This window comes from Gopherus flavomarginatus, chromosome 1, assembly GCF_025201925.1.
Source record: "Gopherus flavomarginatus isolate rGopFla2 chromosome 1, rGopFla2.mat.asm, whole genome shotgun sequence".
Classification (NCBI taxonomy): domain Eukaryota; kingdom Metazoa; phylum Chordata; order Testudines; family Testudinidae; genus Gopherus; species Gopherus flavomarginatus.
In genome coordinates this window covers 146,554,319-146,626,407 of record NC_066617.1, presented here as the reverse complement: position 1 = coordinate 146,626,407, position 72,089 = coordinate 146,554,319, and the positions used below count along the sequence as shown (strand labels likewise).

The following is a 72,089-nucleotide window of genomic DNA, read 5'->3' as shown; positions in this document are numbered from 1 at the left end:
AACTAAATTTTGTCACTCAGATGAACAGTTCTGATGCTAAATATGCACAAGTAGTAGGGCTTGTCAAAGCAGACTCGCCCTTTAAAGGAACTAACAATGTGTTACAAAGGATATATAGTGGAATTACTGACAATATATACACACATTTTGTTTCTTTCTGATAACAGAAGAGAACAATAACATGTTTCTCCAGTAGAATCAAATTGTTCAGAAAGAAACGCAAAAAAGGAGGAACTAAAATAGGTGAACAGCATCAACATCTGAAATAATCCAGCACATTTTGAAATCCAGCCACTGTATAGTCTTGTTGTCATTCCTTCTAATGATTTTCCACACTCTATAAACAATCTTTTTTTTTGTTTCTACTATATAGCTATATATTAAGTAAAGATATGGTTGTCTTGAACAAAAGTGTCTCTATCCAATATCTGCTGAGTGAAATTGCCAGGAGAAAGGGGGATTTGTTTACAGTTATCTAGCGATATAAATGAAATGTGATAAAACTGAGGAAAGGAGAAACTTTCAGGCTGCAGCTTAGAAAATATTTGATAAAAGTGAAATCTGAGAGAATCCGGAAATAGTTTCCTCCAGAGAAATGGAGAAAACTTCATCACCTGAGTAGCAGTATTTAGAGCTTGTCTAGATAAATTTCTAAGCTTGGATGCTCAAAATGAGTTAGGTACCTAAGTCCCTAGTTTAGGCACCTAAATCACAGTGTGAGGCTCCACGGAGATGCACAGCACCCCTGCCAAATCCTGTAATATGATGTGCTGAGTCAAGAGCCAACTCAGCACCCTGTCACTCTAATATCCACCAATATTAATTGACTGGGACCTAAGTGGAAGACACATAGTCAACAGTGTGTACATGAACTGAGCAGAGATACAGCTGAAGGGCTAATTGAAGGGCAGTCAACACCAGCAGGTGGGATTATATAAATTGACAGGAAGGAAGTGCTGGAGAGGAGGGAGCCTGAACGAATGCAGAGGTAGGCATGACTGGCCACTATTGCTTCCTTCCCCAGGGGCAAGTGGGGAAGCTGGCTATAGACTGTAAATATATGTACATGACACTAGAGTGAGTGGCCTGCTGATAAAATACGGTGATGGTGAAGAAGACCTGGAGTTGTTGTGGTGACTAACTGAGGCTGGAAAGGACAATCATGTGACCATCCAGGATAATGCCAAAACTCATTTGGTGCCTGTAGCGGGGTGAGGGCTGTGGCTAGAACAAGTAGCTCCCAGACTGATTGGGGAGGCAGGCTCAGCTGTGGCCACGCTCCAATCAGGGCCCAGCTGGCCCTTAGAAGAGAGCAGTTGGCCAGGACAGAGACACACTCTCTCTCTAGCCTTTGGAGAGTAAGGGACCAGGCTGCTCGGGGAGCTGAGAAAGGTATAGAGGGTGGAGCAGTGCTGGGGAAGGGCCAGGGAGCTGGGGAGCTCCAGTCTAGCAGAGGCTCAGGCTGCAGGCTAAAGTAAGGGCCCACTAAAGGGTACTAGGGCTGCAGGGGAGCAGTCCTGTTATAGGTAAAGGCTGCAGGTCCAAACCCAATCTCGCCTGTGTTGAGTGGCTTATACTGCAGTCTGCCCCAGTGAGCGTGGGCTAGATGGCTACTGGCAGTAGCCTACAACTGAGGCAAGGTGGGGATAGTGGGTGTGGGTTCTCTTGGGTGGGGAGACCCAGAGAAACTGTGGGGGTACTGCCTAGGGGAAGCACCCAGAGAAAGGGGCACCAGGGTCTGGGAGGGACACCGGGGCCAGAACAAGGCGAGACACCGGCTGACAGAGGGCGCCCTGGAGGCTGGAGAGCTAATTTCCCTGAGAGATCAACAAGAGGCACTGCTGGGTGAGTCTGTGCCCCATTACAGTACCTAAGTAATTTTTTGGTAAAACTTCCTTTGATGCTTATGATCCTGTTTCTGGGCCTATGCACTGCTGCTTCACTCTGAGCATCTGAAAGCCTATGTCCTGCCTAAGCCCAAGAATGATTCATAAGCCAAGATAAGATAGGTGTTCAACTTCCTAAGTCATATGTGGGGCCTGATCTGGTAGGTGAGCACTGGGATTGCATGCTAGATTGGTGTCAAGTATCAGAGGGGTAGCTGTGTTAGTGTGGATCTGTAAAAGCAGCAAAGAATCCTGTGGCGCCTTATAGACTAACAAACATGCATCTGACGAAGTGGGTATTCACCCACGAAAGCTCATGCTCCAAAACGTCTGTTAGTCTATAAGGTGCAACAGGATTCTTTGCTGCTTATGCTAGATTGGGTCTCTCTGTTGAGTTCATTCAAAATATGAAATTGCAGAACTACTATTGCTGAAACAAGTCTCTACACCAGATGACTGGGAGGTAGCTAATGTAATGCCAGTCTTTAAAAGGGGCTCCAGAGGGATCCTGGCAATTACAGGCTAGTGAGCCTAACTTCGGAACTATGCTATTTGGTAGAAACTATCAGACACATAGATAGACACAATTTGTTGGGGAAGAGTCAACACAGCTTTTGTAAAGGGAAGTTATGCCTTGACGATCTGTAAGAATTTTCTGAGGATGTCAAGAAGCATGCGGACAAGTTGATCCAGTGGACTTTCAGAATGCCTTTGACAAGATACCTCACAAGAATGTACATGGACTTCCAGAAAGCCTTTCATAAGGTCCCTCACCAAAGGATCTTATGCAAAGGAAGCAATCATGAGCTCAGAGGGAAGATCCTCTTATGGATCAGTAACTGGTTAAAAGATAGGAAGCAAAGGGTAGTAATAAATGGTCAGTTTCCCAAATGGAGAGAGGTAAATAGTGGGGTCCCCCAGGGAGCTGAAGAAGGACCACTTCTGTTCAACATATCATGAGTGATTTGGAAAACGTGGTCAACAGTGAGGTGGCAAAATTTGCAGACAAAACAAGATTACTCAAAAAAATTAAGTCCTAAGCAGACTGGAAAGAGTTATTAAGAGATTGCATAAAACTAGGTGATGGGACAACAAAATGGCAGATGAAATTCAGCATTGCTAAGTGCAAAATAATGAATATTGTAAAACATAATCCCAACTACACTTATATAATGAGTTTTAAATTAGCTATTACCATACAAGAAAGAGATCTGGGAATCATTGTGGATTGTTCTCTGAAAACTCCATCTTTATATGCAACAATGGTCAAAAAGACTAACGGAATGTTAGTAACTATTAGGAAAGGGATAGAAAATAAGACAGAAAATATCATGCTGCCTCTACATCAATCTATGGTCCTCCCACAGCTTGAATTCTGTGTCTCGTTCTGGTTTCTCCGTCTCAAAAAAGATGCAATGGAACTGGAAAAGATTTAGACAGGGGCTGGCAACCTCTAGCATGCGGCTCGCCAGGGTAAACACTCTAGCGGGCCGGGCCAGTTTGTTTACCTGCCGCATTGGCAGGTTCAGTTGATCGTGGCTCCCACTGGCTGCGGTTCACCTTCCCAGACCAATGGGGGTGGCGGGAAGCCGCAGCCAGCACATCCCTCACCTATGCCGCTTCCCGCCGCCCCCATTGGCCTGGGACGGTGAACCATGGCATGTGGGAGCTGCATTCGGCCGAACCTACCAACACGGCAGGTAAACCCTGTCTCTTTCCCTGCCCATCACATTTTAGCACCTGAAGAAACAAAGGAAACAGCCGCTGGACTCCAGGAGAGGGGTCCTGATCTGAAGAGTTTGGTCAGTAACATTGCTGGAAGCACATAATGAGACATTTTGCTTATATCTAATATAGATTGTTAAGTTAGGCACTAGTAAATGTTATATCTTTATTTTTCTTATAACTGTTTCTGACTAGTAGGCCTCATTACTTATGCTCACTTAAAATTGATCTTTTTTGTAGTTAATAAACTTATTTTACAATTTTATCTAATCCAGCATGTTTGAATTGAAGTGTCTGGATAACTATTTAAGATAATAAGATGTCATTTTATTCTCTTAAAGGAATAACAGTCTTTATTTTTTTTTACTCTCCAGGAGAGGGCTGGGCAGTACAGGACAAACATTTCTGGGGGGAACTTCCAGGCCTGGGCATGTGTTGGAGTCATCCTGCACTATAACCAAGACTGGTGAGAGCCAAGCTGTGGCTGGCTGCAGCACACAGAGTGACTTACATGCTAGAGATTTTTTTGTGAGCAGTCCAGGTTGGAGGCTACAATAGCAAGCCACTGTAAAGGGCATCACAGATTGCATGGCAGGGGTGACATAGCCACTCACTAGGCTGATCTGTACCCATGGTATGTCACAAAGGGCAAAAAATATGATCAAGGGTATGGAGCAGCTTCCATATGAGGAGAGACTAAAGATTAGTCTGTTCACTTTAGAAAAGAGACAACTATGGGGGGGGGATATGATCAAGGTCTATAATATCATGAATGGTGCAGAAAAAGTGAATAGAGAGTGTTATTAACCCTTCTCACAATACAAAAACCAGGGGTCAATTTATTAAATTAATAGGCAGTAAGTTTAATACAAACAAGAGGAAGTATTTTTTTCACACAATGCTCAATTAACCTGCAGAACTCATTGCCATGGGATATTAGGATGGCCCAAAGTATAACTGCATTCAGAAAAGAATTAGATACATTCATGGAGGATAGTAGTCCATCAGTGACTACTGACCAAGATGGTCAGGGATGTAATCACATGCTTGGAGTGACCTGAAACCTATGTTGGCCAGAAGCCATGAAGGAAAGACATGGGTAGATCTCTCCAACTGGCTTATTTTGTACACTCCCTGTGAAGTTCTGGTACAGGCTACTAAACATGGGAGACACTTCTTAAAATTCCTTCTTCCCCTTAGTGGAGGGGGACTTGAACTGGGTGTCTCATCCCACTTGAGTACCCTAGCCAAAGGGCTAAAAGATGTAAGGGAAATCATCCACTCACTTCCAGACTCCTTGCAAAAATAGCATAAGTGCCTAATACCAAAGAAGGTTTCCAGCTGAGAATTAGTAGCAGGGCTAGGCACCTCCCTGCAGCCTGGAGTTAGGTGCCTATCTCTGTGAGAAGGGCAGGGTTTGCACACACTTCTCCTCAATATTTTACATGAGCTAGATTTACATGAGCTAGATTAGGTGGTTCCCTGCCTAGGGTGCTGGCTTTTGTGAATTCCGTTCTAAGGTGCTTGTCTCTCCCTATCGTTTGAATAACAGCCTAGGCACCTATCTTAGATTTTGGTAATCGCAGCAGTATTCTAGGCACCTCAAAGTTAGGTAACACTGAACCATATCTTTGTCCTTTTGTATATCTCGGCCCTAGAGAATCTAATGTTCAGAAGCATCATGCCCTGTCTTCTAGTCACAAGATGTGACCTAACAGGTCTTTGTCTCTAGTTTCTCTGGTTCAATGATGTGCCTGAAGTTTCTAATTTCACTTTGGTATCTGTTACACATTTCAGAACTGGACTCCTAGATTTTGGGAGTTACCAGTAGTTATCAGCAGTAGTACTTTGACGCTGATAGTAGCTTACTTTTACAAGTTACTTTCTACGAGTCTTTCCAGTTACTGATTCTTGAGTTTTCATAACTGAACCCAGGGGGGAAGAAACAGGAAGTTCTGGGTTAGTGTCTAATGAAATATCCATTTGAATCCCCATTTTGAGAAGTCTGAAAAACAAAAACACGCACAAGAAAACAAAATACACTGAGTATATGTTATCTCATGTTGATAGAGCCAATGTTTGTTTTGGTGATGTTGCTGTACCTTAGTTTGACAGCTGCTTTCTCACAAATCCAGAAGTTCTTCACTGTGCAGTAATCATAGTTACTTATTTTCAATCCATATAGGTAACTACAATTATAGGATGGATACAAGTCAATCCTAGGAAATAAAGCATCATTTCATTATGTCTTGATATTGGCACTCTGTGCATGTATTCGGGACACTGTATTTGCCAGTTTCCCTGGGGTAAATAATATGCATGTGCCCTACATCTGGTTCGGATTACTTTCCTCTACATGACAGCTCATCTCTGCCAGCCAGTGCATTGTGAGATCAGTGTCAACACTCTATTGCTCTGTGCCCACTCCCTCCTCACCCACACAGGACAGGGATTAGCAGCCCTACAGAAGCTGCTATTGCCCCTGTGCTTCTAATCACAACACAGACAGCGCAGGAGAGTAAGTGGGCACCATCTGTCTCCTCTGCACAAGCACACAAGACAGGGCACAATTTGGTCCTAAATATTTTATAATTTACCAATCTGCTTTCTGTGTCAAAAGAGCTGAACCATCCTTCCAATACCAGTTGTTCCTTCCAGATGTATGTAAACCAACCCAGTAATATCATGTATTGTCTCTTGGAAGTTCCTGGTTTTGTGAGGAAATCACCACATTATTTCCAAAAAACACTCAAGTTTTTGGCTTTCATAATTGTATAGCTTAAAAAAATAACAAATGTGAATCAGTGACAGGAGAAATTCTGGCCAGTGGCATAGCAAAACCTTCCTTATTTGCGTTACAGGACTGTTCAAGCATCTCAGACTATTGAAATGTTGCAGGACAGATTTAAGAGTCACCTCTATAGCACCAGGGGCCAGATTTTCAAAGGTATTTAGGTGTCTAAAGATGCAGATAGGCACCTAGTGTGATTTTAAAAGTGTCTAGCTCCCATTCAAATCAATGGCAGGTGCCTAGGCACTTTTAAAATCCTGCTAGGTGTTTCTCTGCATCTTTAGGCATCTAAGTGAAAATTGACAGGCAGAGCTCTTTGCGTGCAGAGATGTACTATCCCATTAGGCCTTTACTCTGATTTCAAAATATGTTTTGACTGGATCACAGGATGAGATGTAACCATACACACTACTTACCACCATGGCTGTGTACTGAGCAATTCCTGAGATATGTCCCAAATGTTCCTGCTGTTTCCTTACCTCATATATAATTTTCATCCCAGCCATATTGTCTGGTCTTACCTTCTGTCTCCTAAGCGCCTGGCTTAGCCAGCCAGGACAGCACATTGTTGTGACTGATTTGGCAAGCTATATATAAAATGGGAGTAACATGATTCCATGATAATTTTGCTTCCCAAAAAATAATGACAATCAGGATAACCCAGTCAGATGTTTTCCTGAGCCAGGGAATTGCAGCTGAGGTCCAGGAGTGTCTAGCTGGGTCCAGGGCCATAGTGGTGCTATTGGTCTTCCAATACCTAAGCAGTGAGACAGAGACAGAAACTCTCTCTCCTCTTGTCTTTTCCTACTCTTTTCTCTTTCCCCCTTTGTGTTTGTCTGCCTTATTTTCTTTTAATCAAATGCAGGATCAGAATTTAGCAGAACTGAGGATCTGAGAGCTCCCACCTAAAATAGACTTTGCCCTTCTGACCCCCAGGTTCAGTAGATGTTATCTGAGAGACTTTTAAGGAAGAGTTCTCCAAGAGTTCTGACCGTGAGAGGATCACTGCATACTAAGTGGCTCTGGGAAGAAGGATAAAGGAGTTTGAGGCACAAATGGTGTTCTCGTCCATACTCCCTGTGAAAGGAAAAGGCCGGGGTAGTGACCATTGAATCATGGAAGTCAACTAATGGCTATGCAGATGGTCTTGGAGAGAAGGCTTTGGATTCTTCAACCATGGGATGGTGTTCCAAGAAAGAGGAGTCCTAGGCAGAGACGAGCTCCACCTAACAAAGAGAGGGAAGCATCTTTGCATGCAGGTTGGCTAACCTAGTGAGGAGGGGTTTAAACTAGGTTCACTGGGGAAAGGAGACCAAAGGCCAGAGGTAAGTAGGGAAGTGGGATACCGGGAGGAAGCGCAAGAGGGGAGGACTCCTGGTTTATACTGAGAAAGCAGGATGATCATCGAGTTATCTTAAGTTTCTATACACAAATGCAAGAAGCATGAGAAACAAGCAGGGAAAACTGCAAGTTCTGGCACAGTCGAGGAATTATGATGTGATTGGAATAATAGAGACTTGGTGGGATAACTCACATGACTGGAATACTGTAATGGATGGATATAAACTGTTCAGGAAGGACAGGCAGGGCAGAAAAGGTGGGGGAGTTGCATTGTATATAAGAGAGCAGTATGACTGCTCAGAGCTCCAATCTGAAACTGCAGAAAAACCTCACAGTCTCTGGATTAAGTTTAGAAGTGTGAGCAACAAGGGCGATGTCATGGTGGGAGAATAACATGAGGGGGAAAAGAGTCCAGGAGAGCTGGCTGTATTTTAAAGAATCCTTATTGAGGTTGCAGGAACAAACCATCTCAATGTGTAGAAAAAAATAGTAAATATGGCAGGTGACCAGCTTGGCTTAACACAAAAAAGAAGCTTACAGGAAGTGAAAGATTGGACAAATGACCAGGGAGGAGTATAAAATATTGCTCATGCATGCAGGAGTGAAATCAGAAAGGTGAAAGCTAGCAAGAGATGTTAAGAGGAACAAGAAGGGTTTCTTCAGGTATGTTCGCAACATGAAGAAATTCAATGAAAGTGTGGGTGCCGTACTGAATGAAGTAGGCAACCTAGAGACAGAAGATATGCAAAAAGCTAATGTATTCAATGCTTTTTTTGCCTGTCTTCATGAACTTGGTCAGCTCCCAGACTGCTGCACTGGGCAGCATAGTATGGGGAGGAGGTGACCAGCCCTCTGTGGACAAAGAAGTGGTTCAGGGGTATTTAGAAAAGCTGGACGAGCACAAATCCATGGGACTGGATGCGCTGCATCCGAGGTCGCTAAAGGAGTTGGCAGATGTGATTGCAGAGCCATTGGCCATTATCTTTGAAAACTTATGGCAATCAGGGGAGGTCTTGGATAACTGGGAAAAGGCTAATGTAGTGCCCATCTTTAAAAAATGGAAGAAAGAGAACCCGGGGAACTACAGACTGGTCACACTCACCTCAGTCCCTGGAAAAATCATGGAGCAGGGTCCTCAAGGAATTAATTCTGAAGCACTTAAAGGAGAGGAAAGTGATCAGGAACAGTCAGTATGGATTCACCAAGGGCAAGTCATGCCTGACAACCTAATTGCCTTCTATGATGAGATAACTGGCTCTGTGGATGAGAGGAAAGCAGTAGATGTGTTATTCCTTGATTTCAGCAAAGCTTTTGATACGGTCTCCCACAGTCTTCTTGCTGGCAAGTTAAAGAGGTATGGGCTGGATGAATGGACTATGAGGTGGATAGAAAACTGGCTAGATCATCAGGCTAAATGGGTAGTGATCAATGGCTTCATGTCTAGTTGGCAGCCGGTATCAAGTGGAGTGCCCCAAGGGTTGGTCTTGAGGCCGGTTTTGTTCAATATCTTCATTAATGATCTAGAAGATGGTGTGGACTGCACCCTCAGCAAGTTTGAAGATAACACTAAACTAGGAGGAGTGGTAGATACACTGGAGGGTAAAGAGAGGATACAGAGGGACCTAGATAAATTAGAGGATTGGACCAAAATAAATCTGATGTGGTTCAACAAGGACAAATGCAGATTCCTGCACTTGGGATGGAAGAATCCCATGCACTGCTGCAGACTAGGGACCGACTGGCTAGGCAGCAGTTCTGCAGAAAAGGACCCAGGGGTTATAGTGGATGACAAGCTGGACATGAGTCAACCGTGTGCCCTTGTTGCCAAGAAGGCTAATGGCATTTTGGGATGTATAAGTAGGGGCATTGCCAGCAGATCGAGGGACGTGATCATTCGCCTCAATTTGACATTGGTGAGGTCTCATCTGGAGTACCGTGTTCAGTTTTGTGCCCTGCACTACAAGAAAGGTGTGGAAAAATTGGAAAGAGTCCAGCAGAGGGCAAAAAAATTGATTAGGGGGCTGGAGCACATGGCTTATGAGGAAAGGCTGAGGGAACTGGGATTGTTTGATCTGCAGAAAAGAATGAGGGGTGATTTGGTAGCTGCTTTCAACTACCTGAAAGGGGGTTCCAAAGAGGATGGATCTAGACTGTTCTCAGTGATAGCAGATGACAGAACAAGGAGTAATGGTCTCAAGTTGCAGTGGGGTAGGTTTAGGTTGTATATTAGAAAAAAAATCACTAGGAGAGTGGTGAAGCACTGGAATGGGTTACCTAGGGAAGTGGTGGAATCTCCTTCCTTAGAGGTTTTTAAGGTCAGGCTTGACAAAGCCCTGACTGGGATGATTTAGTTGGGAATTTGTCCCGCTTTGAGCAGGGGGGTTGACTAGATGACCTCCTGAGGTCCCTTCCAACCCTGATATTCTATGATTCTATTATTTAAGTCCTTGTGCAAATAGAGACAGGAGGAATAATAAAGCTTTTGTCCTTGATAGTTGCGTACGCATTTAATACATGTAGAAAAAGCGTTTGCTATGTAATGTATAAATAAGGAAATTGAGACCTGACAACAAATTACAGTTAATGTGGAAGCAGAAGAAAACTAACAAAATGGGTAACTTACACTTTTTAACATCCCAAACCTAACCCAGTCCTCACACAGCATATGTCTAGCAATAGAAGATAAGGGGTCTGGTCCCCTGTTGTCCTTCACCTTGTTGTTATTTACACCAGCATAAAGTGGGTGTAACATCTACCAGATGAGAATGCTCGCATTTGATGGCCATTTTATTCCAGTGTAAATAAAGATGCAAATTTCAGGTCCATGGTCAATCCAGCTCTATGGAAGTATGAAAATACTTTCCTTGAATCCCTCAAGCAACTAGAAGAGCAGAACAAATGTTACCTACACAGCACTGATCCATCCTCTTCCTTAAAGGAGCCAGAAGGCATTGTAGTAGGAGGAGAGCCTGAAACATAAGCTCTTGTATCAGATGCCTGGTATGAGGCAGGACCTGCTCTCAGAATGAATGAATGCCTGGTGTGAAAAATAGAGGTAAAGATATGCCTTTTCACCTTTCACTGGAGCTGGAATTCTGCAAAATTGTAAGTCTCAATACTTACACATAACCAGCAGGGCTATCAGCCCTATGAAGAGCACCAAGCACACACTCAGCAAAGTCAGGGCAATTGGATGCCACACAGGGAATGGAGCAGGGAGCCCTGAAAGGATCCAATAATTGTTTAATGATGAAAATAAGTGAAGTGACATTCTGTTTTTAATTACTCTTTTAAAATATATTGTTTTTCTTCACTCACGTGTGTTTCTAACAACTGAATATTCTGAGATTCTTGGGTCAACCATAAAGCGAACAGAGGAGAAGGAAGAGATCTTGAGTAGATTTTTATGTGTTGAGGTATTTTTATGATGAACCCAGCTCTGTACTGTCTGAGAATAATATTAGTAGATAAACCTAATATTTGGGAACATTACTGATAGATCAGTGACCCTTATTAGGATATGTCAGGTTGTAAGGAGACTATAAACTTGGGGTGACTTTGAAATCATTCTTCTGAGCCCCAAGATGGTGTCAAGGTAAAATTTTCCATAGCCTTATATTTTCAAAAGTGATTTAGGCACTTAGAAAAATGTTAGAGTAATGAGTCCAACGGGAATTCACCCTTTCAGCAGGGGATACACATAACTCCCAGAGTCTGCAGCATTCGCAGATTCAGAAAGCAAATTTTGAGGTTTTGTTTAATTTTTTAAAATAAACAGCTACAGTATGTTGAATATTGTTAATAAATGTGGAACAGTTACATAATGGCACACAGATCTCCTGCCCCATCTCTCGGGATGATGGCAGCAACCACCAGTACATGGTGCAACATGAACAGATGGGTTTCAGAAGAGAACGAGTAAAGCAGGGGTAGGAAACCTATAGCACGAGTGCTGATTTTCAATGGCATTCACGCTGCCCGGGTCCTGGCCACAGGTCCGGGGGGCTCTGCATTTTAATTTAATTTTAAATGAAACTTCTTAAACATTTAAAAAACCTTATTTTCTTACATACAACAATAGTTTAGTTATATATTATAGACTTATACAAAGAGACCTTCTAAAAATGTTAAAATGTATTACTGGCACGTGAAACCTTAAATTAGAATGAATAAATGAAGACTTGATACACCACTTCTGAAAGGTTGCCGACCCCTGGAAGAGTTCACATAGGCAGCAGGGTCTATAATTAAGGCTCATCTCATCTTTGATACTAACTGCACCGGAGCTGCACAGTTCAGAGAGGAGGCTTTAAGAAAAACACAAAAACTCACAAAACTCACAATAAAATTACTGCAGACGACAAGGCTCCTGTGATTACATTTAGAAAATTTTGTTTACAAGCATATGGATTAGAAACTTCAGTGGAAACTTCAGTTTATGGAAGTTGATTGCATGTAACCAGGAAAGTTTATTTGTCAAGGCCTGCATTAACTTTTAAAATTATGTAGTTCTTCCTTCTATTACAATGTCCTGTGTAATCTCAACAAATGAATTTGATCAAAATAGTTAAATCCAGATCAGGGATGTCTCCTGGCTGCAAGAGATTGATCTGGGAACCCCACAAGTCATAGCAGAGGGAAACATCAGAATAAGGTTTAATATAAAAGCAGAGACACCCTTCCCCAGGTTATCACCCTCAATAACAGATTCAATAATAGACATTTTATTAGCCACTTCTTATATTTTTTACAAATAAAATACATTATAAAGACCCACTGAGAAATATATGTGCAAAATAGTTGCTCATTTCCTGAATTGGACTGGGGCTGTGAACTGTGTGCACAGTAATTATTCCCTGCCACAATGAAATAATCAGGATCATGAGTGGTGTTGATCAATTTTATTCATCTGTATGATGGTAGTGACTAGAGCAACCAGCCATTATTGGGGCCCTTTTGTTCTAGGCGCCGTACGAACACACAATTGGAGACAGTATCTACCTTGAAGCGCTTACAAATGAAATAGACAAGATAGACAAGTAGGATTGTGATCAATGTGATGACTGTAAACTTGCTTTTGCTACCATGATTTTTCTTTTTGGGAGGAGGGGATGTGGGGATTAGCAACATAAAAAAGACAAAAGAAGAGATGAGGATAAGGGAGACAGAGCAGGTGAGAACATGGAGAGAAAGAAGTGGAGTGAGGCTGAGATGCAATTCTGTGGGGGGGGCTGGGAGGGGTTGGAGCAAATAGCCAATCAGCAATGGGCACAAAGTCTAAGAAAAACTGTAGAAAATGATACCTATGTTGTTGCCTGGATGTCCACAGGCAGATACCGGAGTTCGGGATTGCAAATTTAAAGAGGTGTTCCTCCTCACCCTTCATATCCAATTTTTTGTCCTCCCTGGAGGACAGAAACTGCCTGGCTGCCCTCTTGGACCAGTATTGGGAAAGGAAGAACTGTTCACATTTCAGCATTTCATCTGAAACCACACAGGAAATTTGCACTACACTCCTAAAAAGGAACTTGCAGCCTCAGAATTAAAGTGACACTGTCAAGGTTGCAAACTTCCCATCTTCTCTTTCTATTTTTAATTCATGTAACGTTTTGAAAGGGCAGTGAAATGCCTCCTTAAAAGGAGGAATGACTTAAACATTTGTGAACACTTTTCACCTGGAGTCTTAAAGTGCTTTTGAAAGGAGGATATCTCTAGTCCTCTTTTATGGATGAGAAAGACCTGAAATGACTTGCCCAAGTCGCACAGTGAGTCAGTGTCAAAATCAGGAACAGGATTAAGGTTTCCTCCTCAAGAATTTCTGTTCTGTCCCCAACACCTGAAACCCCTCTTGTTTACAACTATCAAAGATCTTAACAGAATTCACAACTGTGGTAATAAAATGTTTGCGACTGCGGTGGTAGAATGGGTCACGCTGAAAATGACAACTCAGGACAGACTGAGAGAAATAGGGCAGACAATCCCCACGACTGGTAATTTATTCTATAATTAGCTGCACCAAGCCAGTAACAAAACAGCTTCTGGGATGCTGCACTGGTTACCAAGAAGCCAAATACAGTCCCCTTTAAGCATTCCAGCCCGTGACTCCCATCTAGACAGCCAAGTCTAATACAGTGAGAGGTTATTGAAAACCTGATTCACCTTAAGTTAGGTTAACCAGTCCCAAAGACCGGACACTGATCTCTAGGTCAATATGAATTTCAGATATTACCCAATAATCATGCAGATGCCAAGCCTTTAGTAACTAAAAGAGGAAAGGTTTAATAATAAAAAGGAAAAAGAAAGAAGAGAGTTGCTGTGGCTAAAAGATCAATATGCATACAGATATGTGTAAAATCCCTTGATCAGTTTCATAGCAGAGATAGTGAGGCTGCTGATTTGTAAAAGTCTTTCTGGAATTGATTTAAAAGGTTATAGTCCAATAGGCAATTCAGATGTAGAATTTATTCAAGTTCTTCCATGAGAATTCCAAGGAAATCCAGAGTAAATATGAAGACTTCAGTCTTGTGGTTTAATTCTTCCCTGACAAAGCTTAAGCAGACCTGATATGAAAAGGATCAGGCCCAAGGCTTTCTTTATAGTTGAAGCAAGCTGGGTGCTCACAGTTAATTCCACCATGTGGCCTTTGATGAAAACAAGCTGACATTTTGATCTCTATTCAATGGTTCTCTTCTCAAACAAGACAGGTAGCAATAGTCATTCAAACAATCAAGACAGCTCACAGGTGGTTCACTATGTGCAATTACAAGGTTTGAGGAGAGATTAGGACAATAATATTATTACACCACAAATCCCATCTAAATGATATCTTCTTTTGATCTAGGAGTCAATAAAATACAGTAAGGACTTGTTATAGGACAGAAACAGGATTTAGCATCTACTAATAATTAGATAACATTGTTAGGTTTCTAACAGAATGCAGGTTAACATAGACACATTTAGCACTTACTCTTTGATTCTCTAACAGTACAGGCAAACATGATAAAGGTTCTAGTCTACTTGATGACTGTCTACAAGGAATGGCTCTGTTTATCAATGCAATATCCTTTTGGTATGTTCATAAGGCTTGCTTTAGAGGTGACCCAGCTTACTGACAGCTTAACATTTGCTGGCCCAACATTACAATATATTTCCCCTACAATTTTCTATTAGGATTTTAAATTCTTTGGGGGCAGAGTCTAAGTGATTGTATAATAACTAGCACAATGCAGCCAAATCTGTGCTGAGACCTCTAGATACTACGCAAATAATAATGGTGACTTTTTTTCCCAAGTCTTTCCTTCTTCTGTGCCCACCTGTTACTGGCCACTCATGCATGGCCCATCCTATGAGATGAGAATTCAGACTGTCTTAGCTCTGTAGCATTTAGGTTATAGCTCATAACAGTTTTTGCTGTCTCCAGGAAAAGAGGGAGTTAACATTCCCTGTGAAAGTATGAGTGCAATCTCTCCTGAAACAAACTAACTCAAGCTGTCCTTTTTAGCTTTTTTAAAGGAATGAGGTTTCTCATCTAGAGAAAGTTATAAAACAGAAAATATAGGGACAGTAAGAGATATTATACATGGAGTTATCTAGATCCTTATAACACGCCCTTCATCATTCTTGCAAATGATTAACTCAATGTCTATTCAGTCTTGTTCATTTTCCTTTCATCTGCTTGTTGTGAACCTCTGTGCAAGTACAGCTTTGTTTATGTAAATGTTCAGGCAAAGCAAAGTTTGGACCCTCGGTTAAAATCTCTTTAGTGAAGAAACAAAATGTGTTTAGGGCTAGATGATGTAATTTAGTGAGAGGCCTGAGCTGGGATCAGTGGGATGGAGGTGACTATCCCAGGGGGAGCACTGCTCAGTCTGATTAAGAGAGGGGAGTTGAATCCAGACTCAAAGATCCTACACTGAACTTGCCCTTTTACCAGCTGACTCATGCATAATCATCTGGGAACTGTAAACTCAAGTGTCCCAATCAGGTACTGGTAAAAGAACACAAGGAAATAATTGGCGTTTCTTTCAGGCCAATAGCAACACTTTGAATTGAGCCTGGAAGCCCATTCAGTTTCTGAAACACAGAGGGATGTGCATGTTCCATTCCAGAAACAGTATTATGTGAGTGTGAAGCTAAACTCTTCTGCACCTGAAATTTCTGAGTGGCCTTCTGGAGTAGCCCCAAGCAGAGTTCATTGCAGAAATCCAATTATTATTCTCTTCTGCTGCACAATTGTAAATGTTATGGTCCCCCTAAAGCTATCTAGTACATTCAAAAAGTAAGCTACAGTATTCTGAGGACAGAAAGGACCACTGTGATCGTCTAGTCTGACCTCCTGTATAACAAAGGCTGTAGAAGTTCCCTGAAGTAATTCCACAACTGATTTGTAGTACTTGCACATAGTTCAACTAAAGCAGACCTTTTAGAAAAAACATCCAGTCTTGATTTTAAAAGTGCCAGTGATGGAGATTCCACCACAACATTTGATAAGTTGTTACAATGGCGAAGTACACTGCCTAATAAAAAATTTGTTATATTTCCAATCTGAATTTACCTAGCTTCAACTTCCAGCCAGTGGATCTTGTAATACCTATGTCTGCTAGGTTAAAGAGTCTATTATCAAACATTTGTTCCTCATATCGACACTTACAGACTAATCAAGGCATTCTTTAACTTTCTGTGTCTTAAACTAAATAGATTGTGCTCCTTGAGACTATCCGCTGATTATCTACTACAACCCCAAGTCTTTTTAGGAGTCACTGCTTCCCAGGACAGAATCCCCCATCCTGTGAGTATGGCCTTCAGTTTTTGTTCCTAGACATATAACTTTACATTTAGTGGTGTTAAAACACAGATTGTTATCTTGTGCCCAGTTTACCAAGCAATCCAGAGGTTTTCTGTACATTGTATTCAAAGTATCTTCAATATGTCCTACAATATTATTAGATGTACAATAGAACTACTCTGAAAAAGGAGTGTATCCCATATTCTACATCCCCATTCCCCCATGAAATGGCTAGTGAGCTGGAGGAGTTGATTTATAAGTAAGGCTCTGTGTTTTTCAGAGGTCACGGATGTCACAGATTTTTGTTTACTGGCCGTAACCTGTCCATGACTTTTACTAAAAATACCTGTGACAAAAACACAGCCTTACTTATAAGAAAATTATGTGATGCATGAAAACATCAGAGGAATTTGGTTAGGGTTGCTGGACAGTGCAACTGGTGTGCGGTAAAACTGTAGGAAAGAGAAATGTTAAGTTGGCGATCAGGAAATGTTTTGTTGAAGTAAGATCAATGAGAATGCAGAAGAGTCTCCTGAATGGAGGTGGCTAAAGCCTCAGCACCTGAGTTATGAAAACCTGCAGTAGAGAAACCTCTGGGAACAGAAGCATCATTTCAGTAAAACTCTAGAGGGAGCAAAATTTGATTAGCAGATAGAGCATTCTCCATCCCAAATAGCAAACAATTATTGCTTTCCTAATTATCACATTCAAAATCGGGGGGTGGGGGGGGTGGAGTACTGACAAACAGAGGGGTTGGGAAAACCCTGGTTGGGGGAAGGCAACTGTCAACCTTTCCCCATAGCAAATGATGCCCACTCTGAGATATGAGCAATAGGGAGCAATAATACACTGGGCTTCCAGGGGATGGACAAGTTGAAACCACAGAAGTCTTTCCATATTTAAATGTAATAGTTTCTATTTTTTCACATTTCAGAGCTGGATTAACAGATTTTGTAGATTCCGTGGGGGGTCATATGGCCTTCACTATGGGTATAGCATTTGCATATGACTTTTGTAAAGGCATCCTAAAATAATGAAAATGACAATGCTGATTATGACTCTAAACACCTCTAAACATAGGCAGAACCCAAAATTTCACAACTCAAAACAGAGCCCACAGAGCTTCTTCCCACTGCTAATAAATAAACATTTCATACTGGTAAACCATACTAAACTGATAAACTGCTACTGATTATCTGTGAGCCTAAGATGGATGGGTGCCTTCTCACAGATCCAGAAATTGTTCTGATTACAGCGCTGATCGGCATAAATATATGACTCCAACAGATATGCACAGGGATTCCTGGGACTGTAAACAGAGATTCTAGAAAACAAAGCACAGCTTTATTACACCATACCACATTTTTGTTACATGTATAATTATTATCACACAGGGTCATCTTCAAAAGAATTGTTAGAGTCACTCTACACTGGAGCTGGAGGTGTAATTTCCAGCTCATGTTGACAAACCTACACTAGCTCGGATTAAACTAGTGTCTAAAAGGTGGCAGGATGAGCTTTCACATGAGATTATATGTGCAGTGACAAGCCTGTCCTGCCATTTTTACAGCAATGGTTACTTTACTTCTCTCTCCCCTTTCTTTCCCCCTGCCCCCCCGCCCCGCATGCTAGCAGAATCAGCCCTGGCTCATGTAGGCATATCTGTAGTAGCTCATTCAGAGCTGGCACAGATATATCTACCCTAGCTGCAAATTACACCTCCAGCTCCAGGATAGCCCCAAGGCACATATTTCTCCAAAGCACTGAAGAGCTTGACACAGTACTGTGCACTGACTCCCCTACGATGATAGACCTGACTTTACCATGCTCACAGCCCCAGTGGCTGCCTAAGTGGTGAGAGAAACTGAGGATGTAATCTTAGATGGGTCACCCAGAGGGCACTGGAGAGCACTAATTCCTATGTTACTGGATCCAGCCTCCACAGTGTTCCTAGGCACAGCCTAAAAACAGTGAGAGACTCAGTCCATGGAATCACCCTCAGGTTGCTTGGATGGCAGCACACAGCACTTATCTGACAGGCACCAGGAATATCCTCCACAGCACTCCCCTCCCCACTGACTGGTGCCAGGGAAAATGAGAGACTGAGAGATATTTACAGCTTCTCAGTGAAGTGCCTATATCGCCCTCCACCCCCCATGGCTGCTTGGGAAGAGGAATGTAGGAGGGTTTGGCTGGATGGAAGGTTGGATTGGATTGAGGGCTCCTTGTCATTGGTGGGGGGACACTGTGGGAAGGGTTTGCAAAGTAGTGGATCTAACTCAATGTACTTTTCACTGGTGGTACCTGTCCATGTCTAAGAATCGACGGCCCAACGTCAGGTACTCATTGATGAAAATCTCGACCCAAGTTATTAAAACTTACCCCTTTTCTGATGTAGAAAGAGCTGTGGTGTCCTCCCAAAACCAGCCATCCCTTTCAGTTTTACTTTGTGATAATCCAATCCAGTAACGTTCTTTAATAAAATATCGACTGACATTTTCCTATGAGGAAATGAGGATAATTTAAAAAAAAACAAACAAGTTCATAAGTTTGTAGGTTCCATAACACTGCTGGAAGTCATTGAAAGAAAGTAAGCATTGTAGAATGGGATGTTGTTCCTCATTATGACAACTGAGCTATTGCCTTCTTTCTATGCTTGAAGGATCATTCAAGTGCTGTAGAAGAAACATAAGAGACACCATTTTGGAATATGATGAATTCTGACATATCTGAACACAAACATGGTGGTAAGCTGGAGAAAAGATTTATGCAACACTAAGTGACATAAATACATATAGTATCTTTTTTGTATTTTTGTAACCTCACAGATATTAGAGCTGGAAAAGTTCAGCTTTTCCAGCTTAGATTCCACCTTCTCCTACTGCCTCCCTAGGCTGATCAATGCCAGAAAGACTGATTTCATTGTGAATTTATAAAATTATTTAACATACATTTTTGGAGTCTTATCTAATATTTACATAAGATGTGACTTTTAGACAAGAGGTAGAAAAATATCACTAATCCATCTGCCTGGCAACTGGCCGCTCCTGCCAGTCTTATTAGCTCAGAGCTATAAAGGCTGGAAGAAAGCCAGAGAAAGGGAGGGAAGAGGAACAGAAGGAGGTGAGAGCCTCCTAATCTGTTTCTGGCTAGGCCTGTTGTAGGCAAAATAGCTGTGAAGCCTATATATAGTTGGAACCTGGTGGTGGGAAACGTTTTGAGAAAAACTTGCCTCAAGGGGAATTTTTGTCTCCTACAGTCTGGTGAGAGGGAAATCAGAGCAACTCCTCCTGGTGTTTTTTCAGAGAACCTATATCCAGCAGTGCATACTAAGGTCATGTGACACACAGGCTGTTTTTATTATCTTTCAGTACTTGAACCTTAACTCAAAGACAGAAGCCCTGATTTTCTCTCCTCTGCTGCTCCTGTATCTTTGCCCCTTTGTCTATATCTGTTGCCTCTATTCCTACAAAAAGACAGAATCAGATTTTAACAACCAAATGAGATTGCTGAGATCTCCCACCTAAAATAGATTTGCTTTTTCACCAACAAAGATATTGGAAGCTATTTGATATATTTCCCATTTATAAAATACTACCTCTAGGGAGGAGGATTAAAGGTGTTTGTTAAAATGAAACTTACTTGGTTTGTTTATGTGCATGTAGTGACAGATAAGGCAATACTCTTGAAAATCCTTTTTCAATAAAGTTTAGGGGTATTTGGAGTCCTTTGTACTAAAAACCCAAAGTATTATTGTAGAAGTCTATGTAATTTCTCTGGAAGGGACATGTAGCCAGTATAAAGCTTGGGAAGTTATAAGTTTTGTACAACTCTATTAAACAATGTTATAGACAAAAACGAATTTCTGGGAAAAAAAGAATTAAGTGGGACTCTCGAGGTGGAGGTGAACGCAAATTGACCCTCCTCTCTTTATGTAAAACCCAAGCCTTTTAAAGCTACACCCTAAGGAGAGAACCATTGTCTACTAATTACCTGATCCAAGAAATTTGAAGATCAAGGCCCTATAGGGATAAAGGAACGAAAAACATTTTCATGAGTTCACTTGCTCCAAGTTGAAGCTTTTACGAACAGAAAACCCCCTTGGTGTTGTCTGAAGAACAGCTCATCGAACTGAGCCCTTGTTGGAGTTGGGGGTGGTGCCCTTGCTGGTCCATAGTGTGGAAATGCAGGTCCAGTTGACCTGAACTTGACACATGTAATAAATGCAAGATGGGCATTTCTTGTTTGGGCAGATCAAATAAGTAAAACCAAGCTCCAAGCAACAAAAGCACAGATTACTGTTGCTGGGGTAGGGCGAAAAATAAAAATGACTCTGCAACCTCAATCCACTGCCTGGTATGAGGCATGACCTGCTAACAGAATCTGTCAAGAACAGGGCTGATTTTGCAGAAATACACATTCCTAAGAAGTGCTAAGCACAGAGTGCTCATACAAACACATCCCAATATCAAGGATGGTACATCAACACTCCCCAAGGTTAACAGGAATACACTGGGGAAATGGAAAGTCCCACCATTCACTGAGATGCGTCCATTGTCACGGGCATACATGTTTTAGTATCCTCGTAAAGTCTGTCAAGTGCTATTACTGTCCTTTGTCGACAATAAACTGGGCTGTGCGCCTTCGCACCTTAAAGGATCTTGTGGTCATTGGACCATTTGCTTGAGGTCTGCTGTGCTGTCTGTCTGCTCAGAGCTGGAGCAGCACTCAGAGAGAACACACACACAAACAGCCAAACAACTAACCACAGCTTTAAGTGTTGTCTTTGGTGTAAGAACTAAAGTGCAGTTGACAAGGGGTAAGCAACTGGTCCTTGGGACTTGGAGAGACAGCTTCATATTCCAGGGAAAGAAGGAAAGTAATTATAGCCAGAAAAAAAGGGGAATTTCTTCCCACAGTCTCTGACTGCCTGATGGTCTGTGAATATGTAAAGGATGTAAATTCTTCTCACCTTGACTCAGGGCGTGAAGAAAAAAAGACCTCCTTTCCCATGTGGGGCAGGGCACCAAGACCCCTCCTTCTCCCAGTAGGGAAGCTGAGGTTAGGCCACCAGAGTCCCTGGGTCTTGATCTCTGGGGAGGAGGAGGAGAAAGAGGAATTTGGCTATTGCAGAGGTTTGAAGAGTCTTCTTCGTCTGATCCCTCTGTTGGTAAGAGTAGAACATGGATGACAGCCACTTCATAGGGAGGCATCCCTTCCATATTTGGTCCAAAGAACTGCTGATTGCAATATTTTTAAGGGGTGTGTGTAACTTCAAACCATCATTGGGGCAGCCAACCCCTTGGTGGATAAAGGAAATACACACACGCTACCGAGAAACTAGGTCGCAGGTGGGAGTGAGAAAACCAGGTCTCACATTTACACCCAAAGCTTTTGATGTAATAAGAGAAAGAAGGGAAGAAAAATTATACAGAATGTTTGTCAAATGACTCTGTATGGTAACAAGGCGAAGAAGTGAGAAATGACACTGTATGGAACGTTAAAGGATGCATGCTGGCTTGCCAGCATGTTTATTATCTGAGGACTTGGAATGGGAAATTATTAAAGATCATGACGAAAACAACATCCAGGGAATTAATCTCTCCAGGAAATAAGTCCATGGGTTCGGCTAGCACTCTTGTGAAGGATACATGTCAGTATGGAAATTCCCTGCAATACCCTTGAAAAACCCCTTAGTGAATGAAGTGTAAGTGTATTAGAGTCCATTGTACTGAAAATGCAAAGTTCATGTATTAATGTGGGATTGTACATAACATCTCTAGGGGACAGACATGGCTAATGTAAACCTTGGGAAGTGTTGAGCTTCAAAGGACAATTTTCAATAATGTGCAAGACAAGAATGAACTTTTGGGACAAAAAGAGTTAAGTGGGAATATCTAGGTGGAAGTGAATGAAAATTTATCCCCCTCTGGTTATTCAAAAGCCCAGCCTTTTGAAGCTACACCCTCAGGTGAGAACCACTGTCTACTGATTATCTGCTCCCAAAAATCTGAAGATCAAGGCCCTATAGGAATAAAGGAAAGATGAACATTTTCATGAGTACACTTGTTCCAGGTTGAAGCTGTTACAAACAGAAAAAAAAAAAAACCCTTGGTGTGATCTGAAGAACAGCTCACCTATCTGAGCCTTTGTTGGAGCTGGAGGTGATCTCTGGTAAGCTTACTAGCATGCATGTAGGTTCTTTTATTGTTTTAATATGTGTTCTCTGTAATGCTTAAGAATAAATGTGCTCGCTTAAAAAGGGCTGTATAGTAATGTATAACTGTGGACATTTATGCTGTTTATAGCCTCTGGAGAATAAGCAAAGTGCAGATGCTGGCTATTTAGGTAATTTACCTTGCTGGGGGATATTATAGTGTAGGCAGAGGACTGTGCAGCCTAAAAATACCTCAGAGAGAAGGGAGAGAGTTGCAGGTCTCCACCCAAGAGAGCTGGTGCCCTTGCTGGTCCATGGTGTGGAAATGCAGGTGCAGTTAACCTGCACTGTGACACATGTAATATCCTGCAACCTCAATCCAGCCCTTCTACTAATGTATGCCTCTGAATAGGACTATCTCTGCCCACCTGGTTTGTAACTTTGAAAACCTCTCCCCTACATCTACCAGCCAGGAGAGCTGTTCTCCTTAGAGCACTGGTCAATCCTCTGCCTGAAACTGTCTCTGAGAGGGTAAAAAGCCTTTGTGAAATACTCAATGCTTGTAACTATGCTGCGATTCAATAGACTCACATAAACAGTTTCTGATTAATATGCTGTGACTGGAAGTAACCCTTGTTATACAATGACATCTTTGGAATTATGCTAATTATGCTAATGTATATGGATCTGGTCTACTGTACAGAGACTGGGGACACTGAATCGCTGGAGTTACACTAGCCAAAATATAATTTCTGTTTTGTGGAGACTTCTGAAAGTTACACAGAAATGTAAAAGGAAACTAGGCTGGGCTGGGGAACATACCAGCTTCTGCTTGTCTTTTATCATAAGCAGGGTGGAATTTTGTGAGGCACAGAAGTTCCGACTCCACTCCCATGTCTTCTTCCCTGAAGAAATGTAGTAACAGCTGTCATCTCCCATTCGTTGCCAGTTTGTGGGGCAGAGTGTACAACTCATTTCTGGAGGAAAGAGAACAATCATCATTTTGGTTTTAATCCCACACTGTGATGTAGAGAAAACAAGGGCTACAGGCATTGTCTTGAGATGGTAAAGTAATCAAAAGTTGTGATGCCTAATTCTCCATGACTCCAAACACTGCGATCTTACTTAGATTTTATTCAGTCTTCACTGAGTCAAAGTTCCATTGAGGTCAAAATAAATTTGACAAAGTAAAAACAGAGCAAAAACTGTCAACATTGACCTCATTTGAGCATTGTCAGACATTGCCTTCCCCATGTTGATAATTTGGATGGAGGGTTAACTGGACCATGGACCAGCGTCCCAAGGAAAAGGCAGAAGTCTGATTGCTTGAACAACTAGCTGGCATTAGTGAATATTAACAATCTTGAACTGACCAGAGGACTGGGAGCCAGAGAATGTACAACATATAGGTCAGCAGTAACATGTTGTGTCTACCAATAAATGTTATCATTTTATGAGTTGTGGAAAAAAATCAGGCACATTTTCAATTTGATTTCTCCCTGCACAACAGTTTTTTGAGATGTGGGCTATTTCCCATTATTGCCAATCACCCTGATCAGCTTTTTCTCTAATCTGTAAGATTTGGATAATAGATCTCTTTTCAGAAGTTCTAAAGTAAGTTACTTTTCCCCCACCTCCCTGGGGCTGATTCCCTGCTTCACAGTCAAAGACCCTAAGGATCATTCCTGTTTTGTTTTTTTTTGCCATTGTTTTCTGATTCATCTAACCCACCCTTCAGTTTAGGTACCATGTTGAATTTGCCTTAGACAACCATTAGTAGTGCCCCTTAATTAGTCAGCAGAGTCAATCCTGAGGGATATGAGGCACTCCTACCTCCCAAAGGACTGAATATGCTCCAGCACACTTCCCATCTTTCTGCTGTGCCCCTGCCATCAACCCCAGAGACAGAATAGGAGTGCAGTCCTGATTTACCACATTTGAACACTATAAGGTGACAGTTTTCAGATGACATTTCATATTCTGTGTAATAAACTGGTTAATCTCATTCCAGTTCTTAGTGGTATGGTGTCACCATCATGAGAGGCTCTAATTATCTGTATTGTAAGCAATTTCATCAGAGAGAATAAAAATAGAAAGTGCCCTGGAAATGGAATTCCTTTACATCTCATTTCTTGCTTTAATCCCTGCTTATTCAGCAATGGTCTTACTGAGCTCAGGATTAGCATGATATGCTGTGTGTGAGGGGTCTATTGAATTGCCATTGCCCTGTTTTATTACTCATCCTGGGACAAAATATTTAGTCCGAGCGTATAACAACCTTGTTTACCATTATTTTTATTCTTCACTTCCCCTTCCAAACACAAACTCTCTCTTATTTCTTGCAGCCTGCTTGAGAAATTTGTTTGCAGAGCTTTCTCCTTCTCTTTGAGTTTTACATTCTCTTCCTGGCAGATGTTGGTAACCTGGAAAACTGAAATTCACAGAAGCATTTTCTGGCATGAACTTTTACAAATCCAAATGATATTGGGGTAGAAAGGAGCTTTTTTTTTTTTTTTTTTTTTCCATTTGGCTGACTGGCTAACCATCCTGATTTTTGTTCCATATGAACGATTACTTTTAAATGCTGCTGGGATTATTAAGTACGAACATTAATTATCAGGTTGCCTACAGCTTTTCTATAATTGTCTTTTTATTATTTAAATCTGAATAAATAATTAAAATATAATTGTTGCTTTCAATTATTGGTCATTCCATTGACTTGATTTCTTTTCATCCTTATTTTACAGAACTATCAGATAATGATGAACTCAGGGCTCAAAAGTAATTTCTATGATTTTTTTTAAATGAGGTGCCCTGTTCTTGGGACATGGACCCTTTCATCTTTTCACCATGAATTTGTATCCAGAGCAGGTCACTAGTATCCAAAAGTGATGGCCAACTGAAAACAGATTAGCATTAAATGAAATACTGACAGTCAGTCCTGTTCTCACTGGCACAGATTACTGCAGCTGACACAAAAAAGGCCGCCTTTTTGGCAGCTTAAGGGGAGAGGTCCAGGCATGAGTGGGCTATTGAGATTGTCGCTTGCAGTGGTGATACCATTGGAGCAGGAACAAGGTAATGTACAGTAATGAGTGAGGCAGAGCATCTGGGAAGCTTGTTCTGTGCAGCCTGCCTGTGTTGTGCCAGCTCTATGGTTAAATCAAGAACTTCATCCCATAGGGGATGGATATCAAACCGGTATCTTTCACCAGCACTGAATTCACCAAATAAATATGTATTGTTACTTACACACAACCCCCAGGGCTAGCAGTCCTACCATTAATGCCAGACACAATGTGAGCAAAGTCAGGGCAGCCAGACGCCATGGGGATGAGGTGAAGAGCCCTGGGAGAAACCAACAATGAACTCAGTAACTGAAAGAGGTAGATTCTGAAAATCCCTTATTTTGCTTCTGTTGTTTTTCTTCTTCTCCTCAGTCACTCACAAGGACACTGAGCCATGTGCTGATAGTGCAGTCTCTGGTACAGGATGATAGGAAGTCTGCGTGGAGGGGACTGCAGCTACATAAGGTGTCTATAACATCCCTTCCACTGCACAGAGTTGCAGGCACTGAAAATAAACACCAGGCTGGGGTCACCCCCACTGCAATCTGTCTGGAGAGCTCCCATGGAACCCAAAGTGGAGAGCATTACCTTGAACCATTACCTGCCCTCCCAGGGGTGACTTCTTCTCAGGCCACAGCAACTGCCCTTGCTGATGAAGGATGTTGTAATATGCCCTGCCTGTACATGTGACGTGAATCAGCACATTATCCCACAACAGTTCAGACTTAGTATTGTTTTTTTGATTTTCTTCTTATTAGCCAATATCATGGCTACTGAGGAAACGAGATGTCCAGCACTGATATATCCTCCAACCAATAGCCATTTACCCCCTTCTCTTCCAGCAATGACAGGTCCTTTCCCACCATCAGCTTACCTCCTCTTTCTCTAAAATTATCCTCCTGCCCTCATCAGCCATCCTCCAGTCCCCCTTACATGTTTTTGTTTTCCTTATTCACAATCTTTTTTAATTGAAAATATTTTGAGAATCCAGGTTTAGACAGAAAGGATGGAAAGAGGGAGCAAAAGGGTTGAAAATAAAAGCTGACTTTCCTAAAAAATAATAAAATGGTGTGGAGAAAGAATTAGGCATGTACAGGAGAAGGATTATCATCTACTTTGTCATTAGCTAGGGTTAAATTACCAGGGATATTGATCTTCATACTTCAGGGCATAACAAAGCATAAATAATCATCAGTGATGGTGAGAAAGGATTCCTTCTCACCCCCATGCCCCTCACCATGGGATAGAACTGTGCAGTGGTGGTGAATATTTTGCTGTCTTATATGAGTAATATTTTTAAATATATTTTAAGGAGTTTAAAATGACCTTCTATTTGATGATCAGCCAAGAAACAGATGAAAGATCCATCTCCCAGAAAAGTTTGTTTACAATGGCATCTCAAAAGGAAAGAGGGCAAAATACCTATGGAAAGTAAAATGATGATATAAATCAATTTTATGATTGGATATCCTCAAATGTTGTAAAACGGCATGGTTCCTTTGAAGTAAATGTGGTGTTTTTACCAGCTCTAGTTACAGGTCAGTTAACTTCCCAACCAGTTACAGTCCAGTTCCAGTTTACAGTGTAAATGGGGAAAGTTAATTTTGCCTCCAGTAGAGAGTAAAGAGAGAAACCACAATGTAAATATATGGGGCCAGAGCCTCAGTTGTGCCAAATCTCTGTCCAGTGCAGCTGAGGAAAGAGGAGATAAAGGAGTGTTAAGCCACATTTGCTGATCCTGAGGTCAGCGCAATGTAGTGCAGTGTTTCCCAAACTTGGGACGCTGCTTATTCAGGGAAAGCCCCTGGCAGGCCGGGCTGGTTTGTTTACCTGCCGCATCCGCAGGTCCGGCAGATTGGGGCTCCCACTGGCCGCGGTTCGCTGCTCCAGGCTAACGGGAGCTGCTCGAAGCAGCATGGGCTGAGGGACGTGCTGGCCACCACTTCCAGAAGCTCCCATTGGCCTGGAGCAGTGAACCGCAGCCAATGGGAGCAGCGGTTGGCTGGACCTGAGGACATGGCAGGTAAACAAACCAGCCCGGCCCACCAGGAGCCTTCTCTAAAGAAGCAGCATCCCAAGTTTGGGAAACATTGCCTTAGTGTAATTTATAGCAGCCTCGGACCTTCTCTAAATTATGCCTGGCTGCAGCAGTCCCCAAGGGGATGCTTCATAGTGGTGATCACTGAAATTCAGGGGCACTCTGGCAATTCCCCCTTCCCCAGCAATGTTCTTGACCCATGAGCAGAAGAGGGTAACATAGAGCTGGCTATTCCAGCTGGGGATTTCCCCATCTTGCAGATTTCCAAACAGAGAGTTAAGCTGTATTGCTGCCTGCTTCGTACTTTGGAGCAGCAGAAAGTTGGTAATTCAGAGGTTCTGACTCAATAAGGAGACTAGAAATATGCTTAGACTTAATTACATAAGATACTGGGTAAGCAAGTTGCAAACTGTTACTTTTCAGAAAGTCCAGTGGTTTCTTCCTTCTACACTATACCGTCTGTATTTACAGGGTCAGGTTCTGTCTGGGAGCAAGTGGGTCATCATGGGTTTGGCTACATTACAAAAACAACCCTGTAGGGAGGCCCATTTACATGACTGGTTACAACATATTTTTATTTTGATGTGAAGATGGGACCTAACCAGGATTTAATTGGGCCTTCAGTTTGTGCTCAAGCCTTGGACTTGTGCAAAACTTGAATCTGGAAGATAATTATGGCTCCGCTTCGCCTCCCACTGGCACTGGTACAAATCAGGATTAATCTCACTAAATTCAATGCAATTAGACTGCTGGAAAGACAGAACACAGTCAAGTTCCTGTAAGTGGTTATGGTAAGTGTCCATGGACACTGGCTTTCCAGGGCACTCAGAAGAGAAGGAAGTTCACTTTAAATGGCAGAGGAGGCTGGGTTGGGAATGAGGGAACAGGACAGACCCAAGGAGTGGCAATGCCCTCCTCAAAAGATGCTGCAAAGAAGCTGGCTGCAATCAGTGTGTGTCCAGAAAGCACTGAAAGATCTGTGTGCCTGCTTATAACATCTTCCTGGGGCTAGACTGTTAATTTTTTCTCTAAATCCTTTGACATTGGGCAGTGTCAGAAACAGGATTTATTTCTTTTACTTTGCCTGTCAGCCCAGCTTCTGGGCACTTTTGAATACCTAAATGGCCCAGATCCTTAACTCTGCTGTGATCTCTATACACAGCACATCTAGGACACAGTGACATAGCTGGCCCAGGAGAGTCGTAACAGTGAAGTTGCTTTGGTGCTAACTCCCCTCCCTATGGCTGGTGTAAAGTAGTGGCTCTGGAAAGGAAGGCACAGATGAGGCTTCCCTGAACTCAGGTGATCCCTAAGTGCTCCAGTGATAATTTATGGTCATAGTAACTGGAGCAAGTTGGAGCAGCCTTCTGACTGCTCTAATTGATACCAGAGGACTGGACTGAAGCACAACTGGCTCATGATCAGGAAAAACACAAAGGTGGCTTAAAGCTACTCAGCGCATTCCCCTCCTGAATCATGTCGTGTGCTCCTCTGCTCAGCCAGGACTCAAGGGCAAGAACACTCTGATGCTGTCTGGTGATTGCTACTTTCATAGAGATGGCAAAACTGCTAAATAATCTGACATTTATTTGAATGTAAAGAAGAAAAAACCTTCCACCTTCTCTACCAAGGTACAGCCCCAAGCTGGAGCCTGAAGGCAAAACCCTTTGTGCTCTCTGACATTTAACCAAAAAAGGGAAGTGGTTTTCGGTTTCAATCACTGCAGGTTTGCTGGATGCAAATGCTGCAGCAGAGGACAGCATGGGGCACTGTGGCTGAATTGGTCAGGGGGCCACAGCAAACCAATGTCCTGACTTGTGAGTGTTCTGCTTAAATAATCTCTCATTCATTGTTTCAGGAAAAGACTCCATGAACTGGGGTTTGGTTTTTGAGGGTTTTTTCTTCCACTTGCTAATGTCACCCTGGTCTCTTTTTTAAATGCATCTGTGACTCTTTAAAAGTATTTCCCTACTCTCTGATTGTGTTCACCCCCTTACATGGAGACAACAGAAACACTCTGCTTCAGAAAAGCAAGTTATAATTTGTCACCAAATGTTACAATCTCCTATGAGAAAGAAGCAACCTGGAGCAGGTCAAACAGGAAAGCAAACAAAGATCTCCTCCTCCCCATAGACCAGAGTTTGAGAATTTTAAAATCCTAATCTAGGCTGCATCGTGCCATGGATGATTCTGCAGAAATGATTATGAACTGATGACACAATATTTTCTCTAGCTGTCAAACTCTGCTCTAGAGCCTGATCCCACAAACATTTATACCTGGCAAATTGCTCATTCCTACGGGTAATATATCCAAGTAGGGAGAGACAGCATCTCTCTTATGCTTTGAACACTAATGTGCATGCTTCTGCACTTCTGTTAATTAATAATGACAATAAAACAGGACAAATTCACCATTGGTGTGACCCTACCAAGAGTAGAGTTAGAGGAGCAAATTTGGCCCAGTCTGCCTAAGATTAGGTTGAGAGTGCTTCTCAACCCAGCTAATTTTAGCACAATAACTAAAAAGCCCCATAGAGATTGTACCTTTTTCCTCAGGAGCAGCAGGCTTTGGGATATTTTCCAGTGCATAAGATTTATTAAATTCCAGATCTGCGTAAGTTATTTCCTCTGTCATAGTTGGTGAAGAGGGAAGCTTATATTTCAAGTTATAAGCACATATAGCACATTTAAGATTCTGCAGCTGTTGAGCGAGGAACAAGATCTGTCGTTTTAGAGATGGCTCCTTTTTTAATGCGTTGGTAAATACAAATGATGCAACCTGGATATCAGAGCAGAGTGGCCCAGAACTTCCTCTGAAAGGATGTTATGAGAGAGAAATGTTCCCCTTTGACTGGGGAATTGTTCCCCTCTCTTTCTTCATCTATCTTCCTTCTGGCCCATCTGCCCACCACTTATTTCTCTTTGCAATGTCTGAAAAAAACACAGCCCTGTCTGTGCAAATTCTTTGGTTTGATTTTTAAAGAGGAAACTTGTTTCTGGAGAACTGCACGTTCAGGATTCACATGCAGGGGTGAATACAGGCTGTTCACAGCATCATGGCCATGTTCTGTTGTTACCAGCAGCATATCATAGAGGTTAGTACTTTGTACTGCCCAGAAGCAGGCTTGGGATTAATTCTCAGCCCTTGACTCTTGCCACAGGTTTCTGAGAGTGCTCCAAAGACCAGGTTCAGTCCCCAGGAGTTAGGGTTCAGTGTGACCATGCAGAAGCCAAAGTACAGGTACTTGGGCCCAGATCCTTCTCTGCTATAGAACAGTGTTATTGATCAGTGACTTCTAGTCCAATTTACACCATCTGAGCATCTGACACCTGGTTTCAACCAGCTCAGGTCAGAAAGAGCAAGGGATGCTGCAGGGATCAGGGCCAATGCTTGGGAACCACTGCTTTGTGCTCTGATATGTGAAACTTCAGCTTTATTACTATTCCTGAAATCTTGCTTGTATGGTCCTAGGAGGATAGTGTATGGCATAAAGACAAGTTCAGGCAAAGGGACAGGTTTTGAGGCTGCACAAGAAGATAAAGGGAGGGTGCAACATGTGCTGGCTTTTGTATCTTCTCCATAAGGGCCAGGAACTCTTATAGAACCTGCACTTTTCCCAGTACAAGGACTGCTCCTTTTTAGCACTCCTTGGGGTGTAAGGCTCTGACAGGGGAAGGAGAAAAGAGGCTGGCTAACCTTGGGAAGCTGCCACCCTCCTAACAGAGAGAGCAGCAATTTTGTTACCTGATTCCCCAGGGAGATACAGAAGGCATTGTATTTCTCTGGGCCATATTGATTCCCATTGCTTCCGCCATTACAATATTAGGACAACCTTTATAACAGACAGAGTAACTGAGACATTCAGACTTCCCTGGTGAGGTGGCCAAGTCCCCAGTGGTGCCAAGAGATTCTAGAGAGTTTGGATCAGATGTGAGAATGCAGAAAGGCATAGTCCTGTGAGATACAGACTGGATGACCCAGGGATCTTTAAGCTCCTATTCCTATTCCTATTCATGACTCTTGTTACCCTCACACTCTGCTGAGATACAGTCAAGTTTTCTGTGAAACCCAAAACACACGTAATGAAGGCTGGGTGTCTGAAGGTCAGGTTTCTTGTATGACCTACACCATTGTGAACTGAAATAAGTTCCACAACAACTCTATGGAGAGACTTTGGCAAACCAGGAAAGTGCCTGAAACCACTATGGCTTATTATTAAAGGTTGTGGGGGGGGGGAGTTTTGGGGTGCCACATAAACGGTAGCTTAACCCTGCATCCTTCCTGATAAGTATTGTGTTGAAGTTGCTGATACATGCATTTTAAAAGAGCAGGATGTGCCTCAGGAATGTTTATTGGTGTCTCAAGGTTGAAAACTCTGGAAGAAACCACACCTGGTTAATCAATAATCAGAAGGAGCCTCTTGCTTGCTCATTGGAACTGCTTGCTTGACAAGTTTTCTTTAAGGAACATGTCATTCTATTACTAATGTATAAATAAGGGGGGAAAGCTTGAGATCATTGGACTCATTTGAGAACTCTTTTTGGACTCTCCCTCTGGATACATCTTGCAGTCTCCATCTGCAGATGGAAGATTTGGTCACCGGAAGCCTGCTCCTGTTTCACTCAAGAGCTACATTCAACTTTGGTAATTATCAAGGTTGGGGGTGTTTTACTAATCTGTTGCAGACTTGTGTAAGTGCTTGAGAGTAAGTAAAATTTAGCTTTAAGTGAAAGCACTCTTGTATTGTCCTGTTTGTGCCAGCCATCTATCGGTCCGATGGCCGTGTCTCCCCTGATTTATTTCCTGACACCTCCTCGCACAGAGTAAAAGTTACGAAGAGCTTTGGGTTGAAAGAACCCCAGGTAACACAACTGGATCAAGACATGGAGGAGATTGACAATGGGTATCACAATCTGAATTGCTAACAATAATGGGCCTGATTTTCAGTTACGCTTGGGCCACCTGACACCCCTCTGGCAGAGTAAAGGAACCATAAAGTGAGCTTGGATGAAATTTACATCTGTTTTTGTACTTCGAGAATGGTATAAAACCTGCCTTAGGGTGACTAAGTATCAGCCCTTAATGTGAGATTTGTTTTGTTTTTCCACTAATAAACTGAAAAATATTATAAACTTTGACATTCCTATCCATGTATAATAGAAACAAGCGGCATTATAGTGGAAGCAAGTTAGATCCTAAAATACTGAATTTTAATCATCTCATTTGTTAGTAACACAGAGAAGGAAAAACAGTTTTGTCCCTGACTGTGCCTTTATAAAATGTTGTTTCTTGATAAAAATATTCAACTTAGATGATTACATTTGTATGTCTAAGGATGGGATTTTCAGAAGTGCCTGTCACAATTCAGGGCAACAGCACCTGTATCTTTCCTCTTTGGTCCAGCAAAGGCACCCAGCTCTCCAGTCCTCACTTCTCTTCAGCAGAGAATTCCATCTCTCTCCCTGCAGAGAGGGGTTATTCCAAGCTGCACAGTTCTCTGCCTACATTTCCCAGCAAGCCAGATGGCCTACACAGCCAGTGTCTGCGGTTTGGTTTGTGCTCCCCAACAGTTAAGCAAAAAAAGGAGGCATGACCTATGCTGAGGTTCAACCCAAATCAGGGGCCCCGTGACAGTCACCTTGTGAGCTGAGAACTCTGCCCCTCTTTTAGCTCTTGACTCACATTTACACTGCCACTCACACCCATATTTCCTCTATCCAGTAAGAAGAAAGGTAACATTCTCTGCAAAAGCATCTGACAGTAATTTTCTCCAAGAGGAATTCACTCCAGCCGGCATTATGGTTTCCTTAAAGAAGTGAGGTTTAAAATGTTCAGCAAGTTACAGATGAGAAAATATAGACAATGTGAGATATTATGCAGGACGCTGTCCAGATTCTTATACCTCGCCTATCCCTGAGAACCTAACAAAGTAGCTTCAGTGAGGATTTGCAACATCACCAAAACTACAGTTTGGCGAACAAAAACTAAACTATGCATAGGAGAAGAAGTTAGTTCCCTCTTCAGCACTTACCTTTTCTGCTTGAAGCACAAGCCTCTTTGCTTCTCTCTTCCTATCAGCAGCATGGCTAGTGACAACCACTTAGGAAGAAAGTGTCTGGATTCAGAGACCTTTCAGAGATAAAAGACAATTCTCTTTCTGAGCACAAGTAATGCAATTAACAGAGTGGGACCAACACAAAGAGTTATCATTATACCAGCAGCTTAAGGGAGTGGTGTTTATTTTATTTAGTTTGTTAGTTAGTTGGCAATCACACAATAACTTTACTCATAGTCATTGGGAAAGTGAAATGATGAAGTTATTTATATTCAAACAGATATTAAGATGAGGAAGTTGAGGGTAAACAATACTTTAAAGTGCATATCTGCTCTAAAGGGATGAAATCCAATTCCCTTTCCTGGTGCTGGTCTGTCTCTGCAGAGTGAACAGGACAAAAAAAAATCAACAACTTGTTTGTATTCCTAAGGCCAGGAGACATGGCTTTAAATATCCACAGGAAGCAGGTGCATTCAGTAAAATGTTGTCTTTTTATATTCACCTTTCAAAGGAAATTTAGCCCTGTGTAGCAAAGATAAATTATAATGGACTTATTGATTGTATCTTAACTCACATCTCTCTCAGTACAGAAAAATAGCACTTGAGATTTTCATGTTCATAGACTCATAGACTTTAAGGTCAGAAGGGATCATTATGATCATCTAGTCTGACCTCCTGCACAACGTAGGCAACAGAATCTCACCCACCCACTCCTGTAACAAACCCCTAACCTATGTCTGAGCTATTGAAGTCCTCAAATCATGGTTTAAAGAGTTCAAGATAAGGAGAATCCTCCAGCAAGTAACCCGTGTCCCACACTGCAGAAGAAGGAGAACTGCCCCCCCCCCCAGGGCTTCTGCCAATCTGCCCTGGAGGAAAATTACTTCCCGACCCCAAATATGGTGATCAGCTAAACCCTGAGCATGTGGGCAAGACTCACCAGCCAGTACCCAGGAAAGAATTCTCTGTAGTAACTCAGATCCCACTCCATCTAACATCCCATCACAGGCCATTGGGCATACTTACCGCTAATAGTAAAAGATCAATTAATTGCCAAAATTAGGCTATCCCATCATACCATTCCTTCCATAAACTTGTTGATCTAGTGGAATTTAGATACACATCTTTCATTCAAATGCATGCCTTTAAATTCCCTAGATTTCTTTGAAAACCTCCACCAAATAGTTTTCCAGTAAAACTTTATTGTTCAGAAAGAATAGAGAGAAAATTAAAATTTAGGCACATGAAAGGCATCAACATCTACCCACAAGCTAGACAGCGTGATCTGAAAAATACCTGAAAATCAAAACTAAATGAATGGAAATGGACTTTATGGTGTCAAAACCTACATACATACACTGTGCCTTCTGGATAGACAATGAACATTGGACATAAAATTGGTACTTCATACCCAATTGGTCCAGTGCAGTTCTCCTGGGAAGACCATACTAGACAAACCAGCAGAAGTTCATGAGTGGATTACTTCATTCCCCCTCACTTTAAGCCAAAAAAACAAGAATGGAAGATCAGAGACCAGACTCTAAAAATGGCCTCCTTTTATATCTCTGCCATGTTGTTACAGAAATGACAGATTAGGGATGAGTACTCATTGTTGTTCTCCTTCACAATCCCCTCCTTGCTACAAAGAACCTGACTTGTATTCAGAAGATTCCTTGTACTGGGACACACACACTTTTATTTCAAAGTTTCTGCTGCTTAGAGTTGCCAGGCGGATGTGTAGATGGAATGGAGTACATCTCACATGACATGGCATGTTTTCCTATAGCTGTTTATTTGAGGAAGAAGCGTTCTGTAGTTCAGTTACACTGAACACCTGGCCCATGGATTGGAATTGGTCCACTGAATGTCTTTGGTGGCCCTTGTGGTATACTCAGATTCTACAGAGTCTAAACTTATTTTTGAAATCAGGTTTCCAGATTCAAGTGTTGCAAAGAAACCCTTGAAAATGTGACCCAAGAAGTGTACATTGTTGCAGAGTTTCACTGAGTTTGCAGAGAGCCTGAAGTTGTCACTGTGAAGTGTGAATTCCATCACATCCCCATTAATCACATTTGGGGCATTAACCGTGAAGCCTACTGATGACACTCTAAATATCAGAATTAATCTTTTAATTGTAGATAGAATGAGAAAGTAGATAAGAATGAAGCTCACAAGAGTGGAAATGGAGAGTTGCTGAAGGGAAGGAAACATAAGACAGGAGGAGACACAGAAAAGACAGAGGGAGAGGAACACAGAAAGGAGGATGGTAAAGTAAGTGAAGCAAAAGGCAGAAATTGCCATGGTCCTATAGGGGAGTATATTTTACTACTAAGTGATTCTGAATGTGATAAGATATTGGATGAATAAATAATATTAATTAATTGTTTTGTTATTATGTAAAGTTCAATTCTTGATCTTTGTGTAACACTCGAAATGGCATCAGTGGTGGTCTACTGTGAATCAAGAGGAGCACTAAATTTAAACCTGGATCTATGCACCACAACTAAAAATGGAATTCAATCCTGTCCTTGTGTGTGTGTGAGGGAGGGGGCCTTGTCTATACTTCAGAGTAAGTCTATGTATGTTATGGAACTTAATTTACATAATCTAAGTAACTTAATTTGACATAGTTTACATGGACATAGCTTCCACCTCTCATTTATGTGGAGTACTGAAGCTGATGGGAGAGCTCCCTGCCATTTACTTATCATGTCTTCACCAGACCTGCTAAAGCGATGCCTCTGTGTGAGAGAGAGAAACAGTACCCAGGACAATGAGTCACCTTGTTACCTCCTGCCTCAGAGAGTGGTAGCCTTCCCAGAGTGTCTGGGATTAGCTCCTGACACCGCCAGCCTTTCAGCCACCCAAGCACTTTCCTCTGGGGAAATCTAGCCCTGACTTTGCCTTATTGGTTAACAATAGGTGCACCCCAGTCCCCAAGTCTTCTTGAATCACTATCCTCAGATATCCAGTCCCTGACACTGGCTACTCAGAAATCCCAGATCCTCTACCCTCAAAGGAACAATGAACTGTAATTAAATAGTTTTACTTTAAACCACCTCTCCTGTAAACCACACAGCACTTCTGGACACTTTTAATATCACAGAAGAAGTGTTATTTAAGAAAGGAGAGAGATTCAGCTAGAAACAAGAGAGTAATAGAAACAAATGGTTGCAATAATTAAAAAAACCAACAAAAATCACGCAATGGAAACTGGGGACTAACTTCTTATAATGAGTTACTTTTCCTATCTAATAAAGTAGGTTTTCCTGCCCAAGTTCATCCTGCCTCAGAAATGGGTGACTTCACAGTAACCACGACCCAAACTTTTATGAAAAATACCCCGGTGCCACAGGATGTTTTCTCAGTGAATGGATTCAGAGTGCCCCTCATCACTCTGTTATACTGAAACACTCAGGTAGATGTGTGCAACATGTGACTAGAACTTCACAATAGTAACTTATTGGAACTCAGCAATTCTGTTGATAATGCACAAAGGGGACAGCTCCCGCTCCTTCTGCAGGGCAAACAGATGTAAAAATCCATGTAGATTTATATTTGTCCCACAGATCAGAAGCTTTCACTCTGCATATGAACAAGTAGTAGGGCTTTTCAAAGTAGATTCTCCCTTTAAGGGAACTAACCATGTGTTACAAAGGCAATATAGAAACACTACTGATTAAATATAAACACTCATTTTATTTCTTTCTGGTAACGAAAGGAAACAATAACTTGTTTCTCCAGTAGAATCACATTGTTCAGAGTGAAATGCAAGAAAGGAGAAACTAGGACAGGTGGATGGCATCAACATCCGAGCTTGGTCCAGACACAACTGTCACCAGCAGGCTGAAATGATCTGTAAAAGCTGTCTCTATTCAACATAAACAGGCTGTATATGGTCTGACCACATAAGTAAATGATGTCTTTTAACTGGAAATAGATTGTGAATATATGAAGCGTACTTCTTATCTGATTGCTACAAGTCTGTTTTCCTGGTAGGATCACAGGAAAAGAGATGTCACAAGACCACCATGAAGAATTTTATACAAGACAAAACAGTTAAGCATTTTGACTGTAGGTGAAGAGAAACAAAAAAGATCATTTTAATGGAGACCTGAGAGACCTGACTCGATGAGGGCTTCTCAAGGCTCTGTTGTGTTGCAAAATGAGTAAAATTATCAGTCCTCTTCATCATTCTTACCATTTTTCAAGATGTACTTGTGCGCTCTTGTACCTTGAATCACAATGGGGATTTGACTTTAGAGTGCCCACACTCTAGATGAGTATTATTAACCCCTGGGCTGTTGGCTAGCCTCAGAGAGCAAGTTTCTCCACTCTCTACTTGCTGGTTCTGACCAGAAATTCCATCCTAGACCCGAGATCCCTTTCACCTTTTTGTCACCAATGCATATTCAGTGCAGGTCAGTGTTAGCCAAAAGACATTGACATTTTGCAACAAAAAAAAAGTTTAAGCAAAACATTCCTGACCAGCTCTATAGGTGACAACAGTGGGAGTTCCACTATGGATTGAGAAATGTTGGAAATCATACACTGACCCATGGACCACAATTAAAAATGGAAGTCAGGTCTATCCAGAGCATGAGTGTGATGTACAACAATGTTTTGTCGTAATCTTTGTGATCCCCACATCTACTGGGAGAGACATATTCAGAATTACAATAATAGAATCATAGAATATCAGAATTGGAAGGGACCTCAGGAGGTCATCTAGTCCAACCCCCTGCTCAAAGCAGGACCAATTCCCAACTAAATCATCCCAGACAGGGCTTTGTCAAGCCTGACCTTAAAAACCTCTAAGGAAGGAGATTCCACCACCTCCCTAGGTAACCCATTCCAGTGCTTCACAATCATCATCACTAACAAAAAATACAAATGTATTCCTGCAGTGCTTGCAAATGCTGAACTGTATTTCTATTCAGCCTTGTTCACATCCCTTTCTTCTGTTTTCTATGATCCTGTGTGCAAGTGCAGCTTTGTTTGTGTAAATGTTCACAGAAACAGAATTTGAGGCCATTGGTTAAACTTCATGTAATCAAGAAACAAAGTGTACTTAAGGCTAGATCATGTTACTTAGTAAGAGCCCTGGGTTGGGGTGGGGGGTGACCATCCCAGGGGCAGCACTGCTTTGTCTGATCCAGGGATGGGGAAAGGAGAGCCAGAGTCAAAGTTCCCATGCTGAAATTCCCCTGCTACCACCCAACTCCATCTGAAATCAGGAACTGTTACATGGTGCACTCCACTGGTCTCCCCTTTCACAAGAACACATGAGGGTTTTCTATTCTTCAGACAGAGGATACCACAGAATAAAATATATTAATTTTGATTTTGATTTTTAAATGACACCTGACCAAACATCAAAGCACGTGTACAATACAGAAAAAGCCCTTAAAATGATGTATCCATATACAGTAGTATAGAGATAATACAGGAGATAAAACATACAACATTTTTAAAAGAGTACAATACAAAATGTACAATATTCAACAGAACTAAGATCTACTTTTAAGACCTACCCCAACTTTTGACAACTGGATGCCATATCAGCCCACTCTGCCCCACTTACATCAGTGCAAAGCAGTACATTTCAGAGAAAAGAGCCCGTCAGTGAGAATCCTGCACACCCAGATGAATGCATGTGGGGACTGTCAGCTCACGTGTTCTACTCTTTCTCACGTGCTGGGATAAAATAAAGGAAAGTGTTGGTCAGTATGGTACAAAGCATCCGAAGCAAAATTATCTTTTTAGAATAACACCAATGCTTTGAATTGAGCCTGGAAGCCATTGCAGTCTACTGAGTCCAGGGGGACTGTGCAGGTTTCATTGCAGAATCAACATCATGTGAGGCTGCAGTTACTTAATTCATTGCCTACATCTTCTGAGTAGTCTTCAGGAGTAACCCCAAGAAGTGTTCATCACAGAAATGCATTTATCATGCTTGCCAGTTAAATAACTGTGAACATTATGAGTGCCCTAACGTTATCTAATTTGTTTGAAATCCAGCCACAATATTTAACTCTTTTATCTTGAGGCAGTGAGTTACAGAGGTTTTCAATACACTCTGTTAAGAGGGTCCTTCAGTATGTCCTATAATATTACAGGGTGTAAAATGAAGATATAGTCAGCTGAAATTAATATCAGAGTACTTTCTAAATCATCATTTCCCACAAAATAATTATGATTCTGGAGGGATTAGTTTCTGAAGAAAGTTTAAAAGAACTACATATGCATAACTTGGCCAAGTGATGACTGATGGCAGTAGGGATACTGCCATCTTATACAAGTATGTACAGAGAATCAGGGGAATTTGTTTAGGGTTGCTTGAAGGTTTAATAGATGGGTGAAAAAACTGAGGGAAAGAGAAATGTTTAAATAGGCTATCAGGAAATATTTTTGTAGCAGTGCAATCAATGAGATTGCAAAAGAGACTCCTGAATGGAAGTTGTTGAAATCTCACCACCTGAGTTAAACTTGCAATAGACAAATCTCTGACAAATAGACACTAGGAGACAATCATACACTGGGCATCCAGGGGATGAGCAAACTGTGACCCTACATGTCTTTCCATCTCTCAGTTCAATTGGTTTATAATTTTTCTGGAGTTGCCATTTTCTATTTGGTATCCATTGCACTTTTCAGAGCTGAATTGACAGACTTTGTGCATTCTTTGTGGCATCATGCTATGTGTGTTTGTTTAGTAATGTAGTTTTTAACAGAGGTGACCCAAAAACAATGCCAATGGAGATTCTGATTTGGACTCTGATTACACATCTATTTAAATTGCCATTTGAAAACTCTGAAAAACCAAAAAACTAACAATACAAGGCACCCAGAGGATCTTCCTGCTGATGATAAATAATTATTTCATAATGATAAACCACACTTCCCACTGTTGATTATCTTTAACCTCAGCTGGATGATTGCATTCTCACAGATCCAGACGTTGTTCTCTTTGCAGTTCTTACTGGCATAAGCATACCAGTTATCAAGCACATATGCACAGTGTTTGGCAGGTTAGTAATATAGAACCCAGAAGCCAAAGCGTTGTTTCATTACATCGTGGCATGTTCGTGTTACACACATGGCCATTTCCACATAGGGCCATCTCCACAAGAACTGTTTGAGTGACTCTCAGTGAAACATGATTCTCCAAACTGTTGAAGGGCCTGACAGGGTCTAGCCCTGAACCCTAGGAAAATAGACCTGACTGTAAAGTGCTCATAACCCTGCCAGCCCCCAGAGTAGTTACAGAACCTAAGGATGTAATCTGAGATGGGTCCCCTGGAGAGCAGTGGAGACACCAACATCTAGGTCATCGGACCCAACACCACAGTGTTTCTAGGTACAGTCAGAGCTAAAAAACAGTGTAATTCCAACCCACATCGGCAGTGGGCATCAACCCTGGGAGCTTAATGCATGAGCTAAAAGACACTTGCCATTTCCCAAGTCTCCAGCGGGTTCATCAATCGCTAGCTGGCCTAGCCACCACTAAAGGGGGACAGAACCCCACTATGAGCCAGCAGGGGGTGACACCACTGAGACTGGGAATTCAAAATGGGTTGTCCAGAGATGGCAATACACAGCACTAATCCCCCACCAGTGCCAGGAAAACTAAGAGACTGGAAGACATTCCCAGCTTGTCAGTGAAACACTTTACATTTTTCCAGGGGGAATGATTGTCGTGGAGCAATTGTGAGGTGATTTTACAAACTAGTTGGCATACTTGGGGATGTTTGTCTCTGATAGTACTTGGTGTTCATGTCTACATATTGTCTTTTCTCAACTTTATGTACTTACTGCTGAAAATCTGAGCCTAGATCATTAACATTTACCAGACTATTTCCAGTATAGAAATTCAGTCAGGCCTTTGGTTTTATATGATAATCCAATCCAGTAACTTTTGTCTACTGCTATATAGACATAGATATTCCTATGATGAGAGTTTAATAGTACCCCCAATTCTTAGATCATGCATCTGCAGATTCATAATGACTGCTGGAAGTCCTTGAAAGAAGATAAATACCACAGAATGAGGTGGTGTTCACTAGTCACAGTATCTTTGAGATAGCCCTACTTTCTATGCTTACAGAACCATTCAAGTGCTATAGGAGAGTTTTTCAGAGGCACCAGTTTGACATATGATTCTGACATCTCTGACACACAAATATATTTTATTTGGGAAAGTAACAGGAAACGATAAGTGATGTGCCTTTATATAGTGTCTGTTTTTTATATTTTCATAAAGCCAAAGATTTTAGAGCTGGAAAAGTCCTATTACATTCCATCTCATTCATCCATACCCCCTCTGAACCTTCAGACATCCAAACAGGGGCTGGAGAGGCTCTTCCTCCCTTAATGTTCGTACTTTAATGGCACCTTCAACTGTGTGATGTAACAGCAGTGCACAAAGTGCTTAAGTGAAAGTATCATTGTCTTTCATTTAGATTTCTAAAAGCAATTGATCTAAATATAAACGTACAATACAAACACATGCCCAATTTTAATCAGTATCAACATCTGGAGGATAGTGTAGTGTCTGTGGTGCAAGGTGTATTATGTACATACAAAGGCTTTAAAGCAATTAAAAATAATCGCAATTAATCACGATTAAAAAAATTAATCATGGTTAATCATCTGATTATTTTCACTGTTAAACAATAATAGAACAACATTTATTTAAATATTTTGGATGTTTTCTACATTTTCAAATATACTGATTTAAATTACAAGACAGAGTACAAAGTGTACAGTGCTCACTTTATATTTATTTTTATTACAAATATGTGCACTGTAAAAAACAAAAGAAATAGTATTTTTCAATTCACTTAACACAAATACTTAGTGAAATCTCTTTATCATGAAAGTTGAACTTACAAATGTAGAATTATGTACAAAAAATAACTGTATTACAAAATAAAACAATGTAAAACTTTAGCGCCTATGAGTCCAATCCGTTCTATTTCTTGTTCAGCCAATCACTCAAATAAGCAAGTTTGTTCACATTTGCAGGAGATAATGCTGCCTGCTTCTTTTTCACAATGTCACCTAAAAGTGAGAACAGGTATTTGCATGGCACTGTTTCAGCTGGTGTCACAAGATATTTACATGCCAGATGCGCTAAAGATTCATATGTCCCTCCATGCTTCATCCACCATCCTGGAGGATGTATGTCCATGCTGATAGCAGGTTCTCCTTGATAACAGTCCAAAGCAGTGCAGACTGACACATGTTCATTTTCATAATCTGAGTTAGATGCCACCAGCAGAAGGCTGATTTTCTTCTTTGGTGGTTCCGGATCTGTAGTTTCAGCATCGGAGTGTTGCTCTTTTAAGACTTCAGAGAGCATGCTCCACACCTCATCCCTCTAAGATTTGGGAAGGCACTTCAGATTCTTAAACCTTGGGTAGAGTGCTGTAGCTATTTTTAGAAATCTCACATTGGTACCTTCTTTGCTTTTTGTGAAATTTGCAGTGAAAATGTTCTTAAAATGAATATGCTTTGAGTCATCTAAGACTACTATAGCATGAAATATATGGCAGAATGAAAGTAAAATAGAGCTGGAGACATACAATTCTCCCCTAAGGAGTTCAGTCACAAATTTAATTATCACATTTTTTTAAATGAGCATCATCAACATGGAAGCATGTCATCTGGAATGGTGGCCGAAGCATGAATGAGCATTTGAAAATTTAGCATATGCCACATATGCACGCAAATGCCTTACGATGCTGGCTATAAAAGTCTCACGCGAATGTCTGTTATCGCTTTCTGGTGACATTGTAAATAAGAAGTGGGCATCTGTATCTCCTGTAAATGTAAACAAACTTTTTTGTCTTAGGATTGGATGAACCAGAAGTAGGACTGAGTGGACTTGTAAGCTCTCACATTTTGCGTTGTTCTGTTTTTGAGTGCAGTTATGTAACAAAAAAAAATCTATGTATGTAATTTGCATTTTCACAATAAAGAGATTGTACTACAGTACTTGTATGAGGTGAACTGAAAAAACCCTATTTATCATTTTACAGTGCAAGTATTTGCAATAAAAATAATATAAAAAGTGAGCAGTGTACACTTTGTATTCTGTATTGTAATTTAAATCAATATATTTTAAAATGTAGAACACATCCACAAATATTTAATAATTTTCAATTCAATAAATAAATTTCAATAAATGTCCAAGGATATAATTGAAACATGAAAAAATTGAGGAAAGGAGAAACTTCCCGGCTGAAGCTCAGGAAATATTTGATAAAAGTGAAATCTGTGGGATTCTGGAAATAGTTTCCTCCAGAGAAATGGAGAAAACTTCATAGCTGAGCGGCAATATTTAGAGCTGGAATAGATAAAATTCTAAGCTTGGATGCACAAAGTGAATTAGGTATGTAAGTCCCTAGTTGAGGCTCCTAAATCACAGTGTGAGGCTCCACGGAGATGCACAGGCCCCCTGACAAATCCTGTAACATGATGTGCTAAGAGGAACTAATTCAGCACCCTTTCATTCCAATATTCATCAATATTTATTAATTGGGACTAATTGGAAGACAGGTAGTTAACAGAGTGTCAATTAACTGAATACAACCACAGCTGAAGGGCTAATTGAAGGGGAAGCCACACCAGCAGGTGTGGTGGGGTTATATAAATTGACAGTAGCAAAACACTAGAAACAGTGCTTCTATATCCTGGGAAATTTCCCAAAATCTGGGAATTTGTGAGTAAAATGTTTCAATTTGGGAAATTTGGAATTGTCATTCAAAACATTTTATTTACAAATTCCCAGGTTTTGAGAAATTTCCTAGGATACAGCAGCACTGTAAAAAACTTTATCTGGGAATTTTTCACCAGATTTGGGAAATTTTTAGTTCTAGGTTGGGAAAAGTTGGCGTCACAATTTAGAAGCACTGACTGGAGAGAAGGTAGCCTAAAGGCAGGCAGGACTGGCTACTACTGCTGCTTCCCCAGAGGCAAGTGGGGAAGCTGGCTATGGACTGTTAATATATGTAAACACTAGAGTCTGTGGACTGCTGAAAAAAAATGGTGATGGTGAAGATATCCTGAAGTTTTTGTGATGAGTGCTTTAGGCTGGAAAGGACTCTCTAGGGACCATGCATGACAGTGCCAAAACTCACTTGGTGCCTACATTTTGTTGAAGTAAAACTTCCTAAGATGCTTATGTTTCTGTCTCTGGTTCTGCATGCTGCTGCTTCACTGAACATCTGGAAGCCTGTCTCCCACCTCAGCTCTGAAGTGATTCTTAAACTAGGGGAAGATAGGCATTTGGCTTCCTAAGTCACATGTGGGGCCTGATCTGGTAGTCATGTTCAGGGACTGCATGCCGGATTGGGTCCTTCAGGTGAGTTCATGCAAATATGAAATTGCAGAACTACTATTGCTGAAAGAACCCTCTGTACCAAATGACTGGAAGGTAGCTAATGTAATGCCAGTCCTTAAAAAGGGCACCAGAGGGGATCCTGGCTTGGTTCTCTCATGAATCAGTGACTAGTCAATAGATAAGAAACAAAGGGTGTGAAAAACGGCTATTTATTCCTAATGGAGAGATATAAATAGCAGGATCCCCCATGGATCTGAACTGTGACCAGTGCTGATCAACATATTCATGAATGATCTGGAAAAAAAGGGGTAAACAGTGAGGTGGCAAAATTTGCAGATAAAACAAGATTACTCGAGATAGTTAAAACCAAAGGAAACTATGAGGAGTCATAAAGGAATTTCTCAAAACTAGGTGACTGGGCAACAAAATGGCAGAGGAAACTCAACACTGGTAAATGCAAAATAATCCCAACTGCACTTTTATAATGCTGGGTTCTAAATTAACTGTTACTATCCAAGCGAGAGATCTGGGAATCATTCTGGATAGTTCTCTGAAAACTCCATATTAATGTGAAGCAGTGGTGAAAATGGTTAACAGAATGTTAGCAACTATTAGGAAAGGGATTGAAAATAAGACAAAATATCATGATGCCACTGTATAAATCCGTGGTCCTCCCACAACTTTGATTTCTGTGTCCAGTTCTATTTTGCCCATCTTAAAAAAAGCTGTAGTGGAACTGGAAAAAGTTTAGAGGAGGGTTTGACAGAGTCTACATCTGTATTCACATCATACACACTATTGTAATAATCTTTGTAAAAAGTATGCCTTGTAAGGCATTATCTGAAAACCCCAAATTTGTTGATCAATATTAGCCTGGTAAAATGTGTGGTAACATTGCATGTAAAGTTAAAAGTTTCTCCTGTATTATGTTGTTAACAGATGTGCCAAACCACACAGCCTTGTCCAAGCAGAAGTTAGGTCTGTCCTAAACAAAGGAAGGAATGTGTGCTTGCCTTAATTTGCATTTGAACAGTAAACAGAGTCAAACTGGAAAGGGAAACAAAGGAAGTTCAAACAAGTGAAAAAGCAGCAGGGAATATCCTTTGATATAGAGTCTTTGACTCCTGGGTCTCAACTGGAAATGGTGTTCAAGAGGTGGAACTGAAACTATAAAAAGGAGAAACCAGCACCCCAAGGGACCACTCACACTCTCCCTGCCCATCACATTCTCTGCACTAGAAGAGAAAAAGGAAGCAACCACTGGACTCTGGAGGAGGGGTCCTGACCTCCACTCACCTGAGACGTGAGCAGGGTTGCCCAGAGGATTCAGGGGGCCTGGGAAAAAGCAATTTTGGGGGGCCCCTTCCATAAAAAAAGTTACTATATTCTTGTGGGGCCTGGGGCAAATAGCCCCACTTGCCCCCTTGCCAACCCTCTGGACGGCCCTGGATGTGAGAAATCCTTATTAAAACTCCTCCCCCTTAGTGGAGGAGGACTTGCACTGAGTATCTCCCTTGTCCCATTTGAGTACCCTAGCCACTGGGCTGAAAGGTACAAGGGAAGTCATGCCCCTCGGTGGGCTCCTTGCAAACATGACATAGGTGCCTAACACCAAAGAGTGTTTCTAGCTAAGGATGAGTAGCAGGGTTGGGCACCTCCCTGCAACCTGGACTTAGGTGCCTGTTTCTGTAAGAAAAGTGAGGGTTACCCACATCTCTCCTCAGCATCTCCCATGAGCTAGCTTAGGCAGTTCCCTGCCTAGGGTGCTGGCTTTTGTGAGTCCCATTCTAAGGTGCCCATCTCTCCCCATACTTTGAATAAGAACCTAGGCACCTATCTCAGACTTTGGGAATTGCAGTGGTTTTCTGGGCACCAAAAAGTTAGGTGGTGTGACACTGAGCCATACCTAACTCTTTTTGTGCATCCAGAGAATCTAGTGTTCCAGAATCATCATGCCCTGTCTTCTAGTCACAAGATGTGACCTGACAGGTCTTTATGTCTAGTTTCTCTGGTTCATTGATATGCCTGAAGTTCCTATATTCAATTTGGCATCTGTTACACATTTCAGAACCGGACTCCTAGGCTTTATCCGTTATAAGTAGTTATCAGCAGTAGCACTTTGATGCTGATAATAGCTTATTTTTACAAGTTACTTTTTAGGTCTCTTTCCAATTATAGTATCTTGATTTTCTTAACTGAAGCCCAGGGAGAAAAGAAACAGGAAGTTCTGGGTTAGTGTCTAATGAAATGCTCATTGGAACCCCATTTTGAGAAGTCTGAAAAACAAAAATAATGTACAAGGATATGTTATCTCATACTAATAGAGCCAATTTCCGTTTGGTGATGTCTCTGTACCTTAGTTTGACAGCTGCTTTCTCACAGATACAGAAGTTCTTCTCTGTGCAATAGTAATGGTTACCAATTTTCTCTCCAAACAGGTAGCCACAATTATAGTATTTATACAAGTCAATCCTAGAAAATAAAGCATCATTTTATTATGTCTTGACATGAGCACTCTGTGCATGTGTTTGGGGAGTTGTGTATTCACTAGTTTCCATGAGGTAATTAATCTGCACCTGCCCTACAACTGGTTCAGATTGCTTTCCCCTCCAGGTCAGCTGAGCTGTACCATGCAATGTATAGAGGAGCCAGGCCCAGCTTGCCACTGCTTCTTGTCCACTCCCTCCTCACCCACACAAAACAGGGATTAGTAGCTCCACAGAGGCTGATATTGCTCCTGTGCACTGGTCACAATGCAGACAAATAGCGCAGGCACTCTCTTCTCTGCACAAGCACCCAGGACAGGCTGCAATTTGATCCTAAATATTTAAAAAACTCACCAATTTTCTTTCACTGGCGAAAGAGCTGAGCCATCCTCCCAATACCAGTTATCTCTGGATTTATGTAAACCAATCCAGTAATATTGCCTTTTGTCTCTTGCAGGTACATCATTCTGTGAGGAAATCACAGCATTATTTCCAAAAAGAACCCAAGTTTTTATCTTTCATAATGTGTGCATGTTAAAAAATAACTAATGTGAATCAGTGACAGGAGAAATTCTGGCCAGTGGCATAGCATCCACTCTTCCTGATCTGCATTACAGGACTGTTCAAGTGTCTCAGACCAATGAACTGTTGCTGGACAGATGCAAGAGTCACCTCTAGCACCAGGAGCCAGATTTTGAAAGGTATTTAGGTGCCTAAAGATGCAAATAAGCACCCAGTAGGATTTTAAAGTTACTAGCTCCCACTAAAATCAGTGGCAGTTAGGTGTCTAGGTACTTTTAAAATCCATCTAGGTGTCTTTAAACCGTCAGGCATCTAACTAAGTGAAAGCAGGTAGTAAAGCTCTGCATTCAAATATCTTTGCCTATCCCATTAGGCCTTTATACTGATTTCAAAGTATGATTCGATTGGGCCAGATGAGATGTCTGTCTGTCTGTCTCCATGACTGTGTCCTGAGCAATTCCTGAAAGATGCTCCAAATGTTCATGCTGTTTCCTTTCTTCATATGCAATTTCCATCCCAGTTTTATTCTCTGTTCTTCCTTATGTCTCCTAAAGAGCCTGGTTTAGCCAACCAGGACATTTTGCTACCTGAAAAATGACCCAGTCAGATATTTCCCTGAGCCAGGGAATTGCAGCTGAGGTCCAGGACTGTCTAGCTGGGTCATGAGCCATAGCAGTGCCAGTGGTCTTCCAATACCTAACCAAAGAAGCAGAGACAGAAGCTCTCTATCTTTTCCTAGTCTTTTCTCTTTCCTCCTTAGTATGTATGTCTGTCTTGTTTTCTCTTAAACAAATGAAGGATCAGAATTTAATGACAGAACTGAAGATCTGAGAGCTCCCACCTAAAAAAGACTTTGCTCTCTCCCCTATCTGCCCCCAGACATTCAATGGATGTTATCTGAGGACTTTTAAGGAAGGGTTTTCCATTAGAAAGTCTCTGTGCAAGTAGAGACAGAGCGAATAGGGGACTTTTTGTATAATGAAGATGTACTTGGTGATTGTGAATGCATTTAATAGATGTTGAAAAGGCATTTCCTGTGTAATGTTGTACAAAAAAGGAAAGTGAGATCCTGGTAACAAAACAAATTACAGTTAATGTGGAGTTAGAAGAAAAGTAACAAAATGTGTAACTTACCCTTTTTAGCAACCCAACCTTATCCAGTCCTCACAACATATGCCTTGCAATAGGAGATAAGGGTCTGGTTCCCTATTTTCCTGCACCTTGTGTTGTTATTTACACCAGGGTAAAGTGGGTGTAACACCTACCAGATCAGAATGCTGGCATTTGATGGCCATTTTATCCCAGTGTAAATGAAGGCACAAATTTCAGAACCATGGTGAATCCAGCTTTATGGAGATGTGAAAATCCTTTCCTTGAATCCCACTAGCACCCAGAAGGGCAGGAAAAATGTTATCCCCATAGCACTGATCGACCCTGCTCCTTAAAGCACCCAGAAGGTGGTACCCCCTGGTGGAAAACCCATTGTTCATAACCACAGCAGGATCTGAGAGATGTGTGTCTATTCTTTGCTTCTGGCAGTTCATCTGTTAGTCACTGGATAAATAACCATTAGAACTTACTACCAGAAGCAAAGAATAGACACTCTAGGGATAATGAGGCAATGGACCCATAGTAATCTACATGTAATTAATCTTTTAGGGGCTTCTGAAAAATTACATAGAGATAAAATAAAACAGGCTGGGATAGGGACCATACCAGCTTATCCCTGTCTTTTACTATGAGAAGGGTAGAATTCTGTAAGGAACATAATTTCTGGCTCTCTTCCCATGACTTCTTCTGCACTGAAATGTAGAAACAGGTGTCACCTCTCATCCATTGCCAGTTTGCAGGGCAGAGTGTACAACTGGGTCCTACAAAAGAAAGAAATTGTCTCTATTTTCATTTTAAGCATTTCAGCAGAAAATACAGGATCTGAAGCCATGGGTTTGAGTGGGCATAGATGTTGCAGAGTTGTAATGGATGTGACACTAATCGTCCATGGGCCAAACTAGAGATTTTCACTAGCTTGTGTGAAATGAGCTGCCAAGTCTCAATTCTATTAATATATGTCATGATCTCCATTGAGAAGTGGTGGATTTTTCATTGCTGAGAAATTAAAAACCCTGCAGTACGGAGCGTTATTATCAGGAGTCACCAACACATCTGCTACACATAGTCTTACAAATTATTTTACTCAGCATATGAGCAGGGTAAGTCTGAAGAAATATATGCAGTTGGGATTTTGAGGGAGGTTCTTTCTGACAGCTGTTACAAGCAGCCAGAGAGTTTGCTCTTTTTCTTAATCTCTGAAATTAAAGTCCATTCTTGGGGCAGGGCTACCTCCTGGGAACCAACGATTAGTGTGTAGGCTCAGATTCCTGAAAGCATGGATTGCCTGCATGCTGTTGTGACCACCTCTGTTCTGGGTGTATATAGCGTGAACCAAGCAATTGCACTAAGGAAATATGCAGACTCTTGGTCATTGATTTCTCATCCAATGGGAAACTGACCTACCAGGCCCTGAAATCTGCTTCCACTCAGCAACAATAAAGTTTAGTGAACAATCCTGCAATAAGCAACAATGAGTCTGTGGCACCTTAAAGACTAACAGATGGTCTGGAGCATAAGCTTTTGTGGGTGAATACCCACTTTGTCAGACTCATGACCTGCAACGGCTACAGAATGGGTATTGACAAGGTTATGAACTACCAGGAACAAGCCTGTTCACATCTGAATAGATAAAATCACTATTGGCCTGAGTGTCCTTTATGTAAGGCCCCTTTTACCCCTGTGGAAGTGTAATGGGCCTTAAACAGAGAGTGTAAATGGCTGCCCTAGCAGTGTAAAGGAGAACCTGGTCCTTGCTATCAGTTAAGGATGATCACTACATAACATATCTAAAGCAAAACTGCAAAAGCAGGAAGATGAAAAGTCAGAGCACCTAACAGTGAATACCCTCTACTCCTCAACCCAGAGAGTCACCTCATCACGACAGCTACCACTTTATAGTACAGACACCACACTGCAATCTTTGCACTGCCCCAGGAGGGATCTCAGCCTTCCATAATCCCCTTTCCAAACTCTCTACCTCTACAAACAGACCTGCCTTCCCCCCCTCCTCACCCCCGCCTCCAGCAAACTCCCAGCTATTCCTTCTGCATAAATCTGGAAAACTACACTTACTCCTGTTTCACAAACAAGCAGTTTCACACAAATCCTTCTTATGAAAGTAGCCTCTGCTTTGTCAAACATCTTTCTCCCACAAATGATGCTGGACTAGAAAAACCCATTCCTGCCCACAAGTGTTAGAGCCCCGTTTCAGAGAGGTGGCACATTACTAGGGGCATGTGAAAGTGGGACAGCTATACTGCTCTCCTAACATGATCAAAAGCAGACCTCGTGAAAATAGAACTCAATTGTCCTTTTCAAAACCAAAGTTTTTCCATGCTTTCCACTGGAGAACTATTGTGCTTAAGGATCTATTTATAACATTATTTTCAGTCCTTCTTCCCATGTGGGAGCTGCGGTTGCTGAGTTGTGTGGGATTACAGTTCTGAAAGTTATCAATTTGAGTCTCACGCAACCCTCCATTGGAACTCTACCTCCAGTGTGGTCAGGCATGGTGCAGGCTACATCGCTCCCTTGTGTACTGCTGGCATGAAAACTGATGTCCCTTCACCATGTTGGCCCAATGAGCCCTTGGCTTTGGCTTCCCATATCTTAGACTACTAACCTCCACTGGGCAATAGAGCCAGTATCTGAAGTTCATAAATAGGACATTTACCCCACTTCTCCAGGGTTCTAGGCACCACAATCTGATCTTTTCACTCCTGCTTATTTTTTTACTGGCTTGAAACCCAACTCCCCAGTTCCACTCTGGAGGTTCCATAGTGAATTCACTATAGGAGCCATCAATATTGCTCCTTAATTGATTAAAGAGGGCACCACTGAAAAGAGCTAAGTAAATAATTGTGTGTGGGGGGCGGGACGTTGCTCAGCATCTGAAGCAAACAAAAAGTCTACAAAAAGTTCAGTCACTTTCAAATCAGTATAGAACTTTCTCACTGAAACAAATTCACGTGGGTCAAATGAAACAACATTTCAAAATTAAAGTATATATAGTAACTAAATTTTGAAATGGTTCAAATGAACCATTTTGATTTAGTTGATTTTTTTCCTAATTTTTTATTTGGTGGAATCCTATCCAAAGTTCTTAAATAATTTTGCTCACCACTTTGGACATTTACTATTCACTAAAAACATTGCCTAGTTCAGTGCTGAATAACATGAAGTACTCTTGCTTCCCCACTGACTGAACATGCTGCTTCTTTAGCAATTCACTATCCTCTCCTAGTCCCAGAGAGACTGAATGAAAATTGAACCTTAATCCTCCACACTGTTCTGCAGACCACTAAGCAACATCTCAAGTGAACAGTTACCATCTGATGCTGTTCTATGGCCCATGTGAAATCAGTTGGTTAGCAAAAATCCAGTTATTACAAGGCAGGTGTCAACATCACAAAAGCATCACAATAACTGGCATCAATTCTCTGCTTTCTGAGCAATTTCAACACAGAAGAAAAAGATTGACTGGATCATGAAGGAAGAATTCTCTTGTATCTCACCTCCCCACTAACTGCACACACTTAGTTGTGTCCCTGTCAATGCAAGGGCAGAGTTAATGAATAGGAATGTTATGAGAATCAGATGGGGGAATTGTACAACCGTTGGCCAAACTTATCTATTCTGGAATAAAGGACAAGAGTTTGTTTGCATAACAATCCTATTTACCATTATTTTCATTATTTTCCTCTCCTTTAAGACACAAACGATTTTTCATGTCTTGCAGTTGTTTTGAAAAATTTGTTTGTAGAGTTTCCTGGTTCCTCGTGAGGTTCCCAATTTGTTTCTGGAAGTCATTGGAAACCTGAAAAACTGAAATTCACAAAAGCATTTTCCATTCTGATCATTTATAAATCAAAATTATTCTTGTCTTTGTCCTCTTAATTTTAGCAATTCCATTCATCTGGTTTAAAAGTTGTGCCTTATTTCATGTAGTAATAATTAAAAGTGACGTCACAGATTTAGTGTAATTTTTTTCTATTAGAAATAGAGCCTTTAACCTTTTTGTCACCAATGTGTATCCAATGCAGATCAGTATTAACCAAATGATATCCCTCCTGAGAAGTGTACAGTATGAAATGAGTTAGTGGATGTCACTCCAGTTCCTAATGGGACATGTTTCCACATCAAAAAAACCACCACCATAACTGGCACAAGAAGGCTTCTCTTTGGCAATTTAAGCAGAGAGGCCAAGGAGTGAATGGGCTACAGAGATTGTCACTTGTAGCATTAATATTACTCTGGAGCAGAGCCAAGGTAACAGTCCATTAATTCATGAGTGTGTGTCTGGAAAATGTGCATTATCACTGCCCCTGCTGTATCTTTGCAACAGTTAAATCATCAACTTCAGACTAGAAAAGATGGATATCAATCTGGCATCTTTTACAAGCACCAAATTAGTTAGTAAATATTGATACTTACACACAATCCCAAGGGCTAACATCCCTAGTAGCAATGCCAAGCACAGTATGAGGAAAGTCAAGGCAGCCAGACGCCATGTGAAGGATGAAGAGGGGACCCCTGGAGGAACAGCAGAATGAAGTCCAGACCAGTAAAATAAAAAAATAAATATATTCACACACACTTAGTGCTTTAACAGAGCCAATTTCACAAAGCTAAAAAAAATAAAGAGCCAAATCAGGTGGGAGGAAGAATTTAACTTGAAAAATGTGAATGAAAATTGGGAATCTTTTAACACTTAACTAGATGCCCACAAATGTCACTCCGACAGAGAAAGCTGTGCTGGTTAAAATGCCATTCTGGGGATGGACGCATGGACTCATGCACGGACGGAAGTATACAAAAAATGGAATAAAGGGGAAGCTGATAGTAACGAATATAAATCATTGTGAAATAATGTATCACTGTGTTCACACCCTACACAATATTGTAATAAGGTTTATACTAAATAAGCCTTGTGAAACTGACAGATTGGACTCCCCTTCTGGGGTGCCACCTGATGTGTTGGGGCCTCACTGAGCCCACCCATTCCATTAACCTGGGCTGCCTTGCCCTGTCCTGGTGCACATGCGTGCGCTCACACACAGGGACACACCCAGGTGTAGAATCACACAGAGTCTGTAATCAGTTCTGTGTGGGAAGACGGCTCAGAGAATGTACCAGCACTGTGTTTTAGAATAAATAAAAATAAGTTTGTTAACCACAAAAGGTAAATTTTAAGTGACTATAAGAGATAGCAAACAGAACAAAACAGATTACTTAGCAAATAAAACAAAAACATGCAAACTAGGCTTAATACATTAAAGAAATTGGCTATAAATAGTAATTTCTCACACTAAGTGTTGTTTTATGCAGGTTGCAGAGTTTCTTGAAGGTAAACTGCACTGCTTGTAGCTTAACTCTCCAGGTATACCCTCCACTGGCTGACCTGTCTCGCCTGGGCTTAGCCCCTACCTCCCTCAACTTAGTTCCTTTGTTTCTTCAGATGTTTTCAGTAGTCTTCCTTCTTGGGTGGGGAGGCAGTGGAGAAGAGCCTAGATTAACTCACTTCCCAGCCTTAAATAAGATTTGCATACGGCAGGAATCCTTTGTTTCCCAGGTTGACCCCCACCTATTTCCTGTGAAAAAGTTCCATCATTTCCAGATGGAATCCTGTAGCAGGTGACATGATCACATGACCCTGAAGTGTCAAAGCAGCATCCCAGGAGACTTCAGTGAAAGGAGGGAAATTAGTATCTTCAAAGTCCTATTGTCCTTTCTAATGGCCCATCCAGGCTGTTTGCATATTGTCTGGTGGACATTCCCCCAGTTGAAAACAGTTAAAATTACATCAATATTTCTAACTTCAGATACAGAGATGATACCCAATTTGTATGTATGTAATCATATGCAGGAAATAACCTCTCCAATTGGGGATAATGTCAGAAATTTAAAAACTCTTTTGATCAATATCATGGCAAAGTGAAGTTATAAACATTAGATGAGATCATGACTAAAAGTATCTTTTCCAGGGAAGTCTGAGGAGTGGGCAAACCAGTTCCTTAGAGACAAAGGACAAGCTGACACCACAGCCAGTTGTAAACAAGACTAATGGACCATTGCCTACTAAGTGGCCATTCTTTGCCAGGAAAAGGGGCAGGGGCTAATAACCTACATTTTAGCAAAGACATAGCGTCAAGTTCCCTTCCACACAGACTGCCTGTTGCCTTGCTCCCAGCTGGAAATTCTTCTCAAAGGGAGGACAGGATTATAAAATGAAAGGGCAGACACCCCAAGGCACCCACTCTCCTTCACCTCTTTCTGTCATTCACTGAACAAGAAGGAGCAATGGAAGCAGCCATTACACAGAAGAAAGGGCCCTGACCTAAGAAGTTTGTCCAGTAAGACTTTTGTGAGCAAGTGGTGACAGAAACTTTGCTTTGAATTTAACACAGTTTGTTAAGTTAGGCACTAGTGTTTTATCTTTATTTTTCTTATAACTGTTTCTGACTTTTACTCCTCATTACATATAGTCACTTAAAATCTCTTTGTAGTTAATAAACTTGTTTTAATTCTTTTATATAACCCAGGCATTAGAATCGAGATGTCTGGGAAACTCCATTGGGGATATATTTGTGCATATATATATTTCCTTAATAAAACAAACTTTATATGAATTTGTATTGTCTAGGACAGGGCTGGGAAGTACAGAACATATATTTCTGTGGGAAAAAAATCTAGGCCTGGGGGTGTACTGGGGTCACCCTTCAATATAATCAAGATGCGGCTAGCTGGCTGAAGCACACCCGCAGACATAGCTACAGCAGCAAAGCATTGTAAAGGGCAACCCAGGTTAGAGGGCAGGAGTGACACAGCTACTCATTAATCTGGATTCTACAATGGATATGTCACAATCAGAAGTTAGGAATTCCAGAAAATTGATAATGAAATAGAAATAGAAAACTGGCTAGATCATCGGGCTCAATGGGTAGTGATCAATGGCTCAGTGTCTAGTTGGCAGCCAATATCAATTGGAGTGCCCCAGGGGTCAGTCCTGGGGCTGGTTTTGTTCAACAGCTTTATTAATAATCTGGATAGTGGGATGGATTGCACCCTCAGCAAGTTTGCGGATGACACTAAACTGGGTGGAGAAGTAGATACCCTGGAGGGGGGGAAAGGGTCCAGAGTGAGCTAGACAAATTGGAAGATTGGGCCAAAAGAAAACCGATGAGGTTCAACAAGGAAAAGTGCAGAGTCCTGCACTAACAATGGAAGAATCCCTTGCACTCAGAGGTGAAAGTAAGCAAGTATGGCGTACCAGCAAGAGCCAGTACGCCGTGCCAGAAGGCATCGACTTCCACGGCTGGGATTTAAAGGGCTCAGAGCTCCCTTCCACTGCAGGCAGCCCAGAGCCCTTTTAATCCCGGCTGCATCTCTGGCAGCAGGGCTGGGGACAGGATTTAAAGGGCTCGGGGCTCCCCTCAGTGGTAGGAGCTCTGGGCCCTTTAAATCCCTGCCCCAGCCCCGCAAAGCTCAGGGTTCCCCCTGGCAGCCAGAGCCCCAGGCCCTTTAATTTGCCTCTGTTCCCTGGGGGGCTCCCAACCACCTCTGCAGCTGGGAGCCCTGGTTGGGAGCTTCCGGATGAGGCCACACCTCCCCTCAGGACTCCGGCAGTACCGGTAAGTCCTGTAAGTTACTGTCACCCCTGCATGCACTGCTATAGGTGGGGACTGACTGGCTAAGCGGAAGTTCTGCGGAAAAGGATCTGGGGATTACAGTGGATGAGAAGCTGAATATGAGTCAGCAGTGTGCCCTTGTTGCCAAGAAGGCTACCGGCATATTGGGCTGCATTAATAGGAGCATTGCCAGTAGATCGAGGGAAGTGATTATTCCTCTCTATTCGGCACTGATGAGGCCACACCTGGAGTACTGTGTCCAGTTTTGTTCCCCCCGCTACACAAGGGATGTGGATAAATTGGAGCGAGTCCAGCGGAGGACAACAAAAATGATTAGAGGGCTGGGACACATGACTTTTGAGGAGAGACTGAGGAAACTGGGCTTATTTAGTCTGCAGGAGAGAAGAATGAAGGGGTATTTTATAGCATCCTTCAATTACCTGAAGGTGGATTCCAAAGAGGATGGAGCTAGGCTGTTCTCAGTTGTGGCAGATGATAGAACAATGAGCAATGGTCTCAAGTAACAGTGTGGGAGGTGTAGGTTTGATATTAAGAAAAATGATTTCGCTAGGAGGGTGGTGAAGCTCTGGAATGAGTTACCTAGGGAGAGGTGGAACCTCTATCCTTAGAGGTTTTTAAGGCCTGGCTTCACAAAGCCCTGACTGGGATGATTTATTTGGTGTTCGTTCTGCTTTGAGCAGGGGATTGCACTAGATGACCTCATGACATCTCTTCCAACTCTAATCGTCTATGAAGCCATGGGACACGTAGAAATCTATGGAAGCAGAGTTAAGGACAGTGAGAAGGAATTTTTTAAATATATTATGAACAAAATGAATCCTGACAATGATATGGGTCCATTGCTAGATGGAAATGGTAGAATTATCAATAAAAATGCAGAAAAGGCCTAAGTGTTCAATAAATTTGTATTCGGGGAAGAAAACAGATGAGGCAGTCTCATCAAATGGTAGTGACAGCACTCTTTCCATTCCACTGGTATCTCTGGAGAATGTTAAACAAGCTACTAAAGTTAGAACATTTTAAAAATCAGCAGGTCCAGATAACTTGCATTCAAGAGTTTTAAAAAGGCTGGCTGAGGAGCTTGTTGGACAATTAAAGTTAATTTTTATTAAGTCTCGGAGTAATGAGGAACTTTCAGAAAAGTGGAAGCAAGTTAATGCTATGACAACTTTTAAAACAGAGTAAACCCAGAAAATTATAAACTTATCAGCCTGCCATCAATTCTTGGCAAGATAATGGGACTTGGCAAGTCTCATATGGGACTTGGTCAGTAATGAACTAAAGGACATTAACATAATTCTGGAAATCAGCATGGGTTTATGGAAAATAGATGTGGTCAAACTTGATTATTTTTTATGAGATTACAAGTCCAGTGATAAAAATAATAGGATTGATATAATGTACTTTGCTTTGTGTAAGGCATTTGACTTGGTGCCACACTGCATTTTGTTAAAAAACTAGAATGATATAAAATTAACATGACACACATTAAATGGATTAACAACTGGCTAACAAATAGGTCTAAAAATGTAACTATATAGCATTTTTATTGATGACCTGGAAGAAAACATAAAATCACTGATTAAGTCTGCAGGTGATACAAAAATTTGGAGAATGGTAAATAATGAAGAGGACAGGTCACTGATTCAGAGTGATCTAGATAGCTTAGTAAACTGGGTTCAAGCAAGCAATGTGTTTTAATATGGCTAAATATATCATCTGGAACAAAGAATGCAGACCATACTTTGATGATGAGAGACTCTGTCCTGGGAAGCAGCGACTCTGAAAGAGGTTTGGGAGTGTTGGTTGATGATCAGCTGAACACAAGCTACCAGTGTGATTCTGTGGCCAAAAGAGCTAATGCAACGCTGGGACCATAAACAGTGGAATCTCGAGTAGGAATAGGGAGATTATTTTACATCTATATTTGGTGTTGGTGAGACTGCTGCTGGAATACTGTCTAGTTCTAGTGCCCACAGTTCAGAGAAAAGTCAGGAGAATGATTAAAGGATTAGAAAACCTTCTCAATCTATTTAGCTTAACAAAGAGGAGGTTAATAAGGACTTGATTTCAGGCTGTAATTATCTATATGTGGAACAAATATTTAATAATGGGCTCTTCAATCTAGCAGAGAAAGGAATAACATGATCCAATGGTTGGAAGATTAACTATACAGATTCAGCAAAAAACGAGGAGTCTTTTTCTCCCCAAATAAATTTGTTAGTCTCTAAGGTGCTACAAAGACAACTCATTGTTTTTGCTGATACAGACTAATACGGCTACCACTCTTAGACAAACTCAGACTAGGAATAAGTCATACATTTTTAATGTTAGCGTAATGAACCATAGGATCAATTTACCTAGGGTTATGGTGAATTCTCCATTACTGACCACTTTTAAATCAAAATTGGGTGTTTTTCTAAAAAATCTGCTCTAGGAATTCTTGTGGGTATGTGAGAAACAAAGACCCTGAGCCAGCTTCTGATCCCGAGTGGTGGGAGGTCTGCTTGGAAAGGGCTGCAGCTATACAAGGTTCCAACAGAGACTCTTCCACTGCAGGGGCTACAGATGGTCAGCACAGACCCCAGAGTATGTGGGATCCCCACTGCAATCTGCCTGCAAAGCTCTTATGGAACCCTAGGTAGAGATGAATGCTAGAAACTTTACCTGCCCCAACCAGGATAAATCCTTCACAGGCCGCAGCAGCTGCCCTTGCTGGTGAAGAAAGTTGCTTCCTCTTTCTATGATGCATCATCCCCCCTTCTCTCCTTTTGTTCTTTTTAAATGACAATCTTTGTAAAGGCAAAATATTTTCAAAGCTGAGTTTCAATAGAAAGGATGTAAAGAGTGAACAAAAGAGTAGAAAGTTAGAGCAGAATTCCCTAAACAGAACAAAGGATTAGAAATGTATATGAAAAAAAAATCTCATCTGCTGTGACACGAGCTAGGATAAAATTACAAGGACCATTGATCCTCATGCTTCAGGGGATGATCACCAGCTAGGTTCAGGAAGGTTGCTATTTTGCTACCTTTTATGAGTTGTATTATTTTAATCTGCTTTAGTGAGTTTAATGTAATGTTCCACTAATTATGCTATTTGATAACAGCTAGGAAATAAAGAAAAATCCAATGATAAAGATTTTAACTTGCATCTCCAGCTCTCAGAAATGTATGTTTACACAGACATCACAAATGGAATAAGTATCAGAGGGGTAGCCGTGTTAGTCTGGATCTGTAAAAGCAGCAAAGAATCCTCTGGCACCTTATAGACTAACAGACGTTTTGGAGCATGAGCTTTCGTGGGTGAATACCCACTTCCTCAGATGCATGTCAGGAAGTAAGACATGCATCTGAGGAAGTGGGTATTCACCCACGAAAGCTCATGCTCCAAAACGTCTGTTAGTCTATAAGGTGCCACAGGATTCTTTGCTGCTTTTACAAATGGAATAAGGTGTCAAACCCTTTTGAAGAGAACCAAGATGTTAGAACTCAATTTTATGAGCTCTTTGATTGAATATACACTTGAACCAGATCCTCAGCTGGAGTAAATTGGAATGATCCAATTAAGTCAGCATAGAGACACCAGGTTTTGACCAGTTCTAGTTTCAAGTGAGTTAACTCCCCAGTTACAATCCAGTTCCAATTTGAAGTGTGTATGGGACAGTAACTGTGTGCCCAGTTCATATTAACAAGGCTGGAGCACAGACTGAAGACCCTGTTAAATTCAGGTTAGTTCTCATCTTCACTTCAAAATAGAACGTTGTTTTAACCAGTCTTGTAAATGGGCCTCCCTACATGGCTGTTTTTGTAATGTAGACAGGCCCATGACCCACATGCTCTGAAAGAGAACCTGGCCCTGTGAAAAAAAGACAACATGCTGTAGTGGAAAAAAACAAAAGGGCTTTCTGAAATGTAACAGCTTTCATCTTAGCCAACATCCCATGTAATTAACTGCACTTGTTTTTAGTCTAGCTATATTTCTAGTCTCCTTATCGAGCCAGGTCCCTGTCACCCTGGTCTGCCTGTTTGGTGCTGCTCTGGCAATGCAAAACGGGAAGAAAGTCTACTTAACCATCTATATGGGACTCTCCATAGTCGGGAAATCCCTAGCTTGAGTAGCCAACTCCATACCACCTAGTCATAACATAAAGCAGGTGTCTAGGACATGACTGAGGAAGGGGACATGGCAAGAGTGCCCCTGCACTCCAGTGATCACCACTTGTGAAGGAGCCCCTTGGGCACTGTTGTAACCAGGCGTAATTTAGAGCAGGCCTGAGGCTGCTCTAAATTATGCTGAAGGGTGAGGCAGTCTCTAAGTGTGTGTCTTCATCTCTAGGGCACACCTGATACCTAGATGCAGCATCATAGAGGACTTCGGCTATCATAACACCTCTGGTGATTACTTCTTTGGCTGCGATGGCCAGTCCCAGCCAATGTCTTCTCCTTAATCCTCTGTCTGGGTCTTCTGTAGCTCAGCCCTCTGGCCATGTCACATAAGAGTTCATTGTCTTCCAGAGTAGCACAAACAACCTCAAACAGATCTTTAAACTAATAGCCCTTCTGCTTCTCTCAACTTCTCTGTAGTTCCCTTGTTTGCCTTCGCACAGGGCTTTCCCTGCAGAAGCCTAATCTGCTCCTATATTATTCTTCCACCATTGTACCATAGCTGTAAAACTTACCTCAGGACTTCTCATTGCTGGAGAGACATACCTTATCTGCAGTCTCTTCCACAAAGTGAGCTCCCTCGGTCTACTTATAAGGCCTAGCTCCACCCAGTTGGCCTCAAGATTAGCAAACAGAAAATGTGGCTTAAACTCCCTTTTATCTTCTCCCCCCAGCTGCACTGAATGGAGCTTTGGCATAGCTGAGGATCTGGCCCCTTATGTTTACTTTGCAATTTTTGTTTTTACTCTCTACCCAAGGCAAAATAAACATTGCTTATATTAAAGATACCTATGGCTCTGCTTCTCCTCCAACATGCACTGGTGCTAACCAGGATTAACCCCCCTGAATTCAATGCAATTAGACTGCTGGAAAGACACAACACAGTCAAGTTCCTGGAAGTGGTTATGTTAGGTGTTGGACTGCTTTTCCTGGGCATGCTGAAGAGAAGGAGGTTCACTTTAAATCTCAGAGGAGACTGGGTTGGCAATGAGGGACCAGACCCACAGAGTTGCAAATAGGTTAGCTAGACAGCAAGTGTGAAAAATTGCGGGAGGGGTGGGGGGAATAGGAGCCTATATAAGAAAAAGACCCAAAAATCAGGACTGACCCTATAAAACTGGGACACCTGGTCACTCTAGTTGCAAAGCCTTTCTCAAAAGATGCAGTAAAGAACCTGGCTGCAATCGGTATGCATCCAGAGAGCACTGAAAGATCTGTGTGCCTGCTTACAACATCTTCCTGGGGCCAGAGTCTTCCTTTAAAGCTCTTGACATTGGTCAGTATCAGAAACAGAATTTATATCTTTCTCTTTCTCTCTCCAGCCTAGGCTCTGGGCACTTTACAATACTTAGATGGCCCAGATCCTTTAATGTGTTGTGACTAGGGTGACCAGATAGCAGGTGTGATAAATCAGGACAAGGGGAGGGGAAATGGGGGGTGTAATAAAGTTCCATCTAAGACAAAACCCCTAATAATTGAGACAATCCGGATAAAATCAGGACATCTGGTCACCCTAGCTGTGACCATTTGCTCTGCACCTTTAGGATACAGTGGCATAGCTAGCCCAGTAGGATCATACAAGTGCAGTAGCTCTGCTGTCAAGTCCCCTCCCTATGGTTGGTGTAAAGCAGTGGCTCTGGAAAAGAAGGCACAGCTAGGGCTTCCCTGAACTCTGGAGATCCCCAACTACTGTAATGACCATTTATGGTCACTAGCTGCTGACACAAGTTGGAGCAGCCTTCAGACTGCTCTAATTTATACCAGAAGGCTAGCCTGTATGTAAAGACACAATAAACTACCACCTTCCCTAAGGACGTACAGCCCCAAGTTGAAGACTAAAGGCATCACAACTGGTGCCCTCAGAAATTTAAGCAAAAAGAGGAAAAGTCATTTGCAGTTTGATTCACTTAGCTGAATGCAAATCCTGCTGCAGAGGACAGGATGGAGGTTTGTGGTCTGAACTGGTCAGGGAGCCAGAGCAAACAAAATGTCAGGTTTGAGAGTGTTTTATTTAAATAATCTCTCATTCGTCGTTTAAGGAAAGGATCCATGAATCAGGTTTGTTTTTTGAGGAATGTTTTTCTTACACTTACTAATGTGCTCTTGGTGTATTTTTTTTAAAGTGACCTATGACAATGTTAAGTGATTCCCCCTTTTCTGGCGGTGTTTCCCCTCTCACATGGAGATGCCACAAATGCTCCATGCTGTGAAAACAAGTTATCATTTGTCACCAAATGTTACAACCTCCCATGAGAAAGAAGCAACCTAAAGCTGGTCAGACATGAAAGAGAACAAAGATTCTCGTTTCCTCATGGACCAGAGTTTGGCAACTGTAAAATCCTAACCTAGGGCCACATCATCCCATGGATGATTCTACAGAAATCCCCACTGAATTCATTATGAACTGATGGCACAATATGTCCTTGAGATTGTCAGACTCTGCTCTAGAGCCTGATCCTCAAACACTTACTACCTTTCACACTGCTCACTCCCATGGGTAGTCCTATGAAAGTCAATAGGATTACTCATGGTAAAAAGTACTACTTTCAGCCATTAGTGTTCGCAGGATTGGTTCCCTATATAATAAAATGATACGGGGAGGAACATCTCCCTCCATGCTTTGAACAGCACTGTGCATGCTTCTCCACTAATCACAACAAAACAGGACAAATTCACCACTGGTGTGACTCTACTGAGAAGGATGGAGGTAAAGGAGTGAATTTGGCCCATTCTGCCTAAGATTAGGTTGAGAGCACTTACCAACCCAGCTACTTTAAGCACAACTAAAAAGCCCCATAGAAATTATACCTTTTTCCTCAGGAGCAGCAGGTTTTGGGATATTTTCCAGTGCATAAGATTTATTAAATTCCAGATCTGCATATGTTATTTCTTCTGTCATAGCTGGTGAAGAGGGAAGCTTATATTTCAAGTCAAAAAATTAGAGCATATTTGAGGTTCTGCAGCTATTGAGTGATGAGCTGTTGGAGAGATGGCTGTTTTAGAGACGGCTCCTTTTTAATGCAATTCAAATGAGGAAACCCGGATGTCAGAACAGAGTAACCCAGAACTTCCTATAACAGGATGTTATGAAAGAAAAATGTTCCCCTTTGACATAGAAATTGTTCCTCTCTCTTTCTTCCTCTGCCTCCCTTCTCGCCTATCTGCCCTCCACTTATTTCTCTTTGCAACAGCTGAAGAAAATAGCCCTGTCTGTGTAAATTCTGTGGTTTGGTTTTTAAAGATGCAACTTGTTTCTGGAGAACTGCAGGTTCAAGATTCACATGCAGGAGTGAATACAGGATTTTCACAGCATCATAGTCATGTTCTCTTGTTACCAGCTACATGTGGCAGAGATTAGCACTCTGCACTGCCCAGCAGTGGGTTTGGGACCAATTCTCAGTCCTTGTCTCTTGCCACAGGGTTCTGAGAGTACTCCAGACACTGGGTATAATACGCAGGAGTTAGAGCTCTGAGTGACATGCTGAAGACCAGATACTTGAGCCCAAATCCTTGGCTGCTATAAATCAGTGCATTGATCACTGACGTCCAATTTGCACCATCTGAGCATCTGGCATCTACTTTCTATCACCTCATGTCAGAAAGAGCAAGGAGTGCTGCAGGGATTGAGGCCAACCACTACTTTTTTCTCTGGCATAAAATCATAGAATCATAGCATCATAGAAGATTAGGGTTGGAAGAGACTTCAAGAGTTCATCTAGTCCAACCCCCGGCTCAAAGCAGGACCAATCCCAATGGAATAATCCCAGCTACAGCTTTGTCAAGACAGGCCTTAAAAACTTCTACGGATGGAGATTCCACCAGCTCCCGAGGTAACCCATTCCAGTGCTTCACCACTCTCCTAGTGAAATATTTTTTCCTAATATACAACCGAGACTTCCCCCACAGCAACTTGAGACCATTACTCCTTGTTCTGTCATCTGCCACCACTGAGAACAGCTGAGCTCCATCCTCACTGGAACCTCCCTTCAGGTAGTTGAAGGCTGCTATGAAATCCCCCCTCATTCTTATCTTCTTCAGATTAAATCAAACCAGTTTCCTCAGCCTCTCCTAATAAATTGTGTGTCTCAGTCCCCAATCATTTTTGCTGCCTTCCGCTGGACTCTCTCCAATTTCTCCACATTCTTTCTGTAGTGAGGAAGCCCAAAACAGGATGCAATGCTCCAGATGTGGCCTCACCAATGCCAAATAGAGGGAGAAAATCACTTTCCTCGATCTGCTGGGAATGTTCCTATTAATGCAGCCCAATATGCCATTAGCCTTTTTGGGAACAAGGGCACACTGTTGACTCATATCCCACTTCTCGTCCATTGTAATCCCCAGGTCCTTTTCTGCAGAACTGCCACTTAGTCAGTCGGTCCCCAGCCTGTCGCAGTGCATGGGATTCTTCCATCCTAAGTGCGGGACTCTGCACTTGTTCTTGTTGAACCTCATCAGATTTCTTTTGGCCCAATCCTCCAATTTGTCTAGGTCACCCTGGATCCTATCCCTACCTTCCATCATATCTTCCTCTCCCCTCAGCTCAGTGTCATTCTTGTACTTGTTGAGGGTGAAATCAATTCCATCATCCAGATCATTAATGAACATGTTGAATAAAATCGGACTCAGGACCGACCCTTGGAGCACTCTGCTTGATACCGGCTGCCAACTAGACAGTGAGCCATTGATCACTACCGATTGAGTCTGACAATCTAGTCAGCTTTCTATCCACCTTATAGTCTGTTCATCCAATCCATACTTCTTTAACTTGCTGTCAAGAATACTGTGGGAGACCATATCAAAAGTTTTGCTAAAGTCAAGATATATCATATCCACCACTTTCCTCATATCCACAGAGCCAGTTATCTCATCATAGAAGGGGGTCAGGTTGGTGAGGCATGAATTGCCCTTGGTGAATCCATGTTGACTGTTCCTGGTCACCTTACTCTCTTAGAAGTTCTTAAAATGGATTCATTGAGGACCTGCTCCATGATTTTTCCAGGGACTGAGGTGAGGCTGACTGGTCTGCAGTTCCCCGGATTCTCCTTCTTCCCTTTTTTATGGATGGGCACTATATTTTCCTTTTTCCAATCATCCGGGACCTCTCCAGTCTCCACAAGCTTTCAGAGATAATGGCCAATGGCTCTGCCATCACTTCAACCAACTCCCTCGGATGCGTTAGATCTGGCCCAATTTACTTGTGTGTGTCCAACTTTTCTGAATGGTGCTTAATCTGTTCTTTCATCAATGAGGGCTGCGCACCTCCTCCCCATACTGTGCTGACCAGGACAGCAGTGTGGGATCTGACCTTGTCTGGGAAGACCGAGGCAAAAAAAGTATTGAGTAGTTCAGCTTTTTCCACATCATCTGTCACTAGGTTGCCTCCCACATTCAGTAAGGGTCCCACACTTTCCCTGACCTTCTTGTTGCTAACATACCTGTAGAAACCCTTCTTTTTACCTTCCACATCCCTTACTAGCTGAAACTCCAATTATGCTTTGGCCTTTCTGATTACACCCCTGCATGCTCGAGCAATATTTTTATACTCCTCCATAGTTATCTGTCCAAGTTTCCACTTATTGTAAGCTTCCTTTTTGTGTTTAAGTTCACCAAAGATTGCTCTGCTAAGTCAAACTTGGGGGGAGGGATAGCTCAGTAGTCTGAGCATTGGCTTGCTAAACTCAGGGCTGTGAATTCAATCCTTGAGGGGGCCACTTAGGGATCTGGGGCAAAAATCAGTACTTGGTACAGCTAGTGAAAGCAGGGAGCTGGACTTGATGACCTTTCAAAGTCCCTTCCAGTTCTAGGAGATTGGTAAGTCCCCAATCATAATTGTGGGGAGGGATAGCTCAGTGGTTTTGAGCATTGGCCTGCTAAACCTAGGGTTGTAAGTTCAATTCTTGGAGGGGCCATTTGGGGATTGGCTCTGCTTTGAGAAGGGGGTTGGACTTGATGATCTCCTGAGGTCCTCTATGATAAGCTGGTTGGCAGCCATATTTACTACTCTTTCTGCATATCAGGATGGTTTCTTTCTGCACCTTCAATAAGACTTCTTCAAAATACTGCCAGGTCTCCTGGACTCCTTTCTCCCTCATATTAGCTTCCCCGGAGAGCCTGCCCATCCATTCCCTGGAGGAGTCAAAATCTGCTTTTCTGAAGTCCAAGGTCCATATTCTGCTGATCTCCTTTTTTCCTTTTGTGTGGATCCTGAACTCAGTCATCTCATGGTCACTGTTGCCCAGGTTGTCACCCACTTCTATTTCTCCTACTAATTCTTCCCTGTTTGTGAGCAACAGGTCAATAGGAGCTCGGCTCCTAGTTGGTTTCTCCAGCACTTGTACCAGGAAGTTACCCCCAGTAATCCCCCAAACATTTCCTGGATTTTGCATTGTTGTATTGCTCTCTGAGCAGATGTCAGGGTGATTGCAGTCCCTCATGAATAACACAGCCTGTGATCTGGAAACTTCATTTGGTTCTCTGAAGAAAGCCTCATTTATTTCATCCTCCTGATGTGGTGGTCTATAGCAGATGCCCACCATGACATCACCCTTGTTTCTCTCACCTCTAAACTTAACCCAAAGACTCTCAACAGGCTTTTCTCCAGTTTCATACTGGAGCTCTGAGCAACTTACATACAGTGCAACTCCTCCACCTTTTCTCCTCCAACCTGTCCTTCCTGAACAGTTTATACCCATCCATGACAGTGCTCTGGTCATGTGAGTTACTCCACCAAGTTTCTGTTATTCCAATCACATTGTTGTTCCTTGATTGTGCCAGGAACATCCAATTCTTGCTGCTTGTTCCCTATGCTTCTTGCGTTCATGTATGTGCACCTACAACAACTAGCTGATTGCCCTACTTTCTCAGCATGAATCAGGAGGCTTCCTGTCTTGTACTCTCCTCCTTGTGTTTCCTTCCACTATGCCACTTCCCTACTTACCTCAGGGCTTAGGTCTACATCCCATGGTAAACCTAATATAAATCCCTCCTTGCTAGGTTGATAAGCCTGCCTGCAAAGATGCTCTTCCCTCTCTTTGTTAGGAGGATCCCATCTCTTCCTAGCAATCCTTCTTCCTGGAACAACATGTCAAGGTCAAAGAATCCAGAGGCCTCTCTCTGAAGGCACTCATTTACTTCTATAATTCCAGGGTCCCTACCTGGGCCTTTTTCTTCAACAGGGAAGATGGACGAGAACATGACTTGCTCCTCAAACTCTTTTATCCTTTTTCTCAGAGCCACGTAGTCTGCAGTGACCCACTCAAGGTCATTCTTGGCAGTATCACTGGTGCCCAGATGGAGAAGTAGGAAGGGGTAATAGTCTGAGGTCTTGATCAATTTTGGCAAACACTCCATCACATCCTGGATTCTAGCTCCAGGCAAGCAGCACACTTCTTGTGTCTCCCAGTCTGGTCAGAAGGTGGATGACTCCATCTCCCTTAGGAGGGAGTCCCTGACCATCACCACCCATCTCCTCCTCTTGAGAGTGGTGATCATGGAACCCCTGTCCCTAGGACAATGCATCCCATGCCTACTAGGCTTGATCAATCTCAGCAGACATTCCGTCACATCCTGAATTCTAGCTCCAGGCATATGAGACTTCAGCTTTTATACTATTCCTGGAATCTTGTTTGTATAGACCTAGGAGGATAGTGTATGGCACAAAGACAAGTTCAGGGAATGGGACAGGTTTTGTGGCTGCACAAGGTAAAGGGAGGATGCAACATGTGTGCTGGCTTTTGTGTCTCCTCATACGGGCAAGGAGCCTTTATAGGCCCTACACTCTTCTCAATGTGGGGATTGCTCCTTTTTAGAACTCCTTGAGGTTCAAGGCTCTCCTAAATTAAGGAAGAAGGAAGGAAGGAGCTGGCTAGCCTTGGATAGGGGAGGGCATTCTGCACACTCGAACCCTTCAAGAAGACAGAGCTCAGGTGTGTCACCCTGTTTCCTAGGGAGATCTAGCAGGCATTGTATTTTTCTGGGCCACAGAGATTCTGCTAGGGCAGTGCAGCTCTGAGCCATAGCTATTAATAGCTGCCATAGTCAGGTCTTATGATATTGAGGCAAAGTTTGTAACAGCGAAAGCAACGGAAATAGAGGAACAGACTCCCCTGGGGAGGTGACTGAGTATCCAATGAGGGAGTGAGTTTCTAGAGAGTTTGGATTTGATGTGGGAATGCAGAAGGTCATAGTCCTGTGGGATTCCAGGGGACAGGAGATCAGGCTGGATGACCGAGGAGTCCCCTATTTGCTACGATTCTGTGTCACTCTCACACTCTGCTGAGACACAGACAACTTTTCTACGAAGCCCAAAACACACATTGTGAAGGCTGGATGTCTGACGTTCAGGTTTCCTGTGTGACTTACACCATTGTGAAATGAAATAAGTGCTACAACACGCGGATTGCACATGGGTTTCACAATCTGAATCACTAAAGTAATGGGATCAATTCTCATTTACACTGCCAGAGTGGTGTAAACAAGCCTAGAGTGACTGAGAATCAAGCCTTAATTCTTGTGGGGTTTGTTTTGTTTTTCTTCCCCAATAAACTGAAAAACATTATAAACATTAACATTAGTATCAGTGCACAATAGAAACAAACAGCATTTATAGTGGAAACAAGTTAGATCATAAAATGCTGAGTAACACAGAGAAGGAAATTTTTATTTTAAATATCCAAATTTTAGCCTCCATCATGTGCCATCAATACCCCTCTGCCATGTACATTGGCCAAACCGGACAGTCTCTCTGCAAAAGAGTAAATGGACACAAATCAGACATCAAGAATTGCAACATTCAAAAACCAGTAGGAGAACACTTCAGTCTTCCTGGACACTCAATAACAGATGTAAAAGTGGCAATTCTTCAACAAAAATCTTCAAAAACATACTCCAACGAGAAACTGCAGAACTGGAATTACTTTGCAAACTGGACACCATCAAATTAGGCCTGAATAAAGACTGGGAGTGTATGGGTCACTGCAAAAAGTAATTTTCCCTCTGCTGATACTCACACCTTCTTGGCAACTGTTGGAAATGGGCCACTTTGATTGTATTGGTCTCATTAGAACTACAAAAGTAATTTTCTCTCCCTTCATATTCACCCCATCTTGTCAACTGTTGAGAATAGGTCACTTGCACCTTAATTGAATTGGCTCATTAGCACTGACCTCCTCCCTCTTGGTAAGGCAACTCCCATCTTTTCATATGCTAGAATATATATTCTGTAGTTTTCACTCCATGCATCTGATGAAGGGGGGTTCTAGCCCATAAAAGCTTATGCCCAAATAAATTTGTTAGTCTTTAAGGTGCCACAATGACTCCTCCTTGTTTTTGATGTGCTTAGGTGTTTTCAGGTACAGGTAATTTAGTTGGACAGATCAAAGAAGAAAACACTGTCTGGAATTATTATAGTTATTGACCAAAATTAAGAATGTCTCAACCTTTAATTCTTAGTTTAAATTAGCACTAAACGTTTTCTTTTCCAAAGGGAAAATATTTGAAAAACATTTTTTCCCTGACTGTGCCTTTAAAAAAGTTGTTTCTTTTGGAAACTGTCTTGATAAAAACATTTCATTGTAGATGCCTAAACTTGTATGTCTAAAGATGAGATTTTCAAAATGCAAGTCACAGTTCAGGTCAACTGCACCTGTATCTTTCTTCCATAATGCTACTCAAGCTCCCAGCCCTGTCACCTCTCTTGGACAGAGACCCCTGTCTCTATCCCTGCTGACTGGGATTTTTCCAGGGTGCACAGTTCTCTACCTACACTGTGTTATTCCCAGCTAGCCAGACTGCCTACATGACCAGCGTCTGCGCTTTGCTTTTTCTTCAGAGGCGATAAAGAGCATCATTTCCCACATTTTTATGTTATCACCCTTTCTAAGCAAGCACATTTATCCTTAAGATGAAAGTGTTACAGATAAAACATATTAAAAACGCTGTGTCTTAATGAGTGGGGAAGCAGCAGATCCTTTGCTGTTAGCACTACAATAGTCATGAGCTAGATCCTTAGCTGGTATAAAATGGCATAGCTTCAACTTCTGTTTAAGCCAGCTTTCTCCCCCCTTTCCAAGCCAGTGAGGCACAAAGAAGCTGGTGAGATGAAGTAGGGTTCTGGTCCTCAGGGTCTAGCTGTCCATTTGGCAAATTCTGCTTAAGTTTTATTGTCATGCTGTGTCCCAAAAATGGCAAGGTCTCTTGCTATTTTTGAATGCTGGGAAGATATTCCTGTGTGAATCTGCAAAATCAAATTGTTCCCTTGTCATGTTATAGACATGTACGCTCTGATGCGTGAATCTACAGTTCCTTCTTCTGCAAAGTCTGGATTTATAACAACTTCAATGAATGATATTTAGGTAATTTTAAAATATAATTAAACATGGAATTTGGTGGTTGTGATAGTGAGGACTTAATTGCACGCTCTAAATGGATTGAGGGGTTACATGTTTCCTCAGAACTGTTTTTGCATGTTATTGAAGTCTTCCTCATCCTGTTCTAACACTTGTAGGACATGAGTAAAATACACTAACAAACCTATGTAGAGTGGCAGGCCTAAACTCATAGGGATACTGAGAACAAGACTCAGACAAGCAAAATTGGTGGTGGTGGGGAACTTGCATGGACCCCCTCAGCAACTTAATCTGTCTGTATCCAGCACTACCAACCACAACATTCATCTTAGGAGACAACTGGAACAACTATACAGTATCATGAGACTGTTTTCATATATTCAGGGCCAGACCCTTAGATAAAATTGGTGTAACTCTTTTGATTTCAATGAGCTATGCAGCTTTACACAAGGTGAGAATATGGCCCTTCTTCATCTCTAGGTCACTGGTTCTTCTATACCTCCAGGTTTTAATTTCCATCTGGAGGCCCCTCAGGGGCCTATCTGAAATAAGTGGAAGTATCCCAGTCTTGCTCTGAGAATGATGGTGTTTACATCACAAAAATGAAAACTGGAATGG

General features: G+C 41.9%; 2 protein-coding genes across 2 annotated transcripts; both read right to left on the bottom strand.

The window, feature by feature from the left end:
- Nucleotides 1–17,499: 17,499 nt before the first annotated feature.
- On the bottom strand, nucleotides 17,500–30,463 carry LOC127046938 (C-type lectin domain family 12 member B-like). The gene is made up of 6 exons (XM_050944624.1): nucleotides 30,336–30,463; nucleotides 25,938–26,033; nucleotides 24,973–25,116; nucleotides 23,508–23,662; nucleotides 18,911–19,029; nucleotides 17,500–17,852 (listed from the first exon to the last, which is right to left on the bottom strand). Exons 1-6 carry the CDS (start codon nucleotides 30,424–30,426, stop codon nucleotides 17,714–17,716), a joined length of 744 nt encoding a protein of 247 aa, XP_050800581.1. The 5' UTR covers nucleotides 30,427–30,463; the 3' UTR covers nucleotides 17,500–17,713.
- A 17,043-nt stretch (nucleotides 30,464–47,506) lies between these two features.
- LOC127042988 (C-type lectin domain family 12 member A-like) lies at nucleotides 47,507–64,121 on the bottom strand. The gene is made up of 6 exons (XM_050936629.1): nucleotides 63,934–64,121; nucleotides 53,747–53,845; nucleotides 52,994–53,137; nucleotides 49,919–50,073; nucleotides 48,035–48,147; nucleotides 47,507–47,666 (listed from the first exon to the last, which is right to left on the bottom strand). The coding sequence occupies exons 1-6, from the start codon at nucleotides 64,022–64,024 to the stop codon at nucleotides 47,507–47,509; spliced, it is 762 nt and encodes a 253-aa protein (XP_050792586.1). The 5' UTR covers nucleotides 64,025–64,121.
- Nucleotides 64,122–72,089: the final 7,968 nt, after the last annotated feature.

Excerpts from the sequence above, each read along its gene's own strand:
- LOC127046938 (XM_050944624.1), bottom strand. The coding sequence starts at position 30,426 with ATGACAGAGGAAATAACTTACGCAGATCTGGAATTTAATAAATCTTAT. Across the intron at positions 26,034-30,335 it reads TGCTGCTCCTGAGGAAAAAG|GGCTCTTCACCTCATCCCCA; the intron begins GTACAATCTCTA and ends GGTTTCTCCCAG. Across the intron at positions 23,663-24,972 it reads AGTGAAGAATAAAAATAATG|AAATGAGTTGTACACTCTGC; the intron begins GTAAACAAGGTT and ends TCTTTCCTCCAG.
- LOC127042988 (XM_050936629.1), bottom strand. The coding sequence starts at position 64,024 with ATGACAGAAGAAATAACATATGCAGATCTGGAATTTAATAAATCTTAT. Across the intron at positions 50,074-52,993 it reads GGAAAATAATGAAAATAATG|GACCCAGTTGTACACTCTGC; the intron begins GTAAATAGGATT and ends TTTCTTTTGTAG. Across the intron at positions 48,148-49,918 it reads TAAAAGACAGGGATAAGCTG|AATGATGTACCTGCAAGAGA; the intron begins GTATGGTCCCTA and ends ATTTCCTCACAG.